The sequence below is a fragment of the Denticeps clupeoides genome, chromosome 5 (genome assembly GCF_900700375.1).
Source record: "Denticeps clupeoides chromosome 5, fDenClu1.1, whole genome shotgun sequence".
NCBI classification, from domain to species: Eukaryota; Metazoa; Chordata; class Actinopteri; order Clupeiformes; family Denticipitidae; genus Denticeps; species Denticeps clupeoides.
Window position 1 is genome coordinate 777,338 of NC_041711.1, and position 67,500 is coordinate 844,837.

Here is a 67,500-nt window from a genome sequence, read left to right on the forward strand (position 1 = left end):
GTGTGTGTGTGTACACTGGTCATTTTTTTACACAGCACCAATTGAAGAGGAGGTGACAGGTGACATTAATCTGCAGACTGACCGTGTTCTCCACCTCTCTCCACCCAAACCACGTCACATCATGATGGAGTCACAGAAAAATGACCGCTGGGGCAGAGGTGGCCTAGCGGTTAAACAGTTGCCGGTTCGAATCCCGATCCACTGAGGTGCCACTGAGCCCACACACTTCTCTATCATGGTGCCCACTGCTCACCAAGGGTGATGATTAAATACAGAGGACACGTTTCACAATCAGCACCACCCGCTGCCCCTGTTCTGCACTGGTCATGTTCATTTGATGGATTTGTGGAGAATCATCCTGCATTCATGACATATTCATTACAGACAATACACACACATGCCAGCAAAAACACACAGATGAGTCTCTTGGCACCAAGAGGCGGAGCTAATTTAAATGTTACATGTGACTCCTCCCACTCATTCATCACTATATCCTATTGTAGTGTGAGTGGTGAGAATGAAGAGTTGGAGAAATCAAACATCTGCTGAAGTGTGTGTGTGTGTGTGCGTGTGCGTGTGCGTCAGGTGCAGCTGGTGCCCCCCCTCCCACACACACACACACACACAAAGAAACTAAAACTTGGTGTCACAAACATCTCTAGAGAAAGATTTGAACAAGGTACCTATTTTGAAGATTAAAACTACCACATCATCAAAAGTGTGTGTGTTCATTTATATATGTATATGTATATGTATATGTGTGTGTGTCGTGTGTGTGTGTGTGTATTAAACCAGAAAGCCCTTTTAAAGAAGCATCATGGTGCATCATCTCCATGTTTAATTCACCATTATTTAGTGGTGCTGCCACTGACCCCTAGCAGGAGAACAGAGTAATGCTCCTCCACAAACAGCACACTTCCTGCAGAGAGAGAGTGTGTGTGTGTGTGTGTGTGTGTGTGTGTGCGTTGTGCCCATGGGAAGGGACACAGGGGAGGGGGTTTGGGCTAAAGACAACCTTCACGCCTCACAACCAGGAAGAGAATCGGAGGAAGAAAAGCAGCAGCAGCAGCAGCAGCAGCAGCAGCAGCAGAACTTCCCTCCTCCTCCTTCTCCTCCCTCCCTTCTCTCCCTCTCCCTCCATCTCCCTCCCTCACATATCTTGACATTCCGATCTCCTCAGAGCGAGAACAACAAACGCAGTGTCATCACCGCTGCAGCGGCCATCTTTGGTGGCTGTGTCTGCCATTACAACAGCCTGCATGTGCGTACGTGTGTGTAGTGTTACGTTTCCTGTGCACGCTGCTCCGGAGATCTGGTGAGGTGAGGCGGGACGAGACGCGCGTTATTCACACAACTCGACCCCTGACCTCTAACACCAGAGTTTCACGCTGCTACACAAATCCATTTCAGAGTAAAGGTAAAAGTATATAATTACAAATGGAAATACAGCAAAGCCTGTCACAAAGGGAAAAGGAATGTTCATTTAAATTAATTTAAAATCTATAATAAATGATTACTGATGATGATCGCAGTGCAAGTAGTCTGTAGGGCCTGTGGTTTAAAATGTGTGCAACATGAGAAGTTACCCATCAGCCCCTGCGTTTCCCACCACCATGCTTTTATTTGAGGAAATGTCCTCCATTAGACAGGAAAGCACATCACTTTATACACACACACACACTTTTGAAAAATGTTTTACACATTCATATACTTTATGAGGACATTCAGCACATCTCCATATAGACAAACTATTCTGTACTTTTACAGAGAGAGAAAACTGAGAGTGGAGGGTCATGCAACACTACTACACAACATCATTACACAACGTGTGTGTGTGTGTGTACAATACACAATCAGCATGAGCGTGCAAAGTAACTTCCTGTTGCAGGCAGTTTCTCAGCAAGATGAGTGTATGAGAGGTGTGTGTGTGTGTGTGTGTGTGTGTGTGTGTGTGTGTGTGAGATGGCGGTATCCTCACTTTCACCTGCAACCACAGAAACCTCCAACTTCCTGAACCATCTCAGCATCTTCCAATCACAACACTCAATCTCAACCAGCAACCTGCAACCTCACAACAGCAGCAGCACCACAGTGTGTGTGTTTGTGTTTCCTGTAACCTTGAGCTACAGTGGCGCAAGGCGGACTGGTGCTGAACCTTAGAAGAGCACGAACACACACACACACACACACACACACACACATACTGTTCTGCTGGCACTGACTTCGCCACTTTAAAACCAACCTGAGTGTTTCCTTTCCAAGTCAACAAACACACTGCTTTATAGAGTGGAACTTCATTGCTGTGCGGTTGAAGGTCGCTCTGTGTGTGTGTGTGTGTGTGTGTGTGTGTGTGTGTGTGTGTGTGTGTGTGTGTGAGAGAGAGAGAGAGAGAGAGAGAGGGAAACATTTAACCAACTGAGGATGTCAGCATGTTTTAAAGTAATGAGCCAGACTTCTTCCTTCTGCTGCACTGATAAACACACACACAACATGTTCACTTTATCACTCAGTGATCACCAGAATGTGACGCCTCCTGTTTGCTCATTCAGCACAGAACGGGGAAAAAAAAGACTTTGGACAGCCCTGCCGAAATATCCCTGTTTAGTGAGTGAGTGTGTGTGTGTGTGTGTGTGTGTGAGGTAATGGAGTTCAAGATACAGACAGATAATCCCTGCTGACGGTTTCCTTACAAAACAGATGGAAAAACACAGCACTGTACCACATGCCTGGTTCTCCTATTAACACACACACACACACACACACACACACACACACGTTCCTCTGAGGCTTTACATTCCTGCTGAAACCTGCAACAAGACACGTTCTATCCATCAGACTCAATCTCACCATTAATTATATCGTTCTCGTTCGTTAACGAACAAAAACACCTCCAATTCCCAGAGATTTCTGGGTTTATGACAAATAAAACGAGAAAACTGGACACACTGTAATCCCAGGTAACCACACACACACACACACACACACACAACCAAATACAAAGCTGATGGAATAAGATTCATCACGTCCAGTAACGAAGGAGCATCATGCTAATGAAGTGGCTGATATTGATACTTATAATTACTAATTATTATTTTATCTGATTTCCACCACTCATAAAATAATTATATTTGCTGAGTTGGTGAAATTAAACCCATAATAAGCAGGAGGTGGTTTTAATCATTTTATACTATCATTATTAAAAATATGATTTTATAAAAAGTTCCCGTTGTGGACGGTGTCGCTCTAAACGGGATTAACGGAGAGACGAGAGGACGGGGGTGCTGGTTTCCTGCGGGCAGCGGCTGGAGATGCAAACGTTTCCCCCCAAACATACAGGCAGCGTGAATACAATATTCATTTTGCTGCAGGAGAACAATTCATGCATAACAATGAGATTTGCTAATGAAATCAGCCATCAACCTGCAATACATACATATTAAAGCAGGCCCTCGCTGTCAGGCGTGCTCTGCATCGTTTGTTCATCCCCGCGGTTTCTTTTTTTCTTCTCCTCTCCTCCTCATCATTCCTCCCCTCCTCCTCCCCTCCACGACCTTTCCATCCCGCGTTTCTCCTTGACTTGGAGTAGATTTATTAGCGAGAAATGATCGCACATTATTCACTAAACACCATCTAGCTGCATCAGGTGAGCACGGGGCGTGCACACACACACACACACACACACACACTCACCCTGAACTGTACACTTGTAACCACACAAATAAAAACATAATCTTTAATAAATTAGCTCTTTTCCACGCTCTCTCTTTACACACACACCTGAGAGAGGGCGTGGTCATCATCTTCCTGGTTGTGATTAATAAAAAGGGTGGCAGTCAGTCAGACAGCAGCGAGATTGAGCCATTTTCACCTTGACGTCACCTCTGCTGAAGGTGTAGATGTGGACGTGGATGCGCTCGCTCCATCTCACACCCTCCCTGCCTCGCTTCTTCCCTGCTCCTCCTCTCTCTAGGTGCTCCTCTGCTGCACAGCACAGCACATCCTGTCATTACTGAAGCCATTTTAGCCACGCACCCACACAAGCAGCCTCTCAGGGGCACACACACACACACAAAGTAGGGAAACAGAGATGAACAGAAGCCCTCTCTCTCACACACACACACACACAGATGCAGAGACACACACACATACACACACGTGAAAGGATTCGCACAAACAAGGACACACAGTCAGGAGATTAGATTTACACACAGACACACTCCCACCCACACCAGTGTTGTGTGCGACACAAACAGATAGATTAGATTCACACACAGGTGTGTACACGCACGCACGCACACACACACACACACACTCAAGGGAGCCTCAGAGGGATTCGCGCAGCCTGCGAGCAGCGCAGGCAGCCGGAGGGGAGGGTTTGAAATGAGAGCCGACGTTTTAAAGTGGAAGCAGAATTTTACCTGTGATTACTGTAGCTGCGGGGCACAGCACTCCACTAAAACACACACACACACACACACACACACACACACACAACATTCCTCTCACACACACAGAACCTTCCACAACACACAGATACATTCTCTCTACCAGAAAACACTTCTTCTCTCACAGACGCACCGTGACCCCATACTCCCACATCTACAACACACACAGCTGACCTCTGACCTCTGAACCCCGAGGTGCAGCCTTCTCTGCTGTTAGGAAAATGGCCTCTGTCTTTCTGCTGGAGGAAATGGTAATGGCCTCCCTGAGGCACACACAGAAGATCAGTGCTCCCCATAAACTGGGCAGGACAACGGTGAGCACCAAACTACAACTCCCACAATGCCCTGATTAAAACACACGTAAACAAAGCCTGCCACGGTAGGGGGTGTGCGTTCGTGTATTTATACGTCCTCATGTCAATTTTACTGGCACTTACACATACAGACGATAAACACACATAAACAAGGATCATCATCAAAGTGTGTTGTTGGGTGGAGAGTAGACATGTCATGCTGAGATGAGTGTGTGTGTGTGTGTGTGTGTGTGATAAATGGAGGCTACACCAGGACCTACTTAACCCTGTTTCTGAGCAACAGCTTTTAGCCCCCACCCCTCCCAGCAGAGCCCTCTCCCTCTGTCCCTGAACAACTAATCCTGACCAACACACGCACACACACACACACACACACACACACAGTGTGCAGGCAGCTATGCATGTCTGTGTGTGTGCGTTAGAAGAGCAGAGCGTGGGCCACTGATTCATGGCCACTGCTCCAGTAAAGCACAGCAGCTCCTCACTGCATCTGCCCTTCAGTACGGACATAAATAACCTGCTGCTGCTGCTCCACACACCACACACACAGACAACAGAGATACCTGAGAGAGGGAGAGAAAGAACAAAAGGAGAAAGAAGGAGAGGTGATATTAAAGTGACACCCACACACATCTTCACTCTCTGCATGATCTGTGGTGTAAATGTCATCATGTACACAGTTTATCCTCCGCACCCAAGAGAGGATGGAGTGTCACTGAGTGAGGGAGAGACCGATCAGCAAAAAACAACTGATTAGTACAGTCTCAACATGAAAAAACTGGTTTACTGTGGCACTTGTAAAATTGGTAACCCTACTACTTCTAGCAGGGTGCTAGTAGCCTAGTGGGTAACACACTCGCCTATGAACCAGAAGACCCAGGTTCAAACCCCACTTACTACCATTGTGTCCCTGAGCAAGACACGTAACTCTGAGTGTCTCCAGGGGGGGACTGTCCCTGTAACTACTGGTTGTAAGTCACTCTGGATAAGGGCGTCTGGTAAACGCTGTAAATGTAATTATTTTTTGTTATAGTTTTGTGGTTTACAACGACTAGTTCGGTAACGCCGGTTTTCAGTGACGTTAGTTAAGATGCTAGTTCGTAGCGCCGGTTTACAGTAACGTTAGTTAAGACCCTAGTTCGGTAACGCCGGATTACAGCAACGTTAATTAAGACGCTAGTTCGGTAACGCCGGTTTACAGTAACATTAGTTAAGACCCTAGTTCGGTAACGCCGGATTACAGCGACGTTAATTAAGATGCTAGTTCGTTAAAGCCGGTTTACAGTGACGTTAGTTAAGACGATAGTTCGTAGCGCCGGTTTACAGTGACGTTAGTTAAGACGATAGTTCGTAGCGCCGGTTTACAGTGACGTTAGTTAAGACGATAGTTCGTAGCGCCGGTTTACAGTGACATTAGTTAAGACCCTAGTTCGGTAACGCCGGATTACAGCGACGTTAATTAAGACGCTAGTTCGGTAACGCCGGTTTACAGTGACGTTAGTTAAGACACTAGTTTGGTAATGCTGGATTACAGCGACGTTAATTAAGATGCTAGTTCGTTAACGCCGGTTTACAGTGACTTTAGTTAAGACGATAGTTCGTAGCGCTGGTTTACAGTGACGTTAGTTAAGACGCTAGTTCGGTAACGCCGGATTACAGCAACGTTAATTAAGATGCTAGTTCGTTAACGCCGGTTTACAGTGACATTAGTTAAGATGCTAGTTCGGTACAAGGTTATTATAGTTAACGAAAACGAATGATAAAACTAAAACTAGAATTGAAAAAGCATTTTCGTTAACTGAAATAAAGAGTTAAAAAAAAAACGAAAACTAACTGAAACTGTTTTGTGTGTATACAAAACGAACTTAAACGAACTAATATTATAGCAAAAAAGTCTTTGTAATAAGCCTTTTCGTCTTTGTAATAAGCCTTTTGGGTTGAATTAAAATCTATTTACTTCACGCTGCCAGTTTTAAGCCAGGTTTTTGACCAGTATGGTAACACGTGGTCTGTGACGCCGCCGGCTAGCGTGATGGCTGCAGCGAAAGTTGGAAGAAAGCGGAAGAAAGTCCTATTTGGGATTTCTTTGATTATGACAGTGGCAAAAATAAAAGTAAGTGCCTTGTTGTAGAAGCAGGTGATACAATATGTGGAATACTTCTCAAGGGGAAAAAACCCACGAATCTGAAAGTCCATTTGAAAAGCTCACACAAAAAGGCGAACCAAGAGTACCTGAACAAGCTAGCCTCTCGCCCACCCTCCCCCGAAAGAGAAGCGGTAGCCAGGCCAGGTAACATGGGAAAGGAACGTGGTACTACAGCATCCATAATGGACCAAGTAGCTGCTGGCTAGTAAATACGCAGGAACACCACAAATGAGAAGAAGCGTTGGTAAATATGTTTATTAAGACTGGAATGTCTACACAACTGTGTGACTCGATTACCTTCAAAAAGTTCACCACTTCACTCGAACCAAAATTAAAAACACCCGGAGCTGCAAGAGTCAATAACCTTATCGGAGCTAAGATGGATAAGGCTATTCTGGTGATTTTGATTCATGCACCTGACAAATATCCTAATTTACAAAAAAAAAAAAAAAACTAAAACTAGCACTGTAACTAATAAAAACTAAACTAAGCAATTTCAAAATATCAAAACTAATAAAAACTAGTAAATCTGCCTCTAAAAACTAATTAAAACTAACTGAATTTGAAAAAAAAAAATCTAAACGAAATAAAAACAAACTAATGAAAAATCCAAAACTATTATAACTGTGGTTCGGTAGCGCTGGTTTACAACAGTGTTAGTTAAGACGCTAGTTCGGTAACGCCGGTTTACAGCGACGTTAGTTAAGACGATAGTTCGTAGCGCCGGTTTACAGCGACGTTATTTAAGATGCTAGTTCGGTAACGCCGGTTAACAGCGACGTTAGGTAAGACGATAGTTCGTAGCACCGGTTTACAGTGACGTTAGTTAAGACGCTAGTTAGGTAACGCCGGATTACAGCGACATTCGTTAAGACGCTAGTTCGGTAGGGCCGGTTTACAGCGACGTTAGTTAAGACGATAGTTCGGTAACGGCAGTTTACAGCGCCCTTAATTAAGATGCTAGTTCGGTAGCGCTGGTTTACAACAGCGTTAGTTAAGCCGCTAGTTCGGTAATGATGGTTTACAGCGACGTTAGTTAAGACGCTAGATCGGTAGCGCTGGTCTACAGTGACGTTAGTTAAGCCACTAGTTCGGTAATGATGGATTACAGCAATGTTAGTTAAGACGCTAGTTTGGTAGGGCTGGTTTACAACAGCGTTAGTTAAGACACTAGTTCGGTAATGATGGATTACAGTGACGTTAGTTAAGACGCTAATAATCTAGTTCATTAGATAAATCACTAGTAGCAGGACTGAACATCAGTAGATGGGAGATGGGTCTCCACAGGGTAGCTGGACTGACGCAACACAATCTGAGCCGCACCGACAACCGCCTGCTGATCCTGACCTTCGAGACATGTGTGTGTGTGTGTGTCTCCCTCCCTCACCCTAGTGCGATGGTGCATTTGTCATTAAAAGACACGGCACTCTAAGCAGATGGAGGCTGCATAAGCACTCTTGCTTCCCTTTGGCTCAAAGCTTGGCTGAGGAACAGAAATATCCTGCATTTAGCAACACACACAAACACACACACAGTTCAAAGCACTGATCTTTTTTCAAATGGGTTCCACTCCAAACCCCGAAACAATGTGCAACATAGTTCTCTAATGAGAACACACACCTGGGGATAATGAACCCCCTGAAAAAGATTCTTTACACATGGAGCGTTCTGCTTGTTTTCCTGTGCATCACCAGTCTCCTCTTCATTCAATCTTTTCTATCCTTCTCATGTCGGCACCGGAGCGGTAATATTTACTACACACAGAGGCTCGGTTGCAGCAATCTGTCAGAGCGTGCAAACACACACACACACACACACACACACACTGTTAACTGCTGGAGGACATAAATATTTAAGAAAAGAAGAAACGTGAAGAAATGGCAAGGTCTGTGTATGTGTGGATGGGGGCGGCTTAATGGCACCTCTCTGGCTCTGTGGCGCCCACACTCCCTCTCTCTCTCTCTCTCTCTCTGCCATTCTCCAGCTCAGCTGCTGATGTAATGACACTCGCCGTGCTGGACAACCCTGAGAGGCGTCCATTACCCATCACACACACACACTTTACTAACGAATAACGAATAATTGTGAGCAAGATAACATAAAATCTAATTAATAAATAATGCATGTACGAACAAATTGGCGGGGCACTATTTAAGCACATGAAAAACACGGCATGAAAAGGACTGTCACGGGTGGCACTTTGTCATTTTAAAATGCTGACATCAGAAACCACAACTGCCAGCGTCTCAAGCAAAGCACCATTACAGCAATTACAACTCTGAAGTTATCGCCTGCGGCTACGCAAGTGAGGTGTGGACAGGACGGCGCTTATATTAACCGTTCCACTTCCTAAATTTCCAGCTCCTTTCAGACGTTCCCCCGCGTGGAACACGGATGGCGAGGCTCTGATGTCTGACTTGCGGTTAATTCTGTTCTTCTCCACTTTTTACCAGGCCGTTCTTCCGGTCCTTCACTGCTCTCTATAGCAAACACAAACTCTGGGAATTCCCTCTGGGAATTTGAGCAGCTCGTTGCTTTTTCCTTCTTCCCACCCTGCATGAGGAATCATCTCAAAAGCAGCTCAGGCTCTGGTTCTGTATTCTGCATCATTCCGACATGCAGAGAGCAGAATGAACGGATAAATTCATTTAAAATACTCACAATTTAACACTGAGAACAATACATTCTCCCACAGTCCCCAAACATGATGTCCACAGATGATTCGGTCGCATGAAGTAGAAACTTGTTACAACACAGGATCGTAACTTCCTGTTCACTCATGATCCCACATCAGAACACTGGAATTAAAGCACCTGATAACCTGCATGTTGGTGTTGGTAGTGGGCGTGGTCACGTTGACTGGAATTAAAGTGCCTGATAACCTGCATGTTGATGTTGGTAGTGGGCGTGGTCACGTTCACTAGGAATTAAAGCGCCTGATAACCTGCATGTTGGTGTTGGTAGTGGGCGTGGTCACGTTCACTAGGAATTAAAGCGCCTGATAACCTGCATGTTGGTGTCGGTAGAGGGTGTGGTCACGTTCACTAGGAATTAAAGCGCCTGATAACCTGCATGTTGGTGTTGGTAGTGGGCGTGGTCACGTTCACTAGGAATTAAAGCGCCTGATAACCTGCATGTTGGTGTTGGTAGTGGGCGTGGTCACGTTCACTAGGAATTAAAGCGCCTGATAACCTGCATGTTGGTGTTGGTAGTGGGCGTGGTCACGTTCACTAGGAATTAAAGCGCCTGATAACCTGCATGTTGGTGTCGGTAGAGGGTGTGGTCACGTTCACTAGGAATTAAAGCGCCTGATAACCTGCATGTTGGTGTTGGTAGTGGGCGTGGTCACAAACTGATTTTACTCTGATTTAACAAACTGGTGGGGGTGGCCAATCAGATTTCAAAGGTGGCCGATGCTGCACCCTGCCACGCCTGTGGACATGTATTGACAGGGTGTATGGTGTGAAAGCTGGCTATCATGCTTACAGGCTCCTCCCCTTTTAAACTGTTTATATAAATGTCAAAAACAGGCATGATGAGGAGGAGTGCGGCCTATATTGACTGTCATTTTTACATCCAATCACCGAGCAACTGCAATGTTTCTCACGTTTGGAAGCCATGACGGTCGGTGGAGATCATGTTTTAGGGGAGGGGTGGGAAAAGCACGAGAAACGGGAGATAACCTTTCCCCTTATGACGTCATAAGGGGACAAATTCCAGATCCGTCCCTCTGAGCTGCCGCTCTCTGAACGGTGAAGCAGAACGACCAAAACACTCTTTACACCGACCGCCATTTCTAGCCACCGCAGGACCATAGACAGGCTGGGGAACTTAATGTAAACTTAAGGCTGGTAGTAGCCTAGCGGGTAACACACTCGCCTGTGAACCAGAAGACTCAGGTTCAAACCCCACTTACTACCATCGTGTCCCTGAGCAAGACACTTAACCCTGAGTGTCTCCAGAAGGGGACTGTCCCTGTAACTACTGACTGTAGGTCACTCTGGATAAGGACGTCTGGTAAATGCTGTAAATGTAAATCATCTGACAAAGTCCCATTTTCATGTAATGGAACCTTTAAAGTTCATCTTCTTCAACAAAAAGTTCATACAGAGTTCCTATCTATTAATTCCTGGGAATGTACGAATCTGGTGCTACAGCGGATTATTCGTTTATTTCGTGAAATACGAGCTGATGCTTCCATGGTGGCGCCTCCTTCCTGTCCTCCTACAGGGACTCGGTGTAAGTGGAACGTTTTAAGGGACCCGGGCGTGCAGACAGGGAATCTAAACCTGCCTGAATCGCACTGAGACGCAGATCGCGGAGACAAACCCAATTAGCCCCGAGCCCTGCACCTCCAAGCGGCACGGAGACGCTCATTTGTCTGTTACGCGGTGCTCTAATACGCTCCCTTTTTTAACATTACAGGAGCATTAATTGCCAAATTAAGGATTTACGGAAATGCGAACAGGGAAAAAGAATCTGAATTGTGTGTCATGCAAACGATGTCACTTCCAAAAGAACTTGTTAGGTTTAATTGGGAAGATCTCACACCGTACGTGTGAAATTGAATTAGGTTTAAATCAACAGTCTGCTGTTTTCAGTTACAGCTCCCAATTACGCAAAACAAAAACACACACACACACACACACACACACACACACACACTCTGCAGGAACCATGACAAACAATTACAAAAACTGGTCTCGCAACAACGGCACGGCACAAAGACATCTCACGCCGGCCAATGGTGGCAAGCAGGGACAGGTGAGGCGGTCGCTGCGGCAACAGAATACTCACCGCGTGGGAGTGGCCTCAGCTCTGTGACATCACCGCGCCGACACCTGTGGGGAGGACAGCAGGGGGAGGAGTTTAATCGCTCAGGTAAAACGATCCGACACTCGCTGAGCAAACACACACACGCAGATTCCACGTCTCTCCTTTCCTGCTAAACCTGTCGGAATGAAAGGCGGACGGTGAGGCTCAGGGTGTGTGGGGCGCTTTTCCAGACACGCATCCCGCGAACCAGCCATTTCCACTTTTCCCATGGCCTCTGCCACGTAACACCGCAATAAAACCCAGATACTTTACCCGTACAAACACACGCACAGCTACAGAGGACCCGACAGGGACCACCTAAACATCTCCATCTGGGCCTGGACGAGGGCAGGACGGGGGCGGGGCTGGCGGCCATTACAGGCCTGCGTTATCGTGGTGTGCGGTGGCCGAGCGGATGTGGAGATAATAAGTGTCCAGAAAGCAGGCGGCCTGGTGGATTCCTCTGGAAGGAAGCCGCAGACATTTTTCTGAGGCAAGTCCCGACAATTTATCTCCCCGAGAATCAACGATGACACACAGGAAACGACGAGGCACCGTCCACCCGTCCTTCTCCGTCTTTTACTCGAGTCGGAGAGAACGCTCATTCCATTCAGTAAACACGCATCTGCTTTAGGTAACATGCCTGCGAGCGAGAGAAGGGGACGCAGACGTCCACTTCCCCCATGATGGACTCCATCCAATTAACAACATCTGACAGGAGGAGGAGGCGGTTCCTCTTCCTCCTCTCCAGGCTCATCAGTCACTCGCCTAGTAACAGAGTAACGAGGGAACGCAGGAAGGTTTAAAATGAACACCGTATAGAGGAGGAGGAGGGCAGGAACAGAGGGACGGAGACGAAGTCAGGCGCTAAAAACTGATCCGAGATCAGCTCGGCAGATCAAAGCCCTGGCGCAGGGGCGGATATCACGATAATCAAACAGGCCTCGAGATTCCAGCGCGTGAAGGTCAACCCTGCAGCCGACACAGCTGTCTCTCACGCTCACACACACACCCCGCCCAATACACAGCATCATTCACCATCACCGACTCACACACACAGACATTCCAGGCCATCATATACAGCCACGCGGGGCGGAGCCTCTGACTGCCCCGCCCCCACGCTTAAATTAGCCCGCTATGTTTAGATTAAATCAAATTAAATGTATTAAATCATTACTTTAGCTATTAGACTTTTTACAAACTAGCATGTGAGTGTGTGCGTGGTGTGTATGTGCGTGGTGTGTGTGTGTGTGTGTGTGTGTGGTGTGTGTGTCTCACTTGGTCTCAACACAAGACACTCAATACAAAGATAATCACACAGTCACTCACACACAGGAGGACAGGGGCTCTTCCCTCGCTTCAGGGCACAGTCTTCTCTCCTGACACACTCACACGCACACACACACACACACACACACACACACACCACCACACACACACACTCACACACACTCCCAGCACAGAGCTGTCTCAGGTTACAGCTGACGCTCACAGGGCTCCATTTAAACAACAGACAATAAGAAGCACAGACGCTGCCAGTCACAGTCGTCTCTGAACGGGGCGAGAGAGGGAGAGACCGAGGCAGAGAGGGGCAAGAGAGAGAGAGAGAGAGAGGGTGGGGGTAGAGACCGTTGGTGCTTCTCCTTTTCTGCTCCTCACGCTTGTTTACTCATCATGCATCACCCCGTGATGAACACGCGTGGATAACGGCCATTTTTCACAACTTCACCTTCTACTCGCGTCTCCATTAAAAGCCCACGACTCTGATTTCCAGATCCGGCGGGCATCTGCTGGATCAGTCCTGCCCGCTCCCGACACACACACCTCCACGCTGGCCGGATTACCGGATTAAATCCGCCCTCCCAATCCGGGGATCCTTTTTTTAAACCACGCAGCTAAAACGAGCTCGTTCGCACGGGCCATAATCCAATAGAGATTTGTTTACTGTGCGTGTGTGCGCGTGTTTACACCAGCGGGGTTACGTCTCCAGTACGATATTTGAACATTTTATCTCCTCCCACTCATAACCTGAAGGAATCCAGAGAAACCATGCAAACACAAACCGGGGTTCAAATATCTGGGTCCCTACAGGAACTGGGCTATTTAAAGTGAAGCCAATACGGTGTATGTGTGAGTGTGTGTGTGTGTGTGTGTGAGTGTGTCGGTCTGTATAAACACACGGCACATCCTGAACACACTATAACACCATTTATCAGACGATGAAATATTTAAAAATGTCTTCTCCTCCGCCGGAGGGAGGATCAATACAGAAATGGAAGCTGTGCAGGGTCTCAGAGAGGAAGCAGAGAGTGTGTGTGTGTGTGTGTGTGTGTGTGTGTGTGTGTTTTCCACGCGCGGCTCCTCCCACTTCCAGCTGTCTCTCCTCTCTGAACGCTCACCAGATCGTCATTCCTCGGACCCATCAGCCCAATAACTTCGACCCCGAGCGAGAAAGAACAACAACGTCCCTCGCAGGGAAGAGTCCCTCCGAGGGACGTCCATCGGCAGAACACAAGCAACGTTCCACTCAGACTTCCATCCTCAACATCAGCAGCTGACCATCCAGGAAACCAGCCTGGACAACAAACACACACACCACAAAACCCCAGCACCTTATTACAGCGGCGTCGGGTGGGCGGAGTCAGCGGGGTCTGACCTTTTCACCTTGCCCACAACCAAACCAGCAGCCGCCTCTCAGTCCACGAGTTTCATCGGGGAAATTCTCACATCCGATGAACAGGAGCCCTGGGGAGACGTGGAGGTGAACGCTGGGGGGCGGGGTCGCCGTGACCCGCCTCTCACCGCGCACCTTCCATGTTCACCAGGTCCAGACTGGAGACACACCGCAAAAAGGGCGCAAAACTGGACCACAAGCAGAAGAAAAAGGCGAGAGGAGCGAGACGTCGCGGCGCGCTGGAAAAGTGCGGCTACGATTCTCCCACAAGACACTGGACTTTCATCTCCGCAGACTGGTTCTGATAGCAGGTGGGCGGAGCTGGTCTAGTCGTATATACGAGATGTTCCTGTTTAAAAAGACAGACGCTGAGATCCGATGTTGCGTCACATGATCACCTGTTAAACCCACACACAATAACCCAACACTTTCACCTTTCACCTTCTTCACACTGACCAGCCTTTATATCGTCTCCTTTTACAGAAACAGGAAGGAGAGGAGGAACTAACTACCCACACAGCCCCGGAAAACTAACTTTTACCAACCAGCCTGTAGGTATGGCTGACAGCTCATTCTATCTCATCCATCTCTTCCGCTTCTCCTCCATTTCCCCCATAAAGTAATCACAGCCGCTACCAGAGCGGCTTTAATTCAACTGGTCACCAGGACGGGCCTAAATTCACCGACCAGAACGTCTTATAACGCGACAAGCACCCTGCAGTGGCCCGTACTTATCCGAAACTGGCGTCCCGACACCGGTGTTCCGGTCCTCCAGCGATTACTCGACTGGGAGGAGCAGGAGATTAAACCCGTCCCAGGATTCACCAGGACGGGCCTAAAATCACTGACCAGAATGTCTTATAACACGACAAACACCCTGCAGTGGCCCGTACTTATCCCAGCAAGTGGTGTCCCGACACCGGCGTTCCACTTCTCCAGCGATTACTCGACTGGGAGGAGCAGGAGATTAAACCCGTCCCAGGATTCACCAGGACGGGCCTAAAATCACCGACCAGAATGTCTTATAACACTACAAACACCCTGCAGTGGCCCGTACTTATCCCAGCAAGTGGCGTCCCGACACTGACGTTACGGTCCTCCAGCGATTATTCGACTGGGAGGAGCAGGAGATTAAACCCGTCCCAGGATTCACCAGGACAGGCCTAAAATCACCGACCAGAATGTCTTATAACACGACAAACACCCTGCAGTGGCCCGTACTTATCCCAGCAAGTGGTGTCCCGACACCGGCGTTCCACTTCTCCAGCGATTACTCGACTGGGAGGAGCAGGAGATTAAACCTGGCTTCTGTCTGTGTTAAACCAGTCCCAGGATTCACCAGGACGGGCCTAAAATCACCGACCAGAATGTCTTATAACGCGACAAACACCCTGCAGTGGCCCGTACTTATCCCAGCAAGTGGTGTCCCGACACCGGCGTTCCAGTTCTCCAGCGATTACTCGACTGGGAGGAGCAGGAGATTAAACCTGGCTTCTGTCTGTCTTAAACCTGTCCTAGGCTTCCCCAGCACGGATCTCCCTCTGCTCCCCAACTCTTCCAGCCTAATTTGTCCTAATCAGCTTTACCCGCCTGCACCCGCTTTCTGCAACTTTGCACAAACCGGCACCTCAATCTGTTCCTTTGTGCCGCCGTGTTTTTTTTCTTCCTTTCTCGCGGTAGGAGAACAACATCCTGCTCTGACAGGACACAGAGCAGCGGCTCGAACCCTCAGCTGGCACGGAAACAGACATCCGTGGCCTGACAGAGAACTCCGCACGCTCACTTCAAACCCGGAGCTGCAGACAAGCCCCGACACATTCGCCCTCTCTCATCGCACAAGAAAAGCAGGCCGACAAAGGCCACGGTACCGGCGGGCACACCGGCCCGTCTCCATTCACGGCGCCACCAAACCGAGCAGCTGTCAGAGTGGGCGGAGGCGTCCCCAGAAGATGTTCTTCTAAACATCTGCTCCCGTGCTCTCCAGGCTCCACATCCACACAAAGGAGAGACGAGGCGGACGACATTTGCATCTCCATCAGCGCCATTCTGCTAGAACAACAGCCGCCGTCACGCCCTGACACTTGGAAATGAGATTCCAACTTACGGCGCGATGGTGGAGCGGATTTCCAGCCTGAAGGAGAGAGAAGGAGCTGCATCACAGACAGACGGAGGGACTCGAGTCACAGGGGCCCCGGGCCCCCAAGGGCCCCAACATTTTTACTCGTTTACAGTTCAAGGATTCATTCAACAAGTGCAGGAACCCTGAACCCCGAACCCGGGTCGGCAGGAGGTGCAGCGTGTTGAAAAAGGGGCTCTGACGACGCGTTATAAGGCGCTCCCGACGCGTCGTTCACCGAATAAAACGGAACGTTTCGGCCCAAAAAAAAGAGAAACTTCCCCCATGACGTCACCGCCTCCGCTCCCGACGATTCCGAACTTTGTGTTCGAAACGCGTTACTTCCCGTGACGGGCGGCGAGTTGAGCCAAGATGGCGAGCGGCCGGCGGTAAAAATGGAGGATCTGGCGAAATAAACACACAAAGGGGGGTTCCATTCATCTTGTCCGCTTTCAGGAAGCGGGATCCGGGGAGAAAGGCGCAGAAAGTCCGCGGCGCCGCGCCGCTCCGTCCGGAGCTGGAGACGCGCTGCGAATTAATAATAATAATACCGATAATACAATTAGAAAGGTCGCTAATAAACAGGACGCGCTGGGTCGGAGTTTTACCCGCTTTTACTCGCTTCTTTCCGCGCTTGTTTGTTCCCAAGTTCGGAGGTTCGGCGGAGAGAAAAGAACCGAATCGCGGGTCAGGGCGACTCACCGCAGTTCGTGTTCCGTCGCTCGAAGTTGTCCGTGGCCGCCCGGAGGATGAAGAAGCGAAGAAGAAGAAGAAGAAGAAGAAGAAGGGATCGGGCAGTAATCGAGTCTCGGTGTGAGCGGCTCTCCGTGTCCGTGTGTGTGTGTGTGTGTGTGCGGGCGTGTGTGTGTGTGTGTGTGTGTGTGTGTGTATCTCTGTGTGTGTGTGTGTTAGGAGCCGCAGATTGAAGGAGTCTCTCTCTCTCTCTTCCCTGCGTTTTATTCCGCTTCACTTCAAGGAACTGGCGTGACGTCACACTGCGAGCGAAACTTAGAAAATAATGATAATTATTAGAAGGAAATGTTAGAATCTTCCTGGCTGTTTATGTCAAACCCCCGAATGATTAGATGACATAAAAAAGTGACCCGTGGGCACAGTGCACGTTATCGGTTATTAAATATGTGTAAAGTGATTATTAAGAGATTAGCAGTACAAACAGTCGCACTGGCTCCGCCATCCCAGAAAACTGCACAATAATGACAACAACCGTAATAAATGGGGATAAAACCAACACTAATCCACTACCGAGGTCAGGCGGCGAGATCGGACCTTGTTCCTGCCCCTGGGCCTTTTACAACCTAATAGTAGTAAAATTTAATCCATTTGCATAATCTGAGAGTGTGATGAGCAGCCCCACACACACACACACACACACACACACACACACACACACACACCAGGAGAAACAGTTACTCTCGACTCGCAGGGCAGCCAGGCCGGGCCATCTGTGCCTAATTGTGAGCTTCTTTCTTTTTTCTGAGCGCCGCACACAATCAGCAACAGGCTGAGGAGGGGGGCCTGACCCAGACTGGGCCGAGACAGGGACGAGAGGGACGAGAGGGGGTCAGATTATTTCATTCAGCAGGAAAACAACAACAGAGGGGGATGGGAAGGTGGCGGGGGCGCTGCCACTCCCCATTACAGAATAAAGAGGGGTAAAGCAGAGTAAAGCAGAATAAAAGACAGTAAAACAGAGTAAAGCAGAATAAAGGAGAGTAAAGGGAATTAAAACAGAGTAAAGGGAATTAAAACAGAGTAAAAGAGAGTAAAGCAGAATAAAGGAGAGTAAAGGGAATTAAAACAGAGTAAAGGAGAGTAAAAGCAGAATAAAGGAGAGAAAAGCAGAATAAAGGAGAGTAAAGGGAATTAAAACAGAGTAAAGGAGAATAAAGCAGAATAAAGGAGAGTAAAGCAAAGTAAAGGGAGTTAAAAAGAGTAACAGAGAATAAAGCAGAGTAAAAAAGAATAAAGCAGAGTAAAGGTGAGTAAAGCAGAGTTTCTTTAGTATTAATACTACCATATACACAGTATACAGCGCATCGAAATGCTGTTTAACCCCAAGCCCCCCATGTTGCATTTATTAGAACACCACAATATATCCACAAGAATAGAATAATGGAAGTAAAAAAGCAGCAGAATGCAGGAGATTTCACAACCACTAATGTTAATAATTAATAATCTAACAATTAATGATCTAATGTCATTCAACTTTATTCATTTCATGTCTTTTAAAACAGGATTGGGAAAACGAGGTGAATTGTAATTGCAGTTAAAAACGAGGTTCTGCCTTGTTTTATTTGTATGGTTATTGATTTTCTTTGTCCTTTTCTTCCTTCTGTTACCTGTGGAGATGGGAGCTGAGACCATGATGAGACACGCGCATGCATGTCTCTCTCTCTCTGTGTGTGTGTGTGTGTTTGGGCCACTCAAAGATAAGTACATCCCCGTATGAGTGTGTGTGTGTAGGACAGAGACACTACTGCGGAGTGGGAGAGACAGAAAGAGTCACGGGGGATTTTTAATGGTGCTGGAGCTTCTTCATTAGGGCCGGTGGTGGGGGGTCGGGGTTTGGAAGCCCACCCCTCCTGCACGCACCCCGAATGTCAGCCATGCCTCGGTCGTTTGTAACATAATAAGTGCACGCACAATGAGTGCAGCGCACGCCTGCCGAGGGGACGGGTCTCCGCTATAATGAGCCGCCGAAAGACCACGTCTCTCAGGAATCAACGTGGCCATTTGGACTAAATCATTTTTTTTCTGCCGGTTCTGGTCACGGACAGGGAGGAGTTATTGATCCCACCGTATTCAGGGGAATACCGATTTTAATCATCCCCAACACCAGTCTCCATAATTCCATTCGAACCTCCAACCAAAGCGACTTTGTCACACACGTTACTGGCCTGGAGGATTTTTTTGCATGTGTGTGTATTTTGTTCTTTATCTTAATTGAATTTAGCCTCCACTCTTGTTCCAAATCTTACAAAAAGCACCCTGTAAAGGAGTTAATTACTGTAACCGGTGCAGCGGATTTACCGCCGCGGCTCCACACTGTTTGTTCTTCTGTCAGCGTCGCTATTTGCATCCATAAATAAAAAATGGCCTTTAAATGTTTACATAATTTATACCGGCATGAATTGTTAATTATAACCCGGTAGAAGCTGTGGATTATTCTGAAAACGGCGCCGTGGTGGAACGGTTATATAAATACACCATGGCTGGGCACAATGAGGGATTGGTTGACCCTTGAACCCGGCAGGGTTCTGTCCAGGGTAGGAACAGGTAGAGCGGACCTTCTGGAAGATCAGGGCCAATCTTCACGTTGGATATATTAATATGGGGACAAATGACACGCTGATGGAAATAATGGAACGATGGATGGAGTAACGACAGGCGGAAGTTGGACGAGTGGGCGTTTCTTTATTTCTTTATTCTTTAAAAGCTTCGCAGCTATTAACGCTTCTTCACCGGGCTTTAACCGAGGCCCTGGCCCTGCCTCCCAAATATACTCATCATAAAGCCGCATGCCAGGCTACCTGCTCATTAAGAATGCGCCGGAATTCTCCGTCACTATTCATCTTCCCTAATGACCCGCTGTAATAATACGGATGCGACGTCTCACACACTTATTAGACGACAACAATTGCAGCTAAAATAACAGGAATATTTTCACCAAGATAAATGGTCATTATGGAAGTTGGTTAAATGGATATAAAACGTCTCAGACGATCCGCTTGGAAATTTCTACACCAGCTGTCACTCCTCGTCAGAGCTCATTAATGCGAAGCGTTGTCTGGAGTAATTAGTCATTTCAGGTCACTGCTGTAGGCAGCCTGCTGCCCGCGCCTCCATGTTGTCTCCGCTAAAATAGGGCATCACAGCCATGATCACAATGGTCACATCTCATTTCCTCTGTGACGTGTGTGTGTGTGTGTGTGTGTTCCTTAGAATCCAGCATGGCGGAGTGTGTCATCGACCCACATCACCGAACGGACACTATGCACAATAACGCGCTGGTTTTCAGGCTCAGGATACCTTCTGCTACTGCAGATGTAAAGATCTGACGGAAGCGTGGGAAACGACTGGTCTCAAGGCATTCCATTCCGATTACACGCGTGCGGAGTCCAGACATTCTTTTCACTCCGTCCAAGGGTCTCCTGCATGTATAAAGCAGAAAGGCAGCTTCTGAATGCCTAATAGAATTTAAAACACACTGTAGTCCGATCTGTCCAACATTAAATGGAAGGGAACGGCCCCTCAGATAATGATAGAAATAAAGACAAGTGGCCTAATTCTTCAATGGGCATCATGACAGAAGGACTGGGATTACGACAGGAAAGGAGGACATACACCAGTGGAGACCATTCATGGAGTGTGCAGTGTCCTGACCTCTGGTGACCTCAACATTAATCTGGAGGATTATACCCATTAGTAATCTGAAGGTCAATTATTTATTCTGCCTGAAATATCAAGCCAAGTTAGATTCGGGACTTTTGTCTCGTAGGACTGACGATCTGTAGGTAAAATTCCCCTTAATTACAGTTCATCACTAACAATTTAATTTTTAAAGAAATTAACATTTAAAAAATAAATTGCATTCCCGTTTTAATTATGTTGCATTTTATGGTCTCTCTGAGGACTGGTTGCATATGCATCGCTTCAAGAGAAATTACAGATGAAATGAAGTACAATGTAATACATAACATACACCAATTTACATAAATGTTTAATGCATGAGGGAGCATGTGCATTAGCTATATCCTTTTGTTGATTTATTCCGAATTAAAAGGCTCTATAATACCTTTGATATTTATTATTCAAATTAATGTCTAATTAGTACTGTTTAGAATGCTTTTAATTACCTCAGTCAGAAAACAAACACAAATAATGGTTCTGAGCAATCTGCTGTGCGCTCATCGGAGAAAAGAGGCACTGCGCCCTCTAGTGGTCTATTGGACCATATTACAGGGTATTATGGGAAAATGCTTAGTAATAGTAGTATCATTGTGTAAGTCCACAGAGTATTTGCAACATCAATGCTACACATTAAAGCATAAAATGTCTGCAATGGGAAAACCTTCATAGATTTATATGAAATATTAAACTTAGTCTGGCGTGGGCAACTTCGATCAGGAGGGCTCACCGAATCCTCACTACTTTCCAGGATGACTGTGAATTCATTCTCCTCAGCCTACTGCCTCAGAAATAAATCGGTGTAACCACGTAAAAATAAAAGCTTCAAGTGAGCGAATTAAAAAAAATCTGACCAATTTTTTTGTAAACAGAGTCACATGCCCCGGTCGTGAACTCGGAGCGCGCATGCCCAGTGTGGGGCCGAAGACCACAGTTACAGTTACTCGCTAACAATTTAATTTAACTGGATGCCCGACAGTCCTTAAGGAAATTTAAATGTAAAAATGAAATTGTGTTGCGTGTATGGTCTCTCTGGGGACTGTTTTGGCCCCTGCGGGCTAGCAGTGGTGCGCATGCGCGCATCCTCCTGGCCACGTGACCTCGTCTATATCAATAACGCGCCGCCATTAGCGCCGAACGCAGAGAGGCCGAAAATCAGAGGTGAGGCACTGCGACACGATCCGCCCGTCCGCCCGCGGCACAGATTAATATTTACTCTGCTTCGTGTTTCTGTAAGTTAATCAGGACATGCGTTCGTTGTTCGACTCGGTCGACGTCACGCTCTCTTCAAATTCCAGTCAAATCCTCGTCGTTTCCTCGTTTTAACACGAACCTTGTTCCTACATCGAGGAAACCAGCCGTGTTTCACCCTGACACTCGGGGAAAAACAGGAGATTCCGGGAATATAGAACCGTGTCCGACGCCTGCCTGTCTGGGTGGTAGTAGCCTACTGTGTAAAACACTCGCCTGTGAACCAGAAGACCCGGGTTCAAACCCCACTTACTACCATTGTGTCCCTGAGCAGGACACTTAACCCTGAGTGTCTCCAGGGGGGACTGTCCCTGTAACTACTGATTGTTAGTCTGGATAAGGGCGTCTGGTAAATGTCTGCATGGTGCTCCGCTCAGTGGTTTCAGCTTTCAGCGTGTTCCACCAGCGATCTTCATCGCATCATCATCATCATCATCTTCTGCTGGGTTGTTTTTGCTTCTCAGCAGACAGCAGGACCCTGGACTCTCAGGTCGTGGTGTGTGTGTGTACTGTTCTGCGGTGCTTGTGATGTGCGTTGCTTTGGACTAGACTTTGTAAATGTAAACCTGGCCTGGTGCCGTCTGCGGTTCTACAGAGGACCGTGGTGATGACCTGGTCACCGGGTTCTTCTGGCCGTCCGAAGGTTCCACGGTGTGTAAAGTTGCTGTCGGGACCTTTTCTGTATAAACGGTGTGTTGTAGGGCTGAGCAATATGGCCTATAAATAATTTCGCCAAACACGATATATACTTTAAAATGTCCTCTAAATCACGGTATTTGGCCCTTTATTGCAAACGGGCTGGTGAAGGTGGAGATGTGGACGTGCAGAGTTTGTGGACCCATGGTACTGTTATCTTTAGCGCCAACAGACTAGTGGACTTTGCAGATAACTGTGAGGTCCCTCCGACATCCAAACCGCTGGCAAATAACAGGACCAATGCTGTTTTTTTAATGAAATTTCACTTCCCTCTGCTGTTATTCTGGTACAAAACGTGCCGTGGGCAGAGAAAGCGAAGGCATGCTGTCTAACGTTAGGATTTATAATGAATGTCATTTACTACTAGGGCTGCCACAAAAATTATTTTTGTTATTTTAATAATCGACTAGTCGCTGGTTCTTTTTATGATTCGTTGACTAATCAGATCCGTACGTAAAATACAGCTTATTGCACCAGCTCTTACGTAACCACCACTAGCTTACAGCTTGAGTGTGCCAAATAAAGACAATATGCTGGTTTATTAACGTTTTACTGGAGTTTGTGGCTTGTAGCAACAAGCATTATCTGTATCACATAGTGCAACATTCCTGTAAGTGTTCACAGCTGCTATTTACAGGGTTTCTGTTTTATTCTTCCATTTTAAAGGTCTTAAAACTACGGCAGACCCTATAAATCAAATGGCCTTCAGCCATTTACATTTACAGCATTTACCAGACGCCCTTATCCACAGCGACTTAGTCAGTAGTTACAGGGACCGCCCCCCCCCCCCCCCCCCCCCCCCCCCGGAGACACTCAGGGTTAAGTGTCTTGCTCAGGGACACGATGGTAGTAAGTGGGGTTTGAACCTGGGTCTTCGGGTTCACAGGCGAGTGAGTTACCTGCTAGGCTACTAGCACCTGGTCAGTAATTTGGCGGTAATCAAAAATGACAAATAGTTAAAAGCGGATTCAGTCGCCCCCTACAGGTGATCTGAAATTGAAGCGATTTTCACTTCACTTAATCACTTTAAAATCTTAAATGTGGCTAAAACCTCCGGAATCCCTCTGTTTAAAAGTTGTACGTTTTAGAGTAAATTTACGGTCTGCTTTAATCCTGCTATATTGTTCTAAGTTTGTGCTGAAAACAGAAATCTGAAACGGTGGTTTCTTTTTTTGTTCGGCAGCCAGTGATGGATTCCAAGCCTCGCCAACTGCTGCCTTTCACCGTGTCCAGCTCTTCATCATCGTCGTTGCCCTCGTCTCTCTCTTCCTCCTCCTCTTCCTCCTCCTCCCTCTACTCCAGGACCAGCGCTCTGAATGGAGACCGTTTCGGCCGGGGAGCAGCCGTGAAGCTCGACTCCGACTACCAGGTACCTCCTGGCGTTCTGTTCCGCCGCAAGACGGTGACACGGTGAAACGTGTCCTCTGTATTTAACCATAACCCTTGGTGAGCAGTGTGTGGGTGCCTCAGTGGCAGTTCAGGATTCGAACCTTTAAATGGTAACGTAAATAAACTTCTATGATAGAAAGTCTTTTAGCAACGTCTCTGTACCCGGAATGAGGACTCATTGTACAAAGTTTGAAAAAGTAGATATTTGCATATTCAAGCTATTGGGATTAAAAATGCAGAAACTGACCTGCCATATATTGCAAAATTCAGCTTAATTCAGGGAACTTTTGAACCTTCAATAACTTTGTTTGGGAGCTGTAGGCCCACTTTAATTCATTCTTACCAAATATCAGCTGCAGTTGAGAGTGACGACTGATTTGACTCGAACTGCAGTCATGAGGGAGAATACAAATGAGACCGTTTCATCTAGATGCACCCAAAGTTTAATGCCGATTGCACGGCATCTCCATGGTGGTGGCCTAGCGGTTAAGGAAGCGGCCCCGTAATCAGAAGGTTGCCGGTTCGAATTCCGATCTGCCAAGGTGCCACTGAGCAAAGCACCGTCCCCACACACTGCTCCCCGGGCGCCTGTCATGGTTCCCACTCAGGGTGATGGTTAAATGTAGAGGACAAATGTCACTGTGTGCACCGTGTGCTGTGCTGCTGTGTATCACAAGTGACAATCACTTCACAAAAAAAGGAAAAAATAAGTATTTAAAGGTGGGAATTTGTGTGGCCGGGAATCTTGGCACGATGCTGCGGTGAAATGACCGGAGGGACGGTTGGTTTTGGTGGCGTGAGAGGCTGCCAGTGTTCGTGTTACCACCTTTTTATAGCCCGGCCTCGGATTCCGACCCTGGGGTATTTTTGTGGACCGGACCAGATAAGGTGACTGGGTGTCCACGTGTGTTTGGTCTCGGTGGCATCGGCGGCTGAATTAAAGTGCAGCCTCTTTATAAAACCTTTCGTTTGGCTAGCGGTGAAGGACTCCTCTTCCTCCTCTTCTGTCAGAGCCCGCGCTTCCGCAGCTCCCCCCGAGACTACAGCTCGGCCGAGAGCCGCCACTCAAGCTGGAAGCACTCCACCCCTCTCTCCGCCTCGGTGTCATGTGACCGCTCGTGGGCGGAGCCTTCCTCGGCGAGCAGCAACAGAAGCAAGCTGGTGAGAACCTTCCAGTCGCGGAGTATTTATGAGCGGTTATAAATACTTCATGCTCCTGTGATATTATTATTCTGATGCCTAATTTGGTCAGTAGCGTCTGTTTTTTTCCTGTTTCCTCATCAGTAATCGTGTAAAAACATAAAACTTTGCTTCCTTTTAAACCTGACCTGGTTGCCAATTAATTCCATCCCACAATGCAACACAATGGGTTTTCCAGAAACACAAATGACAATTAGGACTATAATTGAAATATTAAGCAGAATTGAAGGCCTGTGCCGAACCGCCTGGCCGTCACCGGCCCGCTGTTGTCCTGAACGGACGCGTCCTGGAGAAATAACACGTTAACGTAGTAATAAACAGGAAATGATCCTGGATGTGAAGACAGAACCCCGTAAGTTCGAATCCCATCCTGCCAAGGTGCCACCGAGGTCCCCTTGATGAAGGTCCCGTCCCCACACACTGCTCCCCGGGCGCCTGTCATGGTGTCCACTGCTCACCAAGGGTGACGTTTAAATACAGAGGACACGTTTTTCTGCTCTTTGTTGCAGATCTTTGATTATTTTACCGCGTGGTCCTTTAATAATGAAGATATTTGTGACCTGCCAGGTCGATGGTGAGGGGAGGCTGGGCGGCTACACCGGCCTCCTCAGCTCCACCCAGGATGGAGACTCGAAAAGGGCCAAGCTCTCCTACACCAACCGAGCCACGTACAGCAGAGGGTCGTACGGCGCCACCACCATCAGCCCGTACTCTAGTCTCAGCAGCGCATCAGGTGACCAGAAACATCAGCAGCATCTTAACCGTATGAACACACATCTTCACACACACGGTCACATGTACAGGAATAACAAAATGACCTTGTTTCAGATCCCTCATGGAAGTCCAGGTCCTTGCTGTCCTCGTCATCTGAGGACCTGTGGGCTCGCAGAACCCTGAGCAAGCGAGCCGAGTTGAGCCTGAGCGAGAGCGGCCACCGCAGCACGGTGCTCGGCACCTCTCTGTGTAAGACGGAGGAGATTTACCGTATATAAGACGCGCCTGCTCGTTTTTCAAAGAAATTGGACTTAAATAACCTGCAGGTGAAACATGAGATTTAAACGGCGCTGATAAATTAAACCTTTTAATTAAATTAATGTCTGTAGGATCCACACGGTGCTTTTAACCGTATGTACGGTCGTGTAGCAACCGGAGACTCATTTAACACACGTACACACTGTTACATGAGGTACACACTGCACCGGAGAGGACCCGGATGAGACCCTGCGCTGTGTCTTTCAGATCACCGTCCAGACCGCGTGACCTCCACGTACGCGCAGGGTGCGCGCCCTAAAGAGAGCCCGTATTCGTCCCGCAGAGAGACCGCCTCCACCCGAAACATCGCTACGTCTGACCACACCCCCTCTTCTCTGACTCGCTCCTCCCTCTCATCCGACTACCTCTCCTCCCGCTTGGCACGGGACTCCACCTCCTCGGAGTACCAGTCGTCCCGTGACCCCTCCCGAAACCACGCCCCTCACCCCTCGACCTCTTACCCGTCCCTCCTCTCCTCGCTGTACAGCCCTGCTTCAGAGCGCAGCGTGACTCCGCCCTCCACGCGGTCCCCGCCCGACGTGGCTTCCAGCGACTCCGACGGCAGGCGCTCCACGCGACTCCTGCTCTCTCGCCTCTTCTCCCGCCGCTCCAGTCAGGACTCCAGCTCCGCCTCCACTTCTGCGTCTCGTTCACTCGACTCCGCCTCCGAAGAAGTCCCTGGCGTCGCTACAGGCGATCAACGCGAGCAGACGCCGTTCACCATGCTGCGCAGGCGGAGACAGGGCGTGTCCCCGTGCCGGGAGACGCCCAGCCGATCTGCAGAAGAGACCGCCTCCTGGAGCAGCGGCAGTGGAGGCGGAGCTCCGTCCTGGCTCTCCTCCTCCCTTCGCAGCCGCTGCACCCCACTGTTTTCCCGCAGACGCCGGGACAGCCACGACGAGAACGCCGCCAGAGACGACGGGGACCAGACGGGGCGGTCTGACGACGAGGAGGAGGAAGAAGAGGCGGGTGCTGCTGCCGCGGCTCCGCCTCCTTTCAGAGCCTCCCTGCTGCAGGAGGCGTCCCGACTGGCCGGCCGCGGCGACAGCGTCGCACGCATGGTCTCCAGCCCCGCCTTCCGCTTGGCTGACGACATCATCTCTGCGAGTGGAAGTGGGCGGGGCCAGGAGAAGCCGGCCCCTTCCCGAGACCCGGAGAAACTGCGGAAGATCCAGGAGAGGTGGGAGAACCTTTTAGAAAGACGAGTGTGGCGAGTTTGGGGGTGTAACAGTGCGCTCCGCGGCACCGCCTCCTGACACGCCCCCAGTCCCGCGCTGTGGTCTGTGCCCCTGCAGGCTGCTGCTGGAGGACTCCGACGAGGACGAGGGGGACCTGTGCCGCATCTGCCAGATGGGGGAGGAGTCCAGTTCCAACCCTCTGATCGAACCCTGCCGCTGTACGGGCAGCTTGCAGTTTGTGCACCAGGACTGCATCAAGAAGTGGCTGCACTCCAAGATCAGCTCGGGTTGGAGAACTTTCTACGTCCTTCTGCTGCTAGAGTAATGCCGCTTTCCATTTTAATATGATTCTGCCTGGTTCCAGGTTCTAATCTGGAGGCCATCACCACGTGTGAGCTCTGCAAGGAGAAGCTCCATCTCAACATTGACAACTTTGATGTTCATGAGCTCTACAGATCCCACGAGCAGGTGAGAATGTTCCGGTCTTCTAGACCGACTTGACTCGTTTTATATTAAAAACCTCCTCCTGTGTAATGATGTCTGGAGATCGTCTGGATCCAGAGTTTTATGTTTTTCTGTGTGGCCAGTCCGAGTTTCAGTTCATCAGCTGTGGCCTTTACCTGGTGGTGCTGCTCCACCTGTGTGAACAGCGCTTCTCCGACATGCTGGGAGCTGCGAATGATGCCGGGGTGAGTCTGCATGTTACGTGGAGTTTAAACAAGTCTAATAATCGGGGGATTCAGTCCAGAACATGATGGATTTGATCATGATGACGTTGTTTGGTGATTTTCTAGTTAGAAAGCAGTGCCGGTAGTGACCGTGGCGGCCTGATCTGGGAACAGGCGTTCAGTCCGCGCTCTCCCGCTAGAAAAACTGCCGGTTCAGACGTAGTAAAATTGTAAAGTGGATTATTGAGGCGCCGGTGAGCGTGATGGAGCAGTCAGTCCAGCGAACGCCTCGGGCTAAAGCTCTTCTTCCTTCTTCTCACTTAGTTATTCAACTTGGTGAGAACCCTTCACGAGCACATGGACAGTCTGGAAAGTACGTTCTGAATCATTTCACCTGCTGCTATTTATGCTTTTTGGGTTTAAAATTGTGACACGATGGGCTGAGTAACAGCAGAACCTGGGCGTGGCACGTTGAGCTGAAACGGGGAACCGTGTGCAGACTTCTTCTTTCTCTCTCTTACCTCCCACGTTCAGGCTCGTACACCGAGTCCGATGAGGAGGACGAGGAGCCGGTGCAGGACAACAGGCCGTACGTGGACCTCAGTGACCTGGAGGAAGAGGAGGAGGAAGAGCATTGATCAAATGCATGAGGGGTGGAAGGAGGCGAGGTTCTCCCTCGTTTCTGCTGCAGTCCACTCCAGGACACTCGTTTTCTGCCTTATTCAGCAGCCTCTCTCGCTCGCTCGCTCGCACCGTAGGCAGATCCTCTCGTTCTTCTGGGAAACGTCACTGTTGGGATTTATTCTTTCATTTCTTCTCTTCTCTCCCATCAACCGAGGCAGCTGAGTGGGATTTATCACTTTTCATATTTACTTAATCATGCTCCCTAATGTTCATGAAGTGTGTTTGATATGAAATGTCAGTCTGGGACGTGTCTAATTGTCTAAATGTTCATGTCATTTTGCTTGGATTATTGTTTTTGTTGATTTATTAAAATAAAGATTTTGATGTCTGGTGGTACATGAGTAACTACACTTGTTTTATTAAAATGTACCTGCACGAGTCTGGAGCTATTAAACAGTCATGTAGAAGATGCGGTGCTGAGGCTACAGGAACCTTCCAGAAGAACTTGAGCCATTTGGTGGTTCCATCGTGTTTTGGCCTCTAGAAAATAACGTTGTACAATAAATTTATATAATGCCCCGCCCTGAATCCACCTCCAGACTTCAGAAGAAAAGCAGCAGCCATCACACCGCTCAGTTTTTCCAGTTTTTTATTTAGTAACTTTTTCCTTTTTAAAAAAAAAAAACCCAGTGGAGCCGAATAAAATAAAAATAAAAACAGTCTCTCGTGAAAGCAGTTTTGGTTTAAAGTGCGGCGTTCTCAGTAGTCGAACTGCGTAGAGGAGGAAGATTTGGCGACGCTGCCACCAGCAGGTCAGGTTACAGGAGCGATTGAAGCCTCGGCAGAGAAATGAGATGAATCTGTGGTTATGAAGCAGTATGCAGGTGATGGCGCGAGCGCGGTGACCTCTTCACGCTTTCATCTTATTAGCGGTTAACATTAGAGAAGAACTTCAAAAACAAAAAAACAGTTTGACTAGAAGAAGGAATTATTAAAAACGGTTTAAAATGTTCATTTTCATGTTGGTCGGTCAGAGTGCAGTTAGAATCGTGTAAATTAAAGTAGTCCAGTGACATGAACGTTGGAGGCGGGCCGTAACGGCGAGAGAAACTTGGTTTGCTGAAGGTGGTCTTTGCCTCAACATTGCAGCATATCTGGGCTTCTCTTCACAAAAAGAAAAGAAAAGAACGTCCTCTGGCTCTCAGTTTACGCCCCTGTGGAGCAGAGCAGAATGGTTAAGTCACCGGTGATAATAAATAGCTGGATGGGGTCAGGGGTCATGCGTCTGCTTGTTGGAGTCACTCGGTCTCGTTGATGATACTGGTGCTGTCCGCCTCGTCGTAGTTCCTCTGGTAGCGTATGGTGGAGGAGAAGCGTCCGCGGTTCCTCTTGTAGACGATGAAGAGCACAGCAGCGGCCAGAGACATGATGACGATGAGGAAGAGCGCCAGAGCCACCGGGGAGCTGGCCGACCCTGGTCCAGGCACGAGAACATCACGCATCACAACTTGCGGGAGAAGAACGGCCCAGAACAGCGTGAAGACTTACGTGTGGGAGCTTTGCAGACGACTCGGCTCCGGGCGTCCGTACAGCTGACCGCGGCCCAGACTCCGCCGTGCGCAGACAGCAACGCCGCGCAGGAATCAACGCCCGTCAACGCCGCAGATTTCCACTTGCTGAAGTCCAAACTGCTGCCGTCCACCCAGCTGATCTTCTGGTCTGAGGGACACAGACGGGCAAACCATCCAACCAACCAACCATCAGAAAGAACACTTTCAGGCAGAATCATACCACAAACATCTGGTCAAACGCAACTTGCTGAGGGACATTCAACCAAATACTAGTTTAGATGGAACCTAATAATCCAGTTCTTCTCCACCCCAGAAGATCAATGATACTAATCACTGCTCAGCAGGCATTTTAAAACGTCTCTTGCTCCTCTACTGTTCCTCCTAAATGGACCTCAGTGTCTGTGTGCGCTTTGTTATTTGGAGGGGACACATTTACATCGCATCAGATGCATTGTCCCAAGGAAAGATTGAAATATTTCGGGGGTGTACTCGGTTTTGGGAGATACTGTGGATTAAAAGTGTTTTCTACTGCGATGTTCGCTCTGATCCAGCGTTTTTTCAGTTTACAGTAATAATGTGGAACGATCTCAGCCAATCAGAGCGCACTGTGGGGTCTGAGGGAACTCTGTATGGAGAAGTATTTAGGAGCATGAACATCACCTTTGGCGTTCCAGTCCAGACCCAGCCAGATCCGGTTGGTGATGTGGGGGTTTTCAGATACATAATCAGACACGAATTGGTTCTCCTCTTCGCTCTTGATGGTCAACAACTGTGCAGATGAGTCTGCCAAACAAAAGTCCAATTCAAAAGTCCTCGTCATACTGTAACACACAATTAGAATTGCAAACGTTTTCAGCGTTGTAGATGAAAGGATCCAGGGTGTGTGGAGTTGAGGTCACCACAGTTTCACATGGTGGCACCAAAAAGCCACGTCAGGCCACGCACTAATGAAGTGGCCGACATGTATTACTTTACTGTACTGTGTGTAATAAAAACTATTCAACATAAAATCACACACACACAGCAGCTAAACCTAAAAAACCCTGGGCCGGTTCTCCTCCGCATGGTCATTTTATATAAAAACTGGGAACAGACCTCCTTCTATCAGGCGCTTTATTCCCAGAGAGAAGAACCGTGAGAAACGTTGGTGCCGCGATCATTTACATTTACAGAATTTACCAGATGATCTTATCCAGAGCACCTTCTAAGATAAGAACATCAACACTAGTTACAGGGACAGTCCCCCTGGAGACACTCAGGGTTAAGTGTCTAGCTCAGGGACACGATGGTAGTAAGTGGCGTCTGAACCTGGGACCCACTACACGTCCGCCGTAGAAATAACCAGAGCGGCCGGAGCTTCACACGTACCCAGCTTGCCACAGAAGCGCTTGGCGTCCTCCATGGTGTAAACAGAGTAGTTGTAGAAGTTCATGTCGAAGGCGTAGCAGTGGTCATTGTGGTGCACCCACTGAGGGAGGCCGTCACTTTTGGGGCAGTTTTCCGACCTGGTAGACACCTGAGCACTAGACCCTGCATTAAAAAAGGACGTATGCAGGTCACACACGTCCACGTCTTACATCGTTCATGATGGGCTCTTACTCTTGGAGCTGCTGTTGTAGCAGACGGCCCCTTCCACCTGCTCCTGACAGGACAGTCCGCTCCACCTGCCCGCCGGGTCCACGTACACGCAGCGGTCAGTTGGTGCCAGGCTGGTCCAGCCCGGCGGGACGTAGTCCAGCGCGGTTCCGTCTGACCACTCATAGACGGAGTTGCTGGCCTGCAGAGTCAGCAGCAACGCGGTTTTACATACGGGACATCAAGCTAGATGCCCTATTCCATTCTGGACATAATATTAGTAACTTTTGTAAGATATTCTGTGGTTAAAAGAATGGAGATTTAGAAATATAAACCTCAATTGGAGGAACCGTCCAGACCAGATTGCTTTTCTCCAAAATGGGTTTTAACCCCCTCCCCACCTGTAGGTGGCGCTGTTACTCCCCGCTCTCCTCCTCTGCGGAGAGTTAAACACGTGGTTGTTCTCCAGCCACATCTTTACACTAGAAATGTGCAGCGTACAGCGGATTTCCTGTCGTTGAACGTGTTATCCGGCATTGTATGTAGGACGTGTTTGGGGTTAAAGGTCAGGTTGGACCTTTGCCGTCCACACAACTACACAGAACAGAGAGATTCACTCTGGAAGCTGTTTTAGAGAAAAGCATCGTTGTCTGGACTGGCCTGAGAGGGAACATGTGATTCATGTGATTTCTGATGAACCTACATCCTGATTGGACAGGCCAATCCAGAGCGGGAAGCCGTCCCTGAAGACGACACGCTGCAGCACTTGACTCTGGGACGTGTTGTGAACGCTGGCCAGATGGCCGTGGCGGCGTCCACACTCCTCCTGAGCCTGGAACCAGGACAGCCTCTGGGCCACCACATAGTAGTTCAGGCTACCGTATTCCTCAACAACAGTTGGAGACTTCTGGAACTCTTCTTTAGGATCTTCAACCAACACAGAGCACATGAGTTTTCAAGAAAGGTCTAAACAATACTGGGTGTTGTGGGCAAACCCCTCACTCGTACCATTATCCATCTTACAGACGAGGGCACTCCTCTGCTGGAAGGACGCGAACTGGCGAGGATTGGTGTATAAAGCCCAGGACCCGTCCACAGCCAGGCCAGCCAGGAAGTCCCCTGCAACGTCAGGCCTGCCCTGCTCCCAGTTGGAGAAGTGAACGTACGTGCCGTCGTACCACTTCAGCCTCTCAGCTGTAAACAGATGTGAGCGTTTAGGGTCATTTACAAACGTCCTTATTTTCATTGAAAAATTAGTCTGAATAGTAACAGTCATTGACTTGATGGAAGGCGGTCAGACATCTTACTAAACACCTAAAGATGTATCGTGTGAGGGACTCGTCCCTTTTGGCGGCGCGAACCCTGCCTCACGCGGAACTGAACCTGCCGCGTGCCAGCCTCCATCAACCCAGGCCAGCAGGAGGATTATTCATTCATGTGGGTGGGGAGGAGGAAGTATTTGGACATTCTTGTCCAAAAATGAGTGTCCTTAAGGTGAAGGTACACAGCTGATTTTGGCCCTGAATCAGCCACCTTAAGAATGAACCTTAAGAATGTTCAAATATTGGACAGAGAAGATAGGTGGTTTGTTCAGTGAGGGTTTGTTGATTTGCACATGCAAAGCTTCCCTGACGCCTCTCTCAGAGGTGGAGGCCTCAGACACAACTTATCTCCAACCTATTTTGCTGACCTTTCATCCATCCACCGGAAAATCAGGCCCAATTCACACGTTCACCAGGTTGACCACATTTAACGACCCGCTTAATGGGGGTAGGAGGAGCTGCCAGGGCGGGGCTGTCACATCTACCCACCTCCTCCCCTGCCTTTGTTCCACGTAACGAGCCTATTCAAGGCGGGTTTGAGGTGAAACCAACCTGGAGGATAAATTTGTGGGCACAAGACAACTTCCCTCAGATTGACAAAGTTCTGTGGATGCAGAATGAAACGTCTCCACCTTAAAGGAAGAAAGTCCAGTTGCCGCGACTCAACTTTCACATAAATTCACCTGGATGACTGAGAAGCTTCACAGACTCAAGAAAGGTCTGGACTGGAGTTCCGCTGTGAAGTGAGGAACGTAATGTCCCTGGTGCTGGAGTTTAACTCACAGCGGAGGAGAACTAGACGGGGACTTACAGCGCCACCTACACTGTTCTCTGCATCTCCGTGTGGACGACAGAGGGTGGTAGTAGCCTAGTGGGTAAGACACTTGCCTGTGAACCAGAAGACCCAGGTTCAAATCCCACTTACTACCATTGTGTCCCTGAGCAAGACACTTAACATTAAGTTGCTCCAGGGGGGGACTGTCCCTGTAACTACTGATTGTAAGTTGCTCTGGATAAGGGCGTCTGATAAATGCTGTAAATGTAAATGTAACTTGGCTGCAACTGACGTTTTGGGTTGTGGGTGCAGAAGAAACATGAAACGGGGTGGTAGTAGCCTAGTGGGTAACACACTCGCCCATGAACCAGAAGACCCGGGTTCAAATCCCACTTACTACCATCATGTCCCTGAGCAAGACACTTAACCCCCGAGTGTCTCCAGGGGGGGGACTGTCCCTGTAAGTACTGACTGTAAGTCGCTCTGGATAAGGGCGTCTGGTAAATGCTGTAAATGTAAATGTTTACCCGTCATCCAGCTTGACAGGCATGACAAGTTAGCGTTAACGCGTTAATAACAGTAGTAAAGCAGGGGCGCTATAGTTACTCTGCATTAAAAGACTAAAGACATGTTTTTATTCACTAGCCTTTTTTGGACCATTCATTTTTCAATCTGTTGTCATGTATAGATTTTCTTACCTAGAAATTTTGTCTCGTTTCCAGTCCAAATATCTAAAAAAATCTTAAATCAAGATTACTAGACAAGAAAAATGGCATGAGAAAATAAAGTGATGCTTAAAACTTCTGTTTGACATTATATCTCATTAATATTAGTTTTCTTACCCCATTGGCAGATAATTTTGCTTGTTTTAAACAAACAATCACTTAATTTTGAGATGTTTTATCAGAAAACAAGACAATTTCTTATACTATTTCACGTGTCTAGTAAATGTATCTTGATTTAAGATTTTTTAAGAGATTTGGACTGAAAACAGTTAGAAAAGCATTTTTTGCAGTGTGTGTGTGTGTGTGTGTCAGTGTGAGAGTTTGTGAGTGTGTGCGTCTGCGAGTGTGCATCTGCAGTGTAGTGTAGAGAACAAGTTCTGACATTCTAACAAATCCTGTTAAATTTTCTGATTTGTATTGTTCCTTTTTTTTTAATAAATTATTTATCGTTCTGGCAGCTCAGGTGGCACAAAAAAAGTCTACATTTACAGCATTTATCAGACGCCCTTATCCAAGTCTATATTTGGCAGATGTAAAGCATACATGTGTATGTTTTTTGTGTTAGTCCATTTTTATTTTATTTTATTATTATTATAACAGCTCAAGGAGCAACATGTTTGTGCACTTTCTAAAGATTTTGGTTCTGTTTTTGAATAAAGGGTTGGAAATGAATGCTTTTCATGGTTTTTGTTTTTTATCCGATTCTACGATTAATCAAAAAACAATCGACAGATTAATCGATTATTAAAATAATTGTTAGTTGCAGCCCTATATATTTCTAAATGACCCTAATATTATATACAGTATATGGCTTCTCTTATCACTCTTACACAGATGACACCCAGCTCTATTAGCCTTTCCCACCAGAAGATGCCACTATAGCAACAAAAATTTCGGCCTGTCTCTCAGACATATCGGCATGGTTGTCTGAGCGACACCTCCAATTGAACCTATCCAGATTCTGATCTTTCCAGGTAACAACTCCCCTCAGCAAAACCTCTCAATTCAAATTTGCTTGCTACTGTTAACACCCACGGCATCTGCAAACGTGAACCATAAATTTGCTGCGATCTCCAGATCTTGCAGGTTCACTCTCTACACATTCGCAACATTAGACCTTTTCTTTCACAACAGGCTACACCTGGCTGGTGGGACAACTTGTCCTGCTCCATTCGATTAGCCGAGACCACCACCACCTTTAAGAAGCAGCTGAACACCCACTTATGCAAAAAGTATTTCAGACAAATCTAACACTTACACACGCACACACACTGCACAAAAAAATACTATATATATATATATATATATATATTAATAATAATAATAATAAAAAAAAGTGATCAGTTCTGGTTCACTAGGACCCCCAACTATGAATACAATCTTTTTATTCACTCTGTTCTAGTTTCTATACAGAAGTCAGACAAGAAGAAGGTTACAAGTTCATCTAAATCTTCTCTAAAGAGGAAGGTCTTGAGCTGCCGTGTGAAGGTGCTCAGTGACTGAGCTGGAAGTTCATTCCACCACCGAGGGGCCAAGATGGAGAAGAGTCTAGATGGGTGTCTTCCTTTTACCTTCAGAGATGGAGGGACCAGGCGAGCAGTACTGGAGGCTCGGAGTATACGAGGTGCAGTGTGAGGTGTAATAAGGGCTGTGAGGTAGGATGGTGCTACTCCATGTTTGGCTTTGTAGGCCAGCATCAGTATTTTGAACCTGATGCGTGCAGCTACTGGGAGCCAGTGGAGGAACGTAGCAGAGGGGCGGTGTGGAGAACTTGGGAAGGTTGAAGATCAGTCGTGCTGCTGCATTTTTTTTATGAGGTTGGATGGTACACACACTCTTACATCCTATATATATATATACACACACACACACACACACACACACACACACACACACACACAATATCCAGTTTGTGCAGCACATGCTCACATACCTTTGCTGTCCTGCTTGATTCCTAGCCACACAAAGTGTGCGAGATCCCGGAGCGGCAGGAGTTGCTGCTGCACAAACTCATTCTCTTCCGCACTCCTGATGCTCAGCAGCTTTGCGCTTGGGTCTAAAGGGGAGGATGAAAAATATATCACATCCAGAGCTGAATGACGCTGACAGAATACAAGTTATTCCTATAAAAGCACTGGAGCTTTTACAACAATTGTCCACCGCTTCTCCTCACCCAGCTCCTGGCACGACTGCTCTGGCTCCCCTTTATTGTAGGCGTCCCACCTGCCTCCCATCAGCAGGAAGGAGTAGCAGTTTTTCTTGAATGGGATCCAGTTGGGCCCGTTGTTTTTGTGCGGGCATTGAACGTTCACCTCCTGCGGCGCAATAGTGTCATCTAGAACAGTCACATTTCAACTCAGGATTAAAGTCCTTAACAGTGAAGCCACCAAACTGTCCAGGTTACATTAAAGACAGAAGAGCCTCACTGTGTGGGACGTGGCAGATGGCTCCTTTCAAAGCCACATTACATTCCGTGGCCTTCCAGTAGCCATCGATGTCCAGGTAAACACAGCGGCCGCTTGTCTCCTGGGACGACCAGCGGCTAAAGATGGTGTGGCTGTGGTCTGTCCAGCGGAAGTGGGTGCCGTCCTTCTCAAAAACAAGAAATGGTCGGTCTAAATCTGACTAGTTCAGATTATAAATAAAAAAATCCTGGCCATCACAACTGATAAATTAAATCAGTTTAACTTTAACTTTCCACATCTGTGCAAAGAATTAATCATGATTAATTAATGCTGATTTGCATATTGCAGCAAACACCTAAATAACACTGAGATCAACACCCACCCACATGTGATCTTTCTAGTTATTAGCCTGGTAACATGAGGCAGACTATAGACTGTAGATATGGTCCTCAAAGATGGAGACTCTTACGTCCTCACTGAAGAACCCGATCCACATGGGGCTTCCGAAGCGGCTGACATTAACAGACAGCACCGCCTGTTGGAAAGCATCTGCCACGCTGGCCAGGTCCATGTCCTGTTTCTTACACAGCTCCCACGCGGCAAACCACGTCAGGTTCTCCTGCTGCACCAGCTTGAAGGTGTGGTTGTTCAGATGGAACAGCCGGTCAGAGAAAACGGGGACATCAGGGTGATCTGGGAAGCAGGAGCATGATGGAAAATGTGAACACAAACACGACGACACATGGATTAAACATGTTGACCAGACACCCACCTGCATAGTGCTGACAGATGGACACACTCTGCTGCTCAGAGCACATGGAATAGTCCCAGGTGCCCAGGATGGAGGAGCTGGGGTCGTTGAACATGTAGGTACATAGTTCCAGACCTTCTGGTTCCAAGAACTAAAACATGAAAACAAGCTGCAAACGTTTAACTTCAAACTAGAGATGCACCGTTCACGAGGAAATTACCATTGAAACAGGTCTATTATCATGCACACCAAGCATTTCAACGCACACAGTGTGGTTGGCGCATCACCTGCAATTTGTAGAAATAAAACTGTTGCTCGACCACTGAATTACTGAAAAAATTGAAATAATATCAAAGGCAAATATTTTTTACCGAAGGGCTGATAGTGAAAAAATTTCCTGAGCCCAAATTCTCTTCATACTCTTATTTTAGACCGAATTATTTATGACTATTTAAGTCAGTCAATGATAATTGTATTTTAGTCTCTTTTTTTAGTAATGCAATTCTATTTCACACACTCGATAGAGTACCTGGTAGAACAGACATTTCTACGACTAGTGTGGGTGGGCATGTAGGATGCCCATGACGTGAGTGCAGCACAATTTCCAGGTCTCAAAAAACATTGAAACTGCGTATTGGTGCATCCCCACATAAAACCTGCTCCCAGCAGTGAGTGGCTGATTGAAAGGACAGGATGAAATGAATGATTGCACAATGAAACATGCACCAAAAAAATGGAACCCGTTTTGTTACCAAGGCAACTTTTGCCGAACTCAAGTTGAGTAAGCAAGACAAAATCAATAGTGATAAAATCTCTAACTGGACTCACACTGATCCGCATCACGCGGTACTGGCCATGAATGAGCGGGTGGAAGTTGACAAAGTCGACGGGGGTCCCGTCCACCCACAGCATCTCATCAAAACGCAGCCTTAAACCAATCCACATTTTCTCAGGAAGGCTGGCCAGCAGGGTGACAATGAAGTCTGATGGTGACAGACAGGAAATGGGCACATGGCTGATAGGACAGGGACATGGAGGGGTGACAGACGGGTGACGGAGGGGTGACGGAGGGTACCTTGTTCCACCTGGTCTGTGATGGTGAGCAGTGTTCCTCGGTGTGAAGAGCAGACTTCACTGGCCTTCCTGAAGTTTGTGTACTGAGGCTTAGTCACAGTGTAACACTGCAAACACACACACACACACACACACACACACACACACACACACACACACACACACACACACACACGTTACTCTGCATTGATGAAAATATATAATTCTAACCACATTACACACCTTCTACACACCCAGAGTATCACGTCTATAAATGAAGTCAGAAGTTTTACATTCTGTATTATGAAAGGATTGTAGTTAATAGTCTAATAATCTGAGATACTAAATAATCAGAATTAACAAACAAAATGTTGGCCAATGAATATAGAATACACAATGTTTACCTGTGAATAAGTGCTAAACCACAAACAATATTAAGATATTTTTCTTTAGGTTCCATATTTAATAAAATTCATCTGGTCCACTGTAGATGAAAAGTGAAAGTGAAGTGACTGTCATTGTGAAACACTGCAGCACAGCACAAGGTGACACGATGAAAATTGTCCTCTGTATTTAACCATCACCCTTGCTGAGCAGTGGGCAGCCATGACGGGCGCTTCAAACCAGCAACCTTCTGATAACGAGTCTGTTTCATTGACCACTAGGCCACCGCTGCCTGTGATGGTGACTATGATGATTAAAATAACTGTGATAATAAATAAACCAGCTGAAACACCTGAACAGGGGCTTTTATAGACCAGGTGCCACCAACCCCGGTTCTGGAGGCCACCACCCTGCAGCTTCGATCTTCCATGTTGCCCAGAACCAGGGTTGATGAGCCCTGCTGACCATATGAGAATGAGCACCTTGTCTCGGAAGGCGATGGAGCCGCCATCACAGGGGAGCCCAGTGGGGTGTGGCCCTATCGGCTCCCGCTCCACCGATGTCACGTTCAGAGCCTCACAAACAAACGGCAGCTTGCTGGAGCAGCTGGTCGAGGTGTCTGTGGAGGAAACGTCAATGTAGAATCTACTGCAGATCTGTATTAAACCCACGTTCTGCTCCTGGTACCTGGAGTAATGTAATGTGTGGTCAGGAAACGACACTGTCCCTCTTCATAGAACCGCATCTGAGTGAACCTGAAGTACAGCGAGGGGAAGGGAACAGTGTCCCTCAGATCCACCCACCACATGGCATCAGTGGCTCCTGAAAGCTAGAAAGACAGAGCCTTAGTCCACATGTACTGTGTTCTGCATCATGGAAGAACCCAGAAGGACCTCTTGGCTAAAAAAATAGCAAATGCACATGAAAAATTAAAGGCCCTCACCAAATTTATTCCTAAATTCTTGTTAATAACCTTTCTTTATTTCTTATGGGAATAGTGGTTGCTAGTTCCAATGATGGCAAGAACTGCATGAAGAATATCAGACTATGTATGTCTTCAAAAACAGACCAGAACAAAGAGGTAGAGACAGGAGATGACCTGTGGACCACTTTTGTTCCTTGTTTCTTTAACCCGTGGTGTGTGCAGAGCGGTGTAACTAGAGGTGAAGTCCACCTACACTGAGGAGGGTGCTCTGCAGGTGGTGGATGGCGCTGAAGCTCTGTGGATGGGCCAGTCGGCTGCTGTTGCTGGTGCAGTACATGCTGGCTTCTTCATAGGACAGCAGCAGGTTCTGCACAAACCAGAACTCCTGGCCGTCCAGGAACGTGGACGTCCCATGTCGTCCCTCTGACACACATCACATGCATATAGTTATAGAAAAACAAGAATCCTGAACTATTCTATAAAATAAAAGAAAGGTAGAATAAAAGGAGAATAAGGCTGTTTATGTTTGAGGAGAAATGAAAGAATCAGAACATTTTACCTGGATTATACCACTCCGGGGTCTTGGGAGTGGAGCCTTATAAAAAAACAAAGTTTGATTTTAGAGTTGAGCTTATTGTCAACCTTTATTACAAGCTCCTTTCTTTGTTTACCTCTGGGGATCTGACACACCCACTCCAGCTGAGCATCACAGTGGAAGGGCGTGGCCATGTAAGGCTTTGCTGACACCAGGAAGAAGATGTAAAATAACCTCCTCATGCTCTACACGGTACAGAGAGAACAAGAAAACAAAGATCAATGAGATGTGGCAGAAAGGGCGGAAGACCTCTCCCACTGACAAAATAACACACACACCAGACTGAATTCTTTTTGTGGAGATCAGGTTCCTCACCTTAATGGCGGCGCAGTCTCGGTTGTACTCGTCATCCTGGTGGACGGAACTGGAGAAAATGGAGGTGGAGACCTGAGACAGAGACAGAACCTCACTTCTCATTCTAATGTGCAAAATGGTACTTCGATGGTGCATCAAAACCACACGTCTCATTTTCCAGACACTCAGCTGTCTTTACTTCTGCTTTTTGGTAAAATTACGGGTAAAACATTGATGTTGCTCAGTTTGAAACTAATAAGGAATAAGTATTACAGACAAAATGCATTTAAATATGTGTGACACTTTCACATCTCAAAAATAGGGAATTAATTACAGTTAATGAAAATGGAGATATGGAGATTTTAATGGAGATATGAAAGGGAGTTATATAGAGAAATGAATTTTAATGTTGATTGATGTGTAATAAATACCAACTTCTCACCTCTGATGATTGTAACTGGTATTAGGTAGAACTACATGAAGAATGTAAGAAGAGTCTGGAATATCTACTCACTGGCCGCCCATCACTCCACTCCCAGGTGTTGTCATTGTTCGGGTTCCTGCGGTTCAGGCCGACCCAGAAGTAGCGTTCATCGCTGGGGAAACATCCAGAACCCAGTTAATAATTGTTGGAAAAGGCAAGGTACCGAGTGTAAATTTGACAGGGACAGTGGGTGTGAGAAGGAGCGAGAACCTGACTGAGGCCCTCATAACGGAATCCAGGGCATTCATCTCCTCTGGATGACTGACACTGGCCAGGTGAGCCCCAAGGGCCTGGCAGAAGTCCTCAGCTTCCAGCCACGAGCGCTTCCTGTTCAAACGTTCCTCGTGGAACACCTTCAATTAAAACATTTTTTCTAGCAAGCGTGTTTCATAAATACCCCACCACAAACCAAGCATCTTTCTCTCTCGGACACCTTTTTATATTTCACCACACACCTTGTAGCAGTATTTTATTCCTTTGATGGACGTCCATCCCTGAGGACATTCTGCGGTGATGTCCGACTCGGGTTCTGGAGGCTCCAGGGGACTCAGCAGAGTTTTGCAAATGGATCCAGCTGTAAAGCGACTGCAGTTCTTCACCATCCACTTGCCCAAAAACCTACTGGTGGACAGCACTGCACAGCCGCCATCCTGAACTACAGAAGATGCACACACATACACACACGCACACACACACACATACAAGACCAAACAACAGAACCACTGGTTTCACATTTGCATAAAAAACTGACAGCTTGATGGTTACCTGCATGTTGTAGAGGAGGAACTAACTACCCATCCAGACATTTTTATTGGTGTTAATTATTTCTGACATCCAGATGATGAACTGTTTCCGTGAACAAAGCTAAAAAGGGGAGGGGCCTGTAGGCATGACTGACAAGCCCCAGAATTAATCTCTTCTAGACATCTACACCACTACCTGTGTTTTCATTCAAGCATTCTGATTGGTAAACAAGTAAAAGTGTCCAACCTAGAGATGGGAAAATACAGAAACGTCCGGTTTCCGGTCGGGAAACACGATAACACACAGTTCCTATCATGATGTTTATATAAAGAAAGTTTAAAAGGGGAGGAGTCTCTATGCATGATTGACAGTTCTCAAAACACCCTACTTCCTCATTCTGGACGTTTTAAGTCCCTCCTGTCAACACATAACATGCCCAGGAATTATGCAGCATCTCCTGCCTTTCTACTTCGTCTCCCTCCATTCTCAGGTCCGTTATCTACCCGAGGTCAGTACAGTGGTCCAAAAGACCAGAACGTATGTTGAAGGTACGCTGCTCAGAAATAATAAGATTATGAAGATCTGCACTTTCATTTTATCTTCATACAAAACAACTGATGCAATTCAGGATGCTTCATGCCTTTTTGTAATAATGCAAAAGTATTTGCATAAAATGAATTATTATGCAAAATAATAATGCTGTATAAAGAGTCACAGCAATATATTATTTTGTTGCGGTTTGTTCTGGTATGATTTATGATGTGGCCATGACTGCTCCATTCAGAGGCGGTTTTAGAACCAGACACATTTTACTCCCAGTGTCTAAGGGATGTGTCTTTGGAGCTGATTTTTTATGAAATAAACAGATCACTAAAGATGCTTCAGCTGAACCAGTCGCCGCTTCTCATTTGTAAGCCCAGGGAAGAGCAGAGTTCACATTAGATACGAGAAGGCAGGTCACGTGGAACCTTCAGTAAAGTGAATGGGTGTTGGTACCTGGCTCCTGCCACGCCCAGTTGGTGTACGTGACTCGCTCCGCTGTGCTGTTCTGGACGACCCAGACATACTCGCCGTTGTTCTTGATGTCCTGCAGGCCGGTCCAGAAGAAGTGGGTCTCCTTGCTGGTGTGCTCCTTCAGGAGGCTGTTGATGAAGGCCTGCTCGAACCTGCAGCACACAGAAGAACTTATGAAGATCTTATGGCAACATACCATACAAAACTTTAATTAATTGAATATAATTTTAATTGACAGCCCTAATTATAATGTAACACACACTTTGCAAAGAATTGATCATGATTAATTGTTAAAAGTTCTGCTTAAATTATTAATGCTTATAATTTTAACAACTGTTACAAAGGCTAGAGCTGTAATCTGGGCCTGAAAAGTTCAACCCAACCCGACTAGTCCAGCTCTTTAAAGTTCCGGCTTTCTTTGCATATTACGAACGAGAGAGCGCTAGACGAAGAGGGAAAGGAAAAATTAACAGGAAATGATCAGGTTTAAACCAAACGGCAGCTGCTTGCCTCAGTTTCACCTCCTCAGCATCTTCGCATCTTTCTGGCGATAATTAAATCGCATCAAGTGATGACGGTGAGCATTCCATTTGAAAAAAAGATTTACGGAGGCGCCTCCTGTTCCGTTTGAACGTTTTGATGCCCCGCTCCGCCCAACTGAATTGTGGGGCCATTGCTATGCAGCAGAAAGCTACAAAACGTTTTCATTATGGGTGGAGTTTATTACCTGGCAGACACAGCCACCCTTAAGCACTGACTTGGCCAATAGTACGTTTTCATTCATTTTAACATGTTAAATATTTAAAATTAATCCCAAATGAAGAGCTTTCATACTATTCTCTAAACATATACATGTTCATAGCACATGGACGCCCGCAACCGAGAACCAAGATGCACCGCAACCGCCATAATGCAGAGCATTGTTGTGCAAATTTCAAAAGGAAATGTGCTGCATTTCTGACAGTCATGTGTGTCATGCAGCACACAGGAAGCCGGCTTAACGCATGTCGCTACAGATAATGTCAGCAGCACGATGACAGGAGATTAATGCAGACCTGCTGGTGATGGTGAGTCCACAGCTGTTCTTAAAGGGGACAGGTGTGGGATCCACCCTGTAACAGGCGTTCCCATGCCTCCTCCAGTCCTGCACAGAGACATATTTAAACAGGGAAACAAACTAAAACAAAGCAACATGTAAATATGAAGGTGGCGTCCCTCACCCCTGCAGGACAGCCCTCTTCCAGGCTGCTCTCATTCACCTGCCCCGCCTTCAGGCAGAGGAAGGGCAGCTTGAGCTCACAGTTGCCCCCGATCCACATGTGGTCCTGCACAGATACAGGCCTGCAGTCAATGCACTGACTCTGTGTGTGTGTGTGTGTGTGTGTGTGTGAGTGAATACACACAAATTAAACGTTAATTCCCACATTAGTTCTGCTGTAATATTAAATATTTCAAATGAATTGTACAAAATCAACACGTTGGTTTTTATAGCCCTACTAAACACAAAATGCGAAAATGGAAACAAGGATGCACTAGTCCTCTTTACAGTAGTTACAGGGACAGTCCCCCCCCTGGAGACACTCAGGGGTAAGTGTCCTTCTCTGGGACACGATGGCAGTAAGTGGGATTTGAACCTGGGACTTTGTAAATACACTCAGTTTGTAGAGACTCAGATTTTTTCTACAGTTAATACACACCTTTCCAGTGAAGTGGACACACACAAGCGTCCTGACGGACGGATGGTGACGTTCCCAGTATGTGAAAGTTACATTGGTGCCATCCAGCCATTTAAACACTAGGGGGTCCCCTTCCCCTTTCAGTCCTGACCACACGTCCCGGCCGTCTGCTGAGAGGACAGTAAAAAAACCCACGTACAGTTGATCGGAGTAACAAATATAGATTTACACACGGTCATTCGTTTAAGGGAGTGTCTGCGCACTGGGCCTTCTATCACCTGGCAGGACCGTGCTGACCATCTCGATGTCCTCCAGGCTGTGGACACTGACCAGTGTGGAGTTCTGCGTCTCACACAGACGCTGAGCTTCCTCCTGCGGCTGAAGCTCTTCAAACAGCTTTAAACAGCGGCCGTTCCACGCAAACCAGCCATCTTCACACAGCGTGGAGTAATGCACCATCCTGCCTGCAGGGGGACGAGCGGCAGGGCGGAGACCGGTCAGAACTCTTCTAGACGTAACGGGTGTATGTGAAGCCAGCTGAAGCTCACCAGCGGACTCCGGCGGCGTGCTGGCCGCTGCTTTTCTGCAGACGTACGGCAGCTTTCTCTCGCATGCCAGGTTCTCGTAGGTCTTGTTGGAATTCAGCAGCCCGCAGTCCGGCTGGCTGAGCGAGGTACGGGACGGCATGTCTGCACAACAACCAACAAACGGACAGATAAATGGGACCATTCAGCGCACACACACTCTGAGGAAACACTAGTGTCTGTATCCAAGCTTCTAGCCAGACAAGAACACAAACGCTGAAGCAAGGAATTCTGGGTAGCAGTCTTCTTTACATTTACGACATTTACCAGACGCCCTTACAGTCAGTAGTTACAGGGACAGTCCCCCCCTGGAGACACTCAGGGTTAAGTGTCCTGCTCAGGGACACGATAGTAGTAAGTGGGGTTTGAACCCGGGTCTTCTGGTTCACAGGCGAGTGTGTTACACACCAGGCTAGGGGGCCGCACTCACCTCTGGCCCAATGTACAAAAGACAGGGGCGAGGCGTCGGCCCACTGCCAGCCCTGCTGCCAGTCCAGCTGGTTGAGTCCGGTCCACACCCGGTCCGGCAGGTCGTGCACTGGGGCGAGAAGGAAACGCAGGTGACCCTACACGCCGATCACGGCCGCCGGCAACTCACGCTGTCTGTCTGTCTTACAGGCACTGAGGTCGGTGGTGCTGGAAACGCTCAGCAGGTCCCCCCCTTGACTCCGGCAGGAGTCCCTCGCTTCGTGCCAGGTGACCGCGGCACTGGGGACCGCCAGGTAACACCGTCCACCGACCGGGCCAAGCCACGGAGCGGCACATCCGTCCACTGGCAGGAGAGAAGGACGGAGACGCAACACGTTCCATGTAGATTAGAAACAAGAACATCTACACCGATACCACAGACACGCATGTTCACGCATGTCCCATCAATACAGTCATCCTAATTATTAAAAACCTCCATACTGATGATGCTTTATTATTTACTCTTTAGCAGAACGTGAAATGGAGGGAACAAGCGCAGGAGAATAAAACAGAAGAACATACGATTTATCCGAATAGATCAGCACACTGTTAGCGATGCCCGATCCACACATCAGAAACGTGGACAGAAATTTACCGTCGCTATTTAGCGTCAGAAAGAAGAAAGTCGCTGCTAGTTGCTGGTTACCTGCAGGTTGTAGAGCAGGAATGAAGGTTTAAAAGGGGAGGAGCCTGTAGGCATGACTGACAGGCCCCAGATACAAAATTACATTTACATTATTGTACATTTACAGCGTTTAGCAGACGCCCTTATCCAGAGCGACTTACAACCAGTAGTTACAGGGACAGTCCCCCCATGGAGACACTCAGGGTTAAGTGTCTTGCTCGGGGACACGATGGTAGTAAGTGGGGTTGGAACCTGGGTCTTCTGGTTCATAGGCGAGTGTGTTACCCGCTAGGTTACTACCAAAATTAATCTCTGATACCCGCGTTTTCCTTCAGGCATTCCGGATGGTGAGCTAGTAAACATCCAACCTAGAGAATATGTAAAAATACGCTGACGTGCGGTTACTCGCCTTTTTGAAGGCAGAAGCCAAAGTTCTTATCTTGGTCAAAGTCCAGTGTGGTGGAGCACCAGGGCAGCAGCTCCGAGGCGCCGGCGTCCTGAGGAAGCCCCGGCAGGCAGCGGTGATACCACACCCCCTGGTAGCGGAAGGGGAACATGCACGGCTTCCCGAACGAGTTGCCCTCGGTGGTGTGGGTCACTGTTAAGGAAGAGACACCTGCCCCTCAGTCACACAGGAGGACGCGTGGGGACATTCAGAATTTCTTTTTACCACCAAAAAAAAAAAAAACTCTCTATAACATTATTTCTATAAAAGACGCGGCGTGGTACAGCTTTATACACGGGTGCTGCTTTTATCAGCCGAGATATGACAATACTCATTTCTACAGTGGTTCAGACATCATGTATAAAAACCATATTTATGGATGCATCACTGTACTCTAATTCCTACTCATCATATTTATTCTGTTAATGCAAAACACACACAAGTCCATTTACACGTTCAACCGGTTAACCGGCCGCAGTCTCCGGCTTAAAAGAGAAAGTGAAGCTGTAAACACACGCAGACCGGTTAACCAGGTACTTTCTGCGGCGTGACTCATAAACGGTACCCACCGCCGAGGGGCGGAGCTTGCGACTGCAGGGGAGAAGGCGGACTGGGGCGGTGACATACCCCTGTACGGCCGCTGGCAGATGTCCTCGTCCGTCCCCCCGATCACCCACACGTCAGAGGCGCCGCGTTTGGCGACGACCACGCCGTTCTCGGCACGGCTCAGGCTCATCTCATAGACGGTGAAGACGCCGCCGTTCAGACAGTCCCAGGTCATCATCGTCCCCAACTGGTCGCAGTCCAACAGCTGCAGCCTTTTGGACAGGACCTCCAGTCCCAGGCACTTGGACGAGGCGACGTGGAAGAGGCGGTGGCCGCCCCCCCACTTCCAGCGGACGGAGGCGGAGTCGGAGCAGTTCACCAGGCGGAGGGAATCGGCGTCGGCGGAGAGGCATGTGCCAGTGCTGTGCTGGACAGTGAAGGCCTCTTCATCTAAACAAGTTTAAGAGGAACTCAACAAAAACGTTCATCCAACATTCAACAGACCTGAACACTTTATTCATCCTATAAGGAATTATGAGATGCTTTTTCTGTTTGTGTTTGCAGATCTTAATTTTCGCTGCTCCTCTCCTCAACATCTCCTCATATGAGCAGCGATTATGATAAGATTCCTAAACCACGGCACTGGTCAGCCGCAGGTCACGTGACGCGGCGAACGTAAACAAAGCCCTCTCAGCCAATCAAAACGCCGGATTCGCGGCACAAGTCTGACATCAATTAGCTGCATTCATAATAGCCGTTTATCGGGTTTCTTTCTGTTTTAACATGGGGCGTGACGTCAGCTCAGGGTGACGTCATCGGGGCAGATGCCAAACAAAAACAAAACAAGTTTCTAAACGCTTTCGGAATGAAGATCATAAAGCCATAAAAGCCTCCATGTTCCGTGATTAAAAGGTGTAAGTTCCTGGTAGAACCCCCTGTAGTTTGGTGTTCTGTTCGCCATTTCATCGCTTCCAGGCTGCGTACCGCCGAACCGAACCGAAACCGCCGAACCGGGTTCTACACGTGTGTGCGGAGGCAGGAGCCGCACTTCCTGTTCGCTTCTCTACCCACCCGAGTCCACAGCTGGAGCCGGACGGATCCTCCCGACGCCCAGGAGCGCGGCGAGCAGCACGGCCACGGTTCCCAGGCGCTCCCGCCGCGCCATGACTGCGCTGCCTCCGCCGCCCGACGCGCCTTTAAAGGGCTTTCTTCACCGCGCCTCCGCCTCGCGTTCTGTCACTCGACCGTCCGATATGGCAAGACGGAGGTTCTTCATTCCGCCTCAGACGAGCCCCGGCCGTGGTGCATCCTGGGACGGCGGGACGGCTCCTCCCCTGGCCGCTGGAATAAACAGCAGAGCCTGAAGAAGGGACGAGATTGTTGATGTTGCTGGAAGCAAGACCAGCTTGACCAGAGCCATATATATATATATACATATATACACACACACACACACACACACACACACACACACACACACGTGTGTGTGTGATGTGGCGCTGAACGGGGCGTCTACGGGAACGAACGCGTCAACAAAGCCGCAATCTTGGGAGGGGCTGGCGCTCATTTTAAATACATGAATGTCTATCAGGGCCATGGCGGAAAACAGAATTGATTTGTGGGGGTTAATTTGGGTTTGGGTATAATTGTGTGGGTTGATTTGGGTTTGATTATTTTGTGGGCCATGTGGGGCAGCGTGGCTGATTTTGATTATTTTTGTTAACCGTTGTCTTTGAAGTTTAGGTTCATTTTTATCTCTCTTGGGCGGGAAAGCGCCTGTTTTGGACTTCTTTTTCTTATTGCTGTGGTGTTGATTTGACCAATTTCTCTGGGTGAAACATGTCTTTTTAAAAGGGTGGTTTTGGGATTATGTTTGGGGTGTGCTTTGTACTTAGCTGCAAATGCCTTTGTGACTGTGGGATAATCCAGTAACACCATGTTGAAACATTAAAAATAAATCACTTTATTTTTATAAAAAATCTTACTCAGTAAAATGTCCTTACCAGTTTTATGGGCATTTGTACTGCAGATCGGCCAAATACTCGCAGCATGTGAGGAAATCCAGCTTTTTATTTCATTTTTTAAAACCTTTTTACTTTTTCACAAAAACCTTCTTGTTCACTTTTGGTGGTACCCGCTTGTCCCAAATCACATTTGCTTCTCTTCTACATCAGTTCCACCCTACATGCACATTATTCTTTACACGATTCTCAATTTTAAGATTGTCTTGTCCTGGCACAGAGCAGTGAAGTGTTATGGACACTTATGAAGTGTCTACATGGAGTTCTTGACACGTCCATGATGTTAATCCATGCATTCGTTTTTTACTGAGTCAGGCTGAGTGAGAGCAGAGAGCGGTGGGGTCACCACACTGAAAAGGGCTCAAAGGCAGAGAGATAAGACACATAGTCTTATGTTCGTGTATTTTTAAATAGTTATGGCGAGGGTCCGTTCAACACTGCTTGCAGTTTTTATTAGAATTTAAAGCTAGACACAGAAACATCCTGGGGAAATTTTATTGTGGGGACACTAATACCAATATAAAAGCACAAAAATTAAGGCTCTATGTTTACTACCTTGCTGTAGCTGCTGCAATATACTCCCTAACATTACACTGACTGATGTTTCCTGATTTTCTTCATTGCACAGGATGTATGATACTATCAAGTCTCATAGGTCTCCCTCAGGGTCCTGCCTCAGAATAGCCTGAAGAAAAAATATGTGTCTCCCTGGGCAATGGTGACCTAGCATGTAAGGAAGCGGACTCATAATCAGAAGGTTGCAGGTTTGAATCCCAAACTGCCAAGGAGCCACTGAGGTTCTAGACTAAATGATAACTCCAATGAAGATTTCCATTCAAACACTTTATGTGTAAGACTTGAGAGAGAAACTGACCATTCTTGTAATTTGAGGTTCCTTTGGCTTGCCATAGTCCACAGAGAGTGTTACACGCCCCAAGGGTCCAGCCAGACAAAGTGCTCAGGCAGGGCGCACTCACGGATTATTCACCCATTTATGCTGAATCACACCTAGTTTTGTAATAATAACCATGAAAAAAAGCATTCAGTATACAGAAGACATGCGATGGCATGTGACATAAAACACCACCGCTTTTTAAACAACATCTTTTAAACAACATCTTGTTCTGTATTAATAGTAACAAGACCCATTGTTACTATAGTAAGGCACTTGGTTTTATTTCAAAATGGTTTCCTTCTGACATCACTGGTGCCGACATTTTGCAGTTACATATTGGAGCGCAAGATATTCTCCCAAGTCTCCATTTAAAAAAATAAAGAACATAGTATATGGAATCCTTCAATATGCATATTCATTTAAAACATTTGAACAGGAGAATTGTACAATACATATTACAACACTGTACATAAGCAAACACAACAAGACAACATAAACCAGAATCCCACCATGAAGGCAAATGAGAACAGAATCCAATTCACTTGAACTGAGTTAAGCTCCAGAATTATAGTGCCCATTTCCCCAAAGCTGATGACTGTGTCTGAATTAAAACCAACTCACCTGGACAGGAAACAGGTAACACTGCTGGACCGGTACGACATATGTGCGCAATTCAATGCAAAGAATACAATTCAAACATGAGGTCCGTCAAGTGACTTACTGCTTGCATTGCTGTTGACTTATGATCAATGACACGGAAACACATGAAAAAAACATTAAAATTAATCATTAAAGACATATCCCATTCTGTCTATCTATCTATCTGTCTCTCATTCACCGTGATTCTAAAAAAGCCACACAGATATGGATGGTATGGCTAAAATATGACAACACACTGTACATGGCAAGGTGACAGGCGGTGAAAAAAGTGCTCGAAAACACATTCAGCATTTCCATGTTCAAAAAATACCATGCACACGTGCACGCACACATACACACACACACACACACACAGTAGTCCACAGTGCATGCTGAATTCTCTTATTACGTTATTGCTTTGGTGAAGAGTCCATGTACTCGAGAAGTCATCCCAGTTTTTGAGGTTTGCGCATTGCATATGCACACCTATGTAAGTATGGATCTGTGTGAGGACACTCTGCATGGTCTTCCGTTAAAAAGGTTTTTATCAAAACAAATGTCCCTGATTTGGGAAAACGATCACACATGCCCTCATTCTCCTGTAGTGGGCTCCAGGTCGGCTATGAGGACACTCCCATCGGAGTCAGACGCCTGGGAGCTGGTCTGTCGATAGTAGGCGTGTCCAAGTGAGGGAAGTCTCCGGAAACGTATCACACCGCGCCTCTTGTAGACAAACCACAGCAGCCCAGCCACCACCGCAAACAACAAGATGGCCACCAGGACTGCAGCAGGGACGAGGCCATGATGGAGACCTGCATGAATAAAGCAAAGATGAACAATTTAAACTTGTCTTGGTGGAAGGTCTGGACATCATATTTCATGCACATACATTTACATTTTAAATAAATTAATTTACATTAACTGAATTTTTTATTCCAAAAACCTTCACTCAATATCCCTCTGTTCTCATCTCACAGAATATGTGAAAATATACATGCACAGGATATGCAAGTGAGCTTTGCAGCCTATTTATCATTAGATGTATGTGCTGCAATGATAGTTGAGCTACATAAAATGGAACAAACTACACTGAGTGTGCTGTTCTCGTACAAATCCGACCCTGGTGACAACAGAACAATCAGCTATTGTTTCAGCAAATGATTTCAGTGGAGGCCAGAAGTCCCTCGGATCCAGGGGAACACTCATCTGTGCGCATAAAATGAGCAAATACTCACCGTTCAAGGGCTTCACCTCGACCTCGGCCCTCCCATCAGCAACTGAAACATTTTAAAAAGACACCCGTCAATCCAGAACGCCGAGCAGGAGTATTATCTACATCCGCCTTGTTTTATATAATCTTGGTTATTTCACAATGGCAATCTCTTTACTTTCACTTCATTTTAGTTTTAGTCAAGTCTTTTCATCCAGCTCATTTTAGTCTAGTCAAATTTCATTCCACTAAAAAGCATTTTATCCTTTTATTAGTCAGAATCAACCATGAATATTTTAGTCTAGATTTAGTTAAAAATTGCATTTTAATCTCTTTTTTAAGTAATGAAACCCAGTCAATATAGTACAAATATCAAATATCAAAAACAACATTGAAAAAAACTAGTTTTTTTCTTATTATTATTGCTATCTTATAAACTCGAGAATCCTTGCCATCTATTCCAGACAATAAAGACTAAAGAAAGTGTGTCCAAAGATTGTTTTGTCATTATCTCCCAGCCATCTGCTAAACCACCACAAGTATCCTGAAATGTAAGTAATGCCGCAGTGGCATCACCGGTGTGAATGGACAGGAGACACAAGAAAACAGAAATACTGCATAATAATAATAATAATAATAACAACAACAAATTAGAGAAAACAATGTTTCGTCTTGTTTTGGTCAACAAAAATGAAGAGTTTTTATTTTGTAAACCATATTTAGTCAAATTTTTATTCGTCAACAATATTACATGATATATTTTGTTATATGGTCATGTGATATTGTTATCACATGACCAGTATTAACGCTGCTGCATCTCACCTCGTCTTTAAGGTTAAAGGTTAGCTGGCTGACGGAGTTATTTCGTAATGAATTCCATTGTTGAAAACACAAGCAGGGACGAGGTGGGTGAAGCACGTACTGCATTTCTTCAAGGTCATGTGACCACCTGCTGGCGCAGTTTAGGATCAGCTGGACCAGCTAACACGGCTTTAGGACAGACCAAGTATTAGCACTAGGCCTAATGTCATGCTCAGAACTGCTTTCACACATACAGTAGAAAAGGTGAAAGGTCATAGCCACACCTGTTCTGGTCTTGCAAATGAAGCCCAGTTTGTTGTTGCAGTCAGCCAAGTTCCAGACGCCGTCCGACACCCTGGCAGACACACACGTGCCAACCGTCAGGACCTTGGGATCTGGGGCTTTGAAATGCCAGTTGGAGAAGTCCAGAGGAGAGCCGTCCAACCAGGTGAGGGCATCTGCTGTGGAAGACGAGACAGACTGATTACTGAGACAGATGACCTGCTTTGTATGCAGCAGACAGTGTGTGTGTGTGTGTGTGTTCATACTATCTGTGTCATAGGAAATGCCAAGCCAGACAATTTGGTGGGGCAGACCATAAGACCCCAGCTGTTCCATCACAAAACGGTTCTCCTCCTCGCTTCTGATGGTCAGAACATCCGAGGAATTTGCTGAAAAAATGAATAAACAATCACTTTGTTTCACTTTGACTTTCTGCAACCTTTAGACAGTCAGTATATATATGGAGGAATACTTCCGGAATATATTCTCACTTCTAGGCCATTTGTGCATCTGGATATCTACAACAATTCCAAGCTCCTAGCAGACCATGGCTGCTGACTTTAGGTACAAGTTTTAGTAGTTCAAAGCTTCATCCATCATTTTATATTTCCTTATATTTCACAATGGTGAAACTTGAAAGCACGTTGTAAGTCGCTCTGGATTAGGGCATCTGCCAAATGCCTTAAATGTAAATGTAAATGAAGAAGCCATAGCTCAGTAAGATAATTAAGAACCTTGGGAGTAGTTACCTTAGAATTTAAATGTACTGTGGTGACCAAATTTTTGCATGGCGTCACTTTCACTTAGTGACTTTTTGGTGATCAGTTCATCTTCAGCTCACTTCATTATTCACAGTAACAGACATTTAAAGCTTCTGAATGTCCCTGTATGCATAGCGTCCAGAAGAACCTTCACTTCAGCTGCTCAGTACTGCATCATTTGCTCACTGAGAGACTGTATCTAGCACCAGTCGCTTCTTGAACAAGTTGCAGTCTGGGAAATACGTAAGTGTGTGTGTTGTACCTCGGTGTCGGCAGTGCTCTCTGGCCTCCTCCAGACTCAGTCTCCTCAGGACAGACTCAAAGCTGTAGCAGCTGCCGCTAAACTTCACCCAGCTGTGGGGACAGTCCACCTCAGAGGAGATCACACTGCTCTCTGTTTACACCAAGATGTTAATTTAAAAATGAACAGTCAGCATGTATACAGATATATGCAAATACAAGATACATGCACATATTATTGTAAAGAACTTTTTCCAGGATTAGGAATGAATTAAGTAATTAATCTCCTTTCTGTGGCACCAATAAAAAATGGATTAGAAGGGATTCAAGTATTTAATGTATTTTATGAGAATCCAGCTACTCAACTCTTTCCAGAATAAAATTATTATAAATATTAATTACGTATAATTATGGACAATACTGGACTACATTTTTCAGATCTGATCCATTATTAAAATAGTGTCATATGGTAATATGTACAAGAAGTGAAATGCAGCCTGCCAATAATAAAACCAGGCCACCCATGGTGACTTATGACATGTCAGTCCTGCAGATGGCAGTGAAGAGCCACCCACGGGACGATAAACTCACTGGGTGGAGGGACGAGGCACAGCGCCCCCTGCAGGACCATGTCACAGTCCGCTCTCTTCCAGGCCCCGTTGACGTCCATATAGACACAGTCGCCCTGGGCAAAGTCGTCACCCGTATCGTCCCAGTGAGTAAACAGGTTATTTCTGCCATCAGACCACTGGTAGTTTATCCCGTCCTGTGAGGATAAAGCGAGGCTGCACACTACACTCATACTCTCGAAAATTAATTCCATGTTTGGCACGTTTAAAAGCCACGACAACAGGAAAATGTTAATAATTCACGTTCTTTACCAAAAGATTTGCAGAGTAGCAGCAACTACAAGCACAATAAGAAGAGAGTGATTGTGCAGAATACACACATCCTGACTGTACAGGCCGATCCAGTGTGGCCGGTTGAGCCGGTTGAGCAGCACCGTGAGGTAGGCCTGGTGGTGCGGGTCCGTGATGCTGACCAGGTCGGCATCCTTCCCCAAACATGCGCCATGTGCGGAGTACCAGCTCATGTTGCCATGGACGACCTTGTAGGTGCGATTCCTGTACTCGGTTGTGTCGAGTGACGGCGTGACAGGCGAAGAGCTCAGCGGTTTGGAATGATCTGATGTGGAGGAACAGAGAGCAGCAGAAGTTCAGGTTCCTCCTGGAGAACTTCGTACACAATCATCAGACCTCAGAAGGAAGAATTCACAACGCTGTTGATATGGGTGACAATGTGTGACAGCAATAGGGAACCCTTGGATTAAAGTCACAAGATCAGGGGTTGGCAATCTGTGGAAAATTATATTTTTATCTGCTTTTTATTGTAGTTTGAAATTTAACACTAAAATGCATTTTTTTGTCACTGAAAATATGAGTCACAAATGCCATATATGCCACTTATTATGTTTTTCGATACCAGGTAGGCCAAGCCAGGGGCGTGTCCACGGGGCCTGTCTGGCCACACCTACCAGAGCTGTTAATCACTTTGTTAAATTAGAAAAAAAAAAAATGACATTGACATTTTAGTTTGCTTCATTTTACTTTAAGTTTTGATTTTTATTTTAATTGAAACAAGCAACACACTAGCCTAGTTTTCTTTTAAAAATGGCATAAAAACAATGTATGCGGTGTTATCTTCCTTTTGCATGTCAAAAAGAATTTGCGGCTTCTGGTGCTTTCTCGTGTGGAAACAGGGTCCAAATGGCTCTTTGAGTGTTAAAGATTGCTGACCCCTGCATTACATTATTTCATGGAATTATGGAATCCTGAACTTTTTAAACATGTCTTTCTATGCATCAATTGAGAATCGTACATTCAGCGCAGTTAATAAATAATTGGATATAATTTATATAACCACCGCTGCCTGACACAGTTACACAGCTGGTTATTCCTTTAAAACACACACACGCGGCGGTAAAGAAGGAAAAGGAGCGAGAAAGGTGCTTCTCCCGGTCTTACCTTGAGGCTTCTGGCACACAAAGCCATAAGCCTTTTCTGAGCACTTCTCAACATACCACTTCCCAGTGAAGTGGAAATTGTGGTTGTTGGACAGAAGCGTGCAGAGGGGCTCATCCTGGGCGTCGGCTTCACTCAGAAACTCTTCCTTCAGTAGAAAAAAGAACACATTTACATACATACATACACAGTAAAAGACCGGAAAGGTGTGTTCAGCGTGTAAGGTGACACTGACGGTGACAGAGCTCTTGGGTTCTACTGGGGACCAGTTAGTGTAGGTTACAGGCTTCCCATTGGACCACACCATGGGGCTCTCGTCCTGCAAGCCGATCCAGACCCCCGCCGAGTCTCCGCTCAGCAGCATGGTGATGTAGGCTTCATCGGGGAGAAGAAGCACAGGAATTCACCAAACTGACTTAATTACCATCAATTTCATCAACATGGACCGGACAGCGGCACCTTGCTCGATCTCGTTCTCTACGGCCACCAGGCTACCCTTGAAGCTGCTGCAGATGGACTCAGCGTCTTTCCAGCTCTTCCCTTTATCCGTCTGGTCTGGGAGGTGCAGCAAAAAACACTACAATCAAAAAAACAAAAGGGCATTAGCAGCCTCGGCCCTTCCAGAAGATGCATCAGAGTGCCCGGGGACGGTACTTTGCCCAGTGGCACCTCACTGGAACCTTGGTGGATCGGGATTTGGACCGGCAACCTTCTGATTACGGGGCCGCTTCCTTAACCGCTAGGCCCCAAAAAAGCAGATGCAGACAATGACTTAACTTTTCAAATGATTCTCATATAACTAAAAATAGTGTAGCTATGCAGCAGTCTGGCCAGGGGGTCAGATGATCAAAACTGCATTTGTTAATTGTAAATTAATAAATAAACGGTAAAATATTATTACAATACAGTTGCAGATCTCCATGTGCTTTGAAAGGAACGTTACCTGACCTTCTGGCTAAAGTAGAACCAGTTCTTGGGGCAGCTCCCAATGTAATGGGGATCCCTGGGGATCTCCAGCACAGAGATAGTCTGACGTTTGCACACAAAATTATGATGGAGTGAGCAGGGGTGCAGCAGCCACAAGCCTGCAGGTTACAGAGAAGAGAAATTACTGCTAGTTCATGAGGTGTTGGAGTGGGAGTGTGTGAGAATGTCGGGATGTTCGCTCACCCGACGGTGAGGACATGTAGGCGCAGTGTCCCTGGCCTGCATTGTGGTCGGTCCAGTTCACTGCGCCCCAGTTGGTGAAATCATAAGTCGTTTTGTCGACCCACCTGTAACAGTACACAGTTCTTGAATTCTCTGTTGGTGATAAAACTGAAATATGAAACATTTTTGGACTGATTCTATTGATTCGTTGTATATTATTCCCTTGATGTTTAAGTTTTTTCATATATAATTCACAGTTTTATTGAAACTGTTCTCTATCTATAAGATAAAAAGGGTCAAAGAGCCTGCAAACATAAATCCAATATGCCCAGTATTTACAAAATCTCAATTTCTTAAACAAAACGCCTTTACGCCTCGATGTTTAGGTTTACTTTCGAAATATTAAATAATATTTAACATTTAAAATGTATTTAAAATAAAAGGAATTTATTTACACAATGCATAACTTTTTCCCGGATATTTAGGTTTTGTTTGATTCATTAAATTGAATAAAACATCAATCATTTTTTTTTATTGAAAAATGAACACACACACACACACACACACACTACTCACTCAACACTGCCGCCGGACTGCCATGACAGTCCTATCCACCACTCGGCCGGGCTCTCAGAGACCTGAGGGACAGTGGGAGAGGGGACAGTGGTAAAATGTAATATTTCTACATTGATTTTTCTCCCATAAAATTGATAGGATTGCACCACAGTGTCTTATATAAGAAGTGATAACAGAGACATTTAACGGGGGAAAAAGTAAGAAATAGTGAATGCCCACGTCTGTGTCCACGTCTGTGACGTCTGTGTCCCCTCACCTTTTTCATGCGCTCTGTGATGAACTCCAGCTCTGCTCTGGAGTGAATAGACAGCAGCTCTGCAGCCTTCATCTTACACGCGATCATCACATACATCCACGGGGACGGCTGCCTGGCCAGGAAGTACTCTGCCCCGTTATAAAACACCCAGGGCTCTGTATCTGAGCAAAGAGGAATACGTCCGTGTTAATTGGCCATTTCACTGATTACAGCCTCTTAAGAATAAGCACGCTGTGAAGTTTGCAGATAACGCAGTCACTGTGCATCTTGTTGCAGTCCAGATCTAGAAGATTTATTTTTATGGTGGGACAGAACAAAATCCATGAGAGATGATTATCATTTAGAAAAACAAAGCTAATACCCCTTAGTAATGGGTGGTAGTGGCCTAGTGGGTAACACACTCGCCTATGAACCAGAAGACCCAGGTTCAAATCCCACTTACTACCATTGTGTGCCTGAGCAAGACACTTAACCCTGAGTGTCTCCAGGGGGGGACTGTCCCTGTAAATACTGATTGTAAGTCGCTCTGTATAAATGCTGTAAATGGAAATGTAATCCTTTATTGGAGACAATTATTAATAATGAACAATGACAAAAGCACCTCCACCAAATTTCTCTTTTATTCTCAATGCAACTGGTATTCCAGGCACAACATAAGAATAAAAAAAAAAAAAGTTTTTATGAAAGACTTGTTTATGTAATGGAGTCTAGCCTTATTCATTCTATTTATTATTTAGCCTACTTATTTAGCCTATTTAATTGATTGTTGTATTGTTTTTTGACAAAAAAACCATACAGATTCTAATTCTTAAGCAGAGATCTAAATAATCTAAATAAAAAAGAAAGCTAGACCATAAAAGTGATAAATACATGGATTCACCCACCATTGTTGTACCAATATGGTTTACTCAGCTGCACACCTGAAAGAGACACGTGTCGGTTACAAGCCACCAATTATGCAGGTGTCCTTCCCTCTCTCTCTTTCTCTCTCTCTCACACACACACACACACGCACACACACACACACACACACACCTCTGGGTACTTTACAGATCCACTCGTATTTGCTGCTGCAGGGTTGAGGGGTGAGGCGGTTGGTGAGGTCACTGTACACCGCACACTCGTGAGATGCATCCTCATCATTTTCATCTTCGATAAATGACCGGACCACCTGACAGACGCAGAAAAGACAGACATGGTTCCCACCTGGTCCACTTGGTGTCACTGTTTAGCTGGTTTTTGTCAACTGACTTGTAAACAAGTGATGCTGGGCAGACAGACACAGCCCCTGTCCTAAAAAGAAGCTTTTTACCGGCGTGCCGTCGGACCACTCCCACGCCCCTGCGGATCGGAGGTCTCTCTTGGTGAAGCCGACCCAGAACCACCGACCCTCGGTACTGAAGGGGAAGAAAATGAAGTTCAGTTGACACTGAATTCACACTTCTTCAGCAGTCACTCCTGCTCAAATCTCAGCCACCAACCCATCAAACATGGTCGAGATGAGCCTCTTCACAAACACCTCCTCCTCGTAGTGAAGGAAGCTGGCCAGGCTGGTCCCCAGCGCTTGGCAGAAGGCGCTGGCCTCCACCCAAGAGCGCTTCATCAGGATTTTCTCATCATGGAAAACCTGCGGGTCACAGATGTTTGGAGAACCCCATGGAGATGCAGCACTCTCCACAATGGAAAAAGCACAGAAAAATATAAACCTTATAGCAGTTGAGCAGATTGGGATTGGACTCCCATCCCGGCGGGCACTGGGCAACCTGGTCTATGTGTGGCAGGGCCGTCTGGGTGTCCTGGTAACCGCTGACGCTCTGTTTACACACCGAATAGGCCCTATGGGACCTGCAGTTCTTCACCTCCCAGTGCCCCAGAGATGCTCCTCCAGACATCACCACGCAGCCGCCTGCACTGACTACAGACAGAGGTCATGAGGGAGCAGTCCAGCGCTTTTCACTTCGTTATCAGGGTTAATGTTAATATTTAACTAGTCCAAGAGAAGCGATCTTCAGAAGGTTCTTCAAGGCACCACTCCAGTGCTTCTGACCTGCTACAGAAACTGACCAAACGCACTAAATCACATGCACCTTTCTCAAGATTCAAAGGTATTACTGATCTTCTGGACACCATTCATCTTTTTATGCAGTGAAAGTAATTCTTTAAACATCCAGGACAGTGATAGCCGTCCAACACCCATCATTCATATTCTGCATATAGTGGACCATCATAAAAATGTAAACATTCATATTACATTTCTAACAAATTAAAATAAATGCATGCAAAGCATAGGTAGATGATGCTGCTGCTCCCATACACCACATTAGCTCCACCCACAGGGGACTCCCGAAACCCCTGTCCCAGCAATGTGTATGGCAAATAATACCTGGCTGGTGGCGGTTCCAGTTGGTGTATCGCAGCGGGCTGCTGGTATCATTCGGACCCACCCAGCTGTACTCGGAGGTCAGCTTCCGGTCCTGCAGAGCAGTCCAGTACTGGCGGCTTTCTGGCCCAGCGGCCGCGTTTATCAGGCTGTTCAGGAAGGCCTGTTCAAACCTGTCACCATGCACAGCCGGGCCACTCCGTATTAATATCTCCGTCATCGTAGTGTGACCTCCAAACGTACACATCCGTTACACAGTGCTACTCTCCTGCTTCTGTTATCTACACATGACAATAATCGGCTAGACTCTTCACTGTAGAAGAATCAACATTATTAAATCTTCGAACACAAGCTAAAAAATATTTAGATTAAACCAGTATTCTGTACACATTCTATATAAAAAATCTACAGCTGTGCTAGAGAACCAAATGAGTTATTTTCTAAAGCACTTACGTAACTCGCTCTGGATAAGAGTGTCTGCCAAATGCTGTTAATGCAACATAACGGCCTACATAACACTGGCCTCCTGACCCCAGATCAGCTACAAGTGAACTTCCAATTCACTCACTTTCCCAAAAACATGTAACGACACAGACAGCACAGTGGGGATCTGAACCCAGGTCTCCATCCAGGTCCTGGCTAATGTCAAACCAGCTTATCTTCAGGTTAGTGTGTTAGTGTGAAGCACCAGGGCTCCGTACAAGATGCTCTTTGCAAAGGACAAACGGAGCCGGTAAATCACAGTAGGGAAATGAAAGGGTGACCTGTCCTCCACGGTGACGAGTGGTGCCTTGCAGTAGTAGCCCTTCACGGCGTCCTCATATGTCTGCTGGTAATCTGTGAGTTTGTAACACGAGTGGCCTTTCCTCTTCCAGCCCTGCAGAGTCGGAGATGTGAACATGTGTAGAAAAAACGATACGAGGTACAGACAGCTGCAACAACACACACACACACACACACACACACTTGTCTGTCCTTTTGGGGACCATGTCCACACATTTAACCAAAGACACACATACAAAACCTCTCTGCTGGAGACACACTGGGCCCATCTGTGGAGGTCAGAAGAGGGGGGTGGAGTTTGGGGAGGTCCCCACATACCCGTAGGGATGGTGTTTTCACAAGTGGTGTCCATTTCCCTCACCGTTATCGCTCACATTTATTCAGTCTCACACACTCTCTGCAGACTTCATCATGCCCACTACATACACTCCCTGCACGCTGGAGAAGTTTCTATTGATAACAGAAAGCAACTACTTTACTTTACTTTACTTTACTTCATTTAGCAGACGCTTTTATCCAAAGCGACTTACAATAGGAAGACACCAGCAATCTCAACTACTGAAGAATGTCCAATAAAAACCATCTGTGAAATTTACTGTACTTTCCCTTTTGTGCAAGGTAACTCATTGTGACAGTGCAGGTGTGTGTGTAGAAGTGGGCCATGACTTCACTCTCTCTCAGTGAGAAAGTGCCACTTCCTGTTGAAGGGGCGGAACCACAGTCAGACAGTGCCAGCCAGCCAGCCAGCCAGCCCAGTGTACTTGCCCACGCCACTAATCAAAACAGGCCCTCCAGCACTTCAACATGTCCTGAGAAGTGTGTGTGTGATTGTATTTTCTCACATGCCTCAAAGTGAGCAGATCTGGAAAGAGATTATTTTCAATCAACAACCCACTGAACAAAAGGAGAGTAAATGCAGGACTGAGCCAACATGAACACACAAACATCAGGTTGTTGAGTGCGTGAAGTGGTTTATGATAGAAGATAAGGTTCTTCAGAAGTTCCTACCTTTGTGCAGCCCTCCTCCCACTCGTCGGACGGATGTAGGGGCACCAGACCTGTAGTCCTGCATACAGCCGGCAACATCTCCTCACAACCAATCAGCAGCCAGGTGCCCTAAAACAAACAAACAAACAAACAAACAAACAAACAAACAAACACACCCACCAGAAAGGTCAAGCCAAACTATTTCAACCAACATCACACAACAGCCCAATGGGCGAGTTTCAATATTCATCCAATAGGGAGCGCCTTACAGTCAGTAGTTATAGGGACAGTCCCCCCTGGAGACACTCAGGGTTAAGTGTCTTGCTCAGGGACACGATGGTAGTAAGTTGGGTTTGAACCTGGGTCTTCTGGTTCACAGGTGAGTGTGTTACCCACTAGGCTATCACCATCCATCCATCCATACTACCAAAAATACATTGTGTTTGATCAAAACTGCAACTAAAATGATAACAAAAACAATTTAACTAAACAAATGTTTCCACATTATATTTCTCTTCAGCCCCACCAGTGTATTCCACACTTCCCAGTGCACCCAGGCAGCGCTGAAGGGAGATTACACCTTTGCTTTCACCTTTGTTGGTCTAAAAGGCAGCCTGTTCACAGCTCACAGTAAAATCACATAGTTACGGAATAATGAATGCAGAGCTGGACATGGGGACTATTGTGGGGGGGACTGTCCCTATAATTACTCTAACGCTCTGAATAAGTAATACTGTGTAAAATGTTCTATATCTGACACCAGAGGCAAATATACACAAACATGGAGCCACATGTCAGCACTACAGGTGTCACAGTGTCTGGTTGGCCAGAGAAATGCTGCAGTAGAAATCATCACAGGGTGTTACCTGCTTGTTGGTCTGAGCGCAGACATGTGTGCTGGAGTCATACTGGAGATGCTCCTGTGGGTGCCAGAGTGTCATGGAGACGGCTGACCCATCCAACCACTCCACTGATGCAGAAGAGTCACGCTTGTGCAAGCCGATCCACGCTCCCAAAGATGAAACTAAACAGACACGTGACTACGATCATTAAAATATGATCATAACAATACACACCTATCAATTACATTTACAGCATTTACCAGACGCCCTTATCCAGAGCGAATTACAATCAGTAGTTACAGGGACAGTCCCCCCCTGGAGTCACTCAGGGTTAAGTGTCCTGCTTAGAGACACAGTGGTAGTAAGTGGGGTTCGAGCCTGGGACTCTGTGCTCTTTTGGTTTATAGGCGGGTGTTTTACTCACTAAGCTACTACCAGCCAGACACTTAACAACTGTGATAAAACCACTGTGACATGAACTGTGCAGAAGTACTTTACTCACACGGCAGCAGCCTTCAACAAAGCAACAGTTGAAAGGTCAAGGGGGGGGGGTATAAATACAATAAACACACATGGTCACTTGTGTCTGTGCATGTCTAGAGGACAAACAGGACAGTTCTGAGACAGACGTCACTGACCATTAGTCAGGAGCGTGATCAGCAGTTCCACTTCGGACAGCGAGTGCAGGCTGACCAGGTCGGCGCCCACAGAGTGGCAGGCTGCAGACGAGTTCTCCCAGGTCTGAGGCTCCAGCAGGACGTGGTAACAGAAGCTGTTGTGGGACACAAAGCCGTCCGGGCAGATTGTGGCACGATACTGCCAGTTCTCTGTCACACACACACACACACAACTGGGCATAACTACCATGACGGGTTTCACAGTCCCACATGTTCAGTCAGGACAGGCATGTCTGGGTTTGTGAGCGTGTGGGAGGCTGGAGGTCCAGAGTTCAGAGTGCAGGTCTGTGTGCCCAGCCAATGGAAATCCAGCACCAGGATGCTACCCGACTCACCCAGAGGTTCGGCCCAGCGGGTGTTGTTCGGGATCTTCTTGCAGATGTAGGGCAGGGCCGACTCGCAGGGCAGACTCTGCCACTGCTGCATGCCTGACGCGGCGTTGTACATCCCACACTGCCGGTTGGCCTGCAGAGGGGCGGAAGACAGGCCTGGTGGGGGGAGCAGAGGTTTGGTCCACAGACAGCAACCTGAAAACCACCATGGGCTTCCCATGATCCTTCACTCCAACGTGCATTCATGCTAAAACCCCGCAGCATGCTGACCTCAGAGGTCAAAGGTCACAAAGCTCTACAGCTTCAGTGTCTCACACCTTCTCACTCGACCTCAGATGGAGTCCCTCTGCTCCAGGCATGCGGGCGCGTTGTGGTGATGCTGATCTCCCTTACCTGATGTGAAGTTGACCAGAGATAAAGGAGAACCGTCAGTCCACTGCCACCCCCATCCTTCTCCCAGATGGTTCAGTCCGATCCAGACCATCACACCCACATCAGCAAGCCTGTCTGATACATAACACACAGGTGTCCACATAAATGTCAACACCGCAATCTCCCCAGCGGCTGCTGTGACACACGTATGACCCATATGCTGTTATATGATCACATTGCTGGGTTGTCTCGACCGACCTGCACTGTATTCTGGGACGGGGCACGATGGTGTCTCTGTGTGCCTGTACATGGCGAGATGGTAATAGAGCGGACATGAGCATTACCTCTGATGTACCTCTGCTCGGCCAGGCTGCCGATGCTGAGCAGGTGGCCCCCCTGGGCGCGGCAGGTGGAGTGGGCCTGGCTCCAGGTGACGATGGTGTACAGGTTAAACTGGTAGCAGGCGCCCAGCTCCTCGCTGCTGTCCCAGAACGTGGTCCCACAGCCCCACTCTGACACACACACACACACACACACTTCACATGCTGAATACGCACACGCGCAGGTGTGTGTGCGCACGTCTACCTGCGCTCGGGCAGAAGCCCCACTTCTCCTCCCTGTCGTAGCGGCTGGTGGTGGCGCACCAGAGGTGCTGGTCCTCCCGGCCCTCCGCCGTGCACTCGGAGTACCACATGTTGTTGTACTTGAAGGGCAGGGCGCAGGGCATCCCGTGCGAGTTTCCCTGCAGGGTGTAGATTTCTACGCCCACAAAAAAACACAATTAAATAAACGACAGTGACCACGGCACAGCACCCGGTGACACAACGGCACCCTGAGCAAGCAGTGGGCACCAGACAGGCACCTGGGGACCTTCATCAAGGGGACCTCAGTGGGGACTCGAACCGGCAACATTTGTATTATGGGTCCACTTCCCGCTAGGCCACCACTGCACCAGAGTTTCCCCCAACTTGTCCCCGAACCCCCTCTGGATCGTAATAAAGTCACATGTTGGCCGTGGACACTGGTCACATGGCTCTCTGCCACGGTTTATTGCAGGTGGCTGTGACAGGAAGGTGACATTTTATTGTATAGTGTGTATTCGGGTGGCGCCGGACCCGCTTACCCTCGTACGGGACGGAGCAGGGACCCTCCGCGGTGGAGAAGCGCCGCCACGTCTGGCTCTGCCTCCGGTCCACCACCACCGTCATCCCCACCAGCCCCAGCTTATACTGGGAACTGCTGTACAGGACGCTCCCGCTGCAGCGCCACCACATGACCGCGTGGGGCGCGTCGCACTCGAACAGGCCCAGCGGCCGCGCGCCGTCGGTGACGTCCACACCCAGACACCTGCTGCTGCCCAGGTTGAAGAGGCGGTGGCGCGACACCCACTTCCACAGCGCCGACCGCCTGGGCCGCTCACACAGGTCCAGAACCGGGCCGGAGGGGCCCAGAGAGAAGCACTTCCTCCACTGGACATTCTCCAGCATGAACACGCCCTTACCTGAGGAGGAGGGTTAACATCACAGACATGAACGGCATGTCCATTCTTACACTGTTCCTCCGTCACATGACAAGCTCAGAGGTGAAGAGGGCGTTTGCAGTGGCCGCCCCACATCTACGGAACGACCTGCCAATCACTGTGGTTTAAAAACTCACTTTTACACCCTGGCTTTTAACCCAGTGTGACGTGTTTTTTTTTTTTATTCTTTATTGGTAATGTATGTTTTGTCCATGTCAGTCCTGTCCCTGGTAATTAAATTCGAATGTACAGCACTTTGGTCGGCTCCTTTCTTGTGTTAAAGTGCTTTATAAATAATTATGGAATTTTTTATGGAACATCTGACCACAGCAGAACCAACACAGACGGGTGTCATGGTCTCGTTTTCCCTGAAGGGTCCAGGTAGGAGTTTCATGCTGCGTCACCTGGCGCCCAGTTGTTGAACTTTGACCGCTGCACGCTCATTCTGAAAGCAGCAGAAAAGCGGTCTGTTTTAAGTCCACACTCACCTGACGCCATGGACGTCTGAACCCGGCGTTTTTCTGGTGTTTGTGGTGTCAGGGGACTGAACACAGAGCATATTTCTGCTCATTGTAGCAAATCAAAGCGTCTAGACAGGTGTACGAGACCTTAACTCCTGCATCTGAAAACATCATACGACAATGTAGACAGTTTATAGGACGCATCGTAATGCATCCATATGTGTGTGTGTGTGTGTGTATATATATATTTACTTTACTTAACTCGGCAGACGCTTTTATCCAAAGCGACTTATAAAACACTAGCAATTCTCATTTGGTTTTCATAGATTTTGAGTTACAAAACTAAGAGCTCTGATAAG

General features: G+C 47.2%; 3 protein-coding genes and 1 long non-coding RNA gene across 10 annotated transcripts in view; 1 reads left to right on the plus strand and 3 right to left on the minus strand.

Moving 5' to 3' along the window:
• Nucleotides 1–3,491: 3,491 nt before the first annotated feature.
• Nucleotides 3,492–17,469, minus strand: LOC114790091 (uncharacterized). 2 transcript variants are annotated; one of them, XR_003749762.1, is made up of 3 exons: nt 17,213–17,469; nt 11,703–11,746; nt 3,492–3,981 (listed from the first exon to the last, which is right to left on the minus strand). It is a non-coding gene; the product is annotated as an uncharacterized LOC114790091 (long non-coding RNA). The 2 variants fall into 2 exon arrangements; XR_003749763.1 differs by lacking the exon at nt 3,492–3,981 and adding an exon at nt 5,121–5,322.
• Nucleotides 17,470–22,022: 4,553 nt separating this feature from the next.
• Nucleotides 22,023–29,372, plus strand: marchf7 (membrane-associated ring finger (C3HC4) 7). Of its 2 annotated transcripts, none has more exons than XM_028979792.1 (11): nt 22,023–22,099; nt 24,069–24,254; nt 25,286–25,435; nt 26,042–26,207; nt 26,303–26,437; nt 26,714–27,686; nt 27,802–27,971; nt 28,049–28,152; nt 28,272–28,373; nt 28,677–28,725; nt 28,887–29,372. In XM_028979792.1, the coding sequence occupies exons 2-11, from the start codon at nt 24,075–24,077 to the stop codon at nt 28,988–28,990; spliced, it is 2,133 nt and encodes a 710-aa protein (XP_028835625.1). In that variant the 5' UTR covers nt 22,023–22,099; nt 24,069–24,074; the 3' UTR covers nt 28,991–29,372. The 2 variants fall into 2 exon arrangements, with proteins under 2 accessions (XP_028835625.1, XP_028835626.1); XM_028979793.1 differs by lacking the exon at nt 22,023–22,099 and adding an exon at nt 22,675–22,840.
• A 294-nt stretch (nt 29,373–29,666) lies between these two features.
• ly75 (lymphocyte antigen 75) lies at nt 29,667–49,247 on the minus strand. 2 transcript variants are annotated; one of them, XM_028979768.1, is made up of 34 exons: nt 49,009–49,247; nt 48,019–48,387; nt 47,356–47,544; nt 46,470–46,625; nt 46,284–46,391; nt 45,818–45,958; nt 45,548–45,733; nt 45,291–45,436; nt 44,814–44,918; nt 44,649–44,737; nt 43,576–43,745; nt 42,291–42,490; nt 42,046–42,188; nt 41,866–41,947; nt 41,373–41,444; nt 41,134–41,242; nt 41,022–41,057; nt 40,716–40,885; nt 40,225–40,366; nt 40,020–40,156; nt 39,176–39,281; nt 38,929–39,083; nt 38,122–38,251; nt 37,819–38,042; nt 37,371–37,533; nt 37,118–37,279; nt 36,878–37,000; nt 33,131–33,316; nt 32,826–33,049; nt 32,147–32,324; nt 31,916–32,077; nt 31,208–31,330; nt 30,525–30,695; nt 29,667–30,450 (listed from the first exon to the last, which is right to left on the minus strand). In XM_028979768.1, exons 1-34 carry the CDS (start codon nt 49,100–49,102, stop codon nt 30,275–30,277), a joined length of 5,127 nt encoding a protein of 1,708 aa, XP_028835601.1. In that variant the 5' UTR covers nt 49,103–49,247; the 3' UTR covers nt 29,667–30,274. The 2 variants fall into 2 exon arrangements, with proteins under 2 accessions (XP_028835601.1, XP_028835600.1); XM_028979767.1 differs by having other exon boundaries at nt 45,291–45,439.
• Nucleotides 49,248–51,109: 1,862 nt separating this feature from the next.
• Nucleotides 51,110–67,500, minus strand: part of pla2r1 (phospholipase A2 receptor 1) — a 17,468-nt gene continuing 1,077 nt past the window's right edge. Inside the window, exons 1-30 of one of the 4 annotated variants that reach the window (XM_028979771.1) lie at nt 67,169–67,198; nt 66,285–66,662; nt 65,747–65,920; nt 65,506–65,673; nt 65,183–65,296; nt 64,793–64,945; nt 64,419–64,607; nt 63,805–63,962; nt 62,960–63,067; nt 61,933–62,045; nt 61,172–61,341; nt 60,495–60,703; nt 60,270–60,415; nt 60,101–60,185; nt 59,824–59,959; nt 59,673–59,708; nt 58,789–58,949; nt 58,533–58,594; nt 57,978–58,081; nt 57,756–57,892; nt 57,267–57,384; nt 57,043–57,182; nt 56,811–56,955; nt 55,736–55,971; nt 55,378–55,552; nt 54,809–54,940; nt 54,052–54,174; nt 53,788–53,964; nt 52,728–52,769; nt 51,110–52,304 (exon numbers count right to left, since the gene is read on the minus strand). In XM_028979771.1, coding sequence (XP_028835604.1) covers nt 52,084–52,304; nt 52,728–52,769; nt 53,788–53,964; nt 54,052–54,174; nt 54,809–54,940; nt 55,378–55,552; nt 55,736–55,971; nt 56,811–56,955; nt 57,043–57,182; nt 57,267–57,384; nt 57,756–57,892; nt 57,978–58,081; nt 58,533–58,594; nt 58,789–58,949; nt 59,673–59,708; nt 59,824–59,959; nt 60,101–60,185; nt 60,270–60,415; nt 60,495–60,703; nt 61,172–61,341; nt 61,933–62,045; nt 62,960–63,067; nt 63,805–63,962; nt 64,419–64,607; nt 64,793–64,945; nt 65,183–65,296; nt 65,506–65,673; nt 65,747–65,920; nt 66,285–66,662; nt 67,169–67,178 — 4,320 coding nt within the window. In that variant the 5' untranslated portion in view covers nt 67,179–67,198 and the 3' untranslated portion in view covers nt 51,110–52,083. Of the gene's footprint in view, nt 52,305–52,727; nt 52,770–53,524; nt 53,693–53,787; nt 53,965–54,051; nt 54,175–54,808; nt 54,941–55,377; nt 55,553–55,735; nt 55,972–56,810; nt 56,956–57,042; nt 57,183–57,266; nt 57,385–57,755; nt 57,893–57,977; nt 58,082–58,532; nt 58,595–58,788; nt 58,950–59,672; nt 59,709–59,823; nt 59,960–60,100; nt 60,186–60,269; nt 60,416–60,494; nt 60,704–61,171; nt 61,342–61,932; nt 62,046–62,959; nt 63,068–63,804; nt 63,963–64,418; nt 64,608–64,792; nt 64,946–65,182; nt 65,297–65,505; nt 65,674–65,746; nt 65,921–66,284; nt 66,663–67,168; nt 67,199–67,500 lie in introns of those variants that run through there. The other 3 variants (XR_003749759.1, XM_028979770.1, XM_028979769.1) reach the window with 3 other exon arrangements.

Coding starts and splice junctions, on each gene's coding strand:
- ly75 (XM_028979767.1), bottom strand. CDS start 49,102: ATGGCGCGGCGGGAGCGCCTGGGAACCGTGGCCGTGCTGCTCGCCGCG. Junction 37,534..37,818: donor TCGGGTTCTTCAGTGAGGAC/GTAAGAGTCTCC, acceptor GTTTTTGAGAAG/GACGGCACCCACTTCCGCTG. Junction 31,331..31,915: donor GCGCTTCTGTGGCAAGCTGG/GTACGTGTGAAG, acceptor TTTGTTTGGCAG/ACTCATCTGCACAGTTGTTG.
- marchf7 (XM_028979792.1), top strand. CDS start 24,075: ATGGATTCCAAGCCTCGCCAACTGCTGCCTTTCACCGTGTCCAGCTCT. Junction 25,436..26,041: donor GCAGCAACAGAAGCAAGCTG/GTGAGAACCTTC, acceptor GTGACCTGCCAG/GTCGATGGTGAGGGGAGGCT. Junction 27,687..27,801: donor CTGCGGAAGATCCAGGAGAG/GTGGGAGAACCT, acceptor GTGCCCCTGCAG/GCTGCTGCTGGAGGACTCCG.